Raw genomic sequence first — 72,089 nt, forward strand, 5'->3', positions numbered from 1 at the left:
AATGTGCTTTGCTAAGCTAAAGAGGCTTCAGCTAGCATTCTAAGTCTATTCTCCTGTTTCTTTCCTTTCAAGGCCCGCCTTAGCCTAGCTTTCATTCTCTTCACCCTCATATTGCAAATCTTATTACGGGTCTTGTAATGATAGGCCATGTGTCTAATCATCTGATTATCCCTCTTGGCCTTCCGTAGTAGCTTCTCAAGGTGCAAGTTGACTCTCTCAAGCCAAGTCTCCCTATCATTTTCAATCTCCTGCTCAATAGGGGTCAAAGTAACTTGTGCCTCTTTGCCACTTTGTCGTTTCATCTTGAGCATTTCTAGCTCCATGAGGACTTGTTTGTCACTCAACTACTTTTTTTCTTGCTCCAAATATGTGATGACATATTTGAACCTCTCCAAATTGTCTGCCAAAGCTTGCACTTGAGCTTCCCTTTCTCGTATGATGATGTCTTTGATGGGTTCTTGATCTTGAGTCTCTAAATCAATGGTATGAGTATCATGCTGCTTGAACTCATCATGCTCTGCTAGATCAAAGTCTCTTTTGTCATCATCAAGGTCTTCCTCCTACACCTTTTACTTCCCTTTGTGCAGCTGCTATACCTGTACCTACTGTGTCGATGAAGAAGGCAAAGCCCCTTCCAAATCTTGTGGAGTTAGCATTTGCCTATAAGCTGATGAAGAAGGCAAGGCCCATTCCACCTCTTATGGAGAAAACACTCACATATCTGCTGCAAATAATCTCCTAGTGCCCCTCTAATATGTCATGAAAATGAGCACTTCAATAGTTTTTGTCTCCTTGGCCTCCTCATCTATTTTAGCTGGGCTAGAAGGTCCCCCTACTTCTTGAGGCATTGGTGGAGGAATTTGAGGACCTCTGAATATCTCATGAGAAATGAAGGTCCCCCAAGGGATGTTAAGGAGACTGAGATGATGAAGCACAATGATCTTGATCAGGGAATAATGATAAAGGCTGCTCATGCGCTAAGGGTAAGGCTTCCTTTGAACAATAAAAGCCATCTTCTCAATACTCTTGAACAAGTAATAAGGGATGTTTAACATCCTCACCCTGGTAAAATGCATGAGGAGCCTGATATGATAAGTATACAGCCTGGAGAATCGACCCTCACAAGTGAAATACTTCATGATGATCTTCATCATGGGGACATACTTGTTCTCAAGAAACTTGAAAGGAAACAGTCTCTTCACCTGATTTCTGTACTGAGGTTTGATATAGGGTTCATAATAGTACTCATCTAGATCCTGGCACTTGAACCACTTCTCCCCTACATTAGGAATCCTGGTGGCATCTGAAATAATGGAAGAAGAAATGGTGAAAGTTACCCCAGCAAGAGTCACCCTGTTGTCATGAAGATGTGTTGCAAAAAGCCTAGTGAGCTCCGGGTGATATTGCACTCTCTCAACCTGTTCACAGAATTCATAGCAGCCAAGGTACTTGAAGCATGTGACAGTCAACTTGGAGGCCTGCAATTCCCTAAGGTTTGATGGCTCTTCTATGATTATCATGCCTCCCTTATGTGGTTTTCTTGGTTGCATGGCTCCATCAGCTGAGGTATCACTAGCTATGTTCTCCTCCTCATAATCTTGGTCTTCCAGGTCCATGTTTGCAAGGGAGAAATGAGGGGATGGAAAATGGGAAATGAATGGAAATGAGGAGGGTTTTGTGCCTTGAGCTCTTGGGAAAGAGAGACAAAAGGGATTGGGAAGGAACAGTGGGAAAGAGGGAAAAGGAATAGGGTGATTTTATGACTATAGGGCTGGGTGTTGAGAGGAGTAGGAAGGAGTTAGGGTTTAGATAGAATTAGGGAAAATTTTAGGGTTTTTAGGGTTTCAAGATTACAATGACGAATGATGCTTGAAAACTAGATTTAGCAACCCAACACCAGGATGAAGGACCTATACTTACTTGTATAAAGGAGAGCAAAGCAAATTTGTGGTCTTTTGGAAGCTTTGGAGGTTTTTCCACCACTTCTAGGAAAAGTGCAGTGCCATGAAAAAAGCGCAGCGCTCGTTCAAATTTGTACTAGAAAGAATGGAGAAAAGCACAATGCCAAGTGAAAAATGCAACACCTCCCTCTATAAGCGCAACGCCACTCTGTCTCGGCCAAAAGCACAGTGCCCTTCGACCAAAAGTGCAATGCCAGGCTTTTTTGCTCAAACTCACTTAAAACTCAATTTTCTTCCTTCTCCGTTTCACTTTCTTTCTTGGCAAATGAAGAAAATGAATTTTGAAAATGAAATTTGAGGGTTTAAATAGAGGAAGATTTTAATTTTTTCACTTGAAAAACCCACTTTTCAATGTTTCTAGTTCTTTTTCAAAACTCTGTTTTAATGCCTTTTCTTCTTGTATCTTTGCAGGTGAATAAATGCTCAATTTGACTTGAATTTTGCAGTGTTTTTTGGTCTTGCAGCAAGGAGAAATGCTCTGATGCAGCTGGGATCACTTATTACATATAGGAACTTAAAATTACAAATGAAATACAAATAAACTAAAATACTCTGTTTTCACATCAAAAACATGTTTTGAGGTGAAAATTACATTAGGTTTAAAAGATAATAATTTCAATAGCTATGTCTTACAAGCCATCATGCTTGATTTATTGATCATCCTCATACCCTTGCTGACCTTTATTTACACTTTGAACTTAGTTTCTTGACCTTCGTGATGAAACCCTAGACCTAATGGAATCATGTCCTATGACCTAATGAAGTGAACTGCGGATTAATTATGAAACCCTGACTAAAGACATTCTGAAGAAGGATAAGCAAGTATAGTCTATGAGGGAAAGATTTTCTGAAGGGAAAACAACCATCAGAGGATTAGTATATCATGACCTAATGGAATGATGCAAAATTTTCAGTATGGGACTCCTAAAATGCATATGCAAAGCGTGAATTTTGATCCCTGATGGAAGTATGTAGATACTAACACTAACAATACACAGACAAAAAGAATGTAAATTAATAACAACGGTTTGGTAAAAGAACATTTTCAAGTTTCAATTGAAGCTTTGTGCCAAAGGTCAGATGTCACCTATCTAATGAAAATATTATCAAAATCAAGGTTCCTTTCGAGTGTCTACAGTCATATCGGTGATCTGATAGTTTTGATGATTAGTGATAAAGAAATTATTACAACTTATTGTAAAGTGGCATTTTATGTTAACACTATCTAGCCTGGTTTATTAGGTTTGATATTTAATGTTTGGTATCTTTTAATGTGGAACATATAGTACAAAATTGCATCTTTTACTCGATCAATTTTTATTTTCTTTTGTATTCATTGGTGTGTTTTTCTCTTCAGTTTTGATATTGGAAAGATGGTTTTCAAAAGTACTCCCTAAGTTCCAACAAGATTGGTTTTTACTGTTATTGGCAAATTGGAAACTTTGGGTCCCTTTCAATTCTTGGACTTTCTTGACATTACACAACAAATTTATTTTGCATACATCAAAGATTCAACCCCTCTTCTACAATTGTTGGTTTCGTTTATACTAACAGACTTCAACATTTGAGAAGGAGGAATTTGAAGGCATATATATTTTAGGAATTCAAATGACATACAACAAAGTTTTTCTTCTTGCACTGTTTTCAATCATGCATTTTTGTTCTTCTACCCATCCCATAGCTCAAGGTCAAATTTTCACGTAATTCTAATTAACCTCTCTCCCCTGCACCTCCCGCACTTTCTAGCCATGGTACCTCTACAAAATATTATACTCAGACATTACATTCAACGAATATCGAAAGATATAGCACAATCACACATTGAGTAATTATTAGTTTGAAAGTGAAAATAAAATTGGGAATGATTTTGCATTGTGGTGATCACGGCGATGTTTATTTCATACAACCAAAATCGCAACAAGCAATGACAAGAGTGTAATAATGGACCCCCTGAATTTTGATGTTTAACAGAAGGGCGGGGGGGAGAGGTATCTATGATTTCTTGTTTAGTGAAAGCCACTTTTCCAATGTGGCAACACCTGGAAAAAAGCATACCCCCCTTGCAAAAACCAAATACATCTAGCAGCCCCTCTCCTAACCGCTTGTTTTTATTATTCCACTTTTCAAAAGATATCACCAATGTCAAGTGTCAAGGAAAAAAACAAGAGAGTGTCAAATAATGCCACAAGAGCACCTAAATGTCCATGTTTGAGGCATGTTCACACAAAAATAAAAATGTCAAAAGGACCTATAGAAACGTGTCAAAAATACATCAAAATCAAAGCTACTTATGGTCTGCAAAGAAGGTTTAATAATTGGCATTTTTCTGATATGAATGATATTCTTATGGATTAGTTACTAAACCAAATGATTTTGATTCACATCAAATCCTTGAGTACAAATCGATATAACAATATTCATAGTTTTCTAGAAGTGAAGGGTATAAACTCTCATTAGGACAGAGTATCTAATAACATAGAGCATTATAATTCCAAGACTGTATTGTTTTTCCATGATCTTGGGTCTAGGTTAGAATCTTATAATATATGATGCCACCAAATCAAGAATCACAACGATAATACTTTGTACAACAAAATATAAACAATAGTAAATATACTAGTGCACAAAATATGGAAAAAAATTTACATTTTTCAACCCAACTCCGTTATATTAATCAAAATACAATACAACAGTCTAGGGCTCCTGTACAAGGGATAATGGCCCTCATACATCCATTAGTACAAGATAAAAATTGGGGCTTGATGTCAATCCATCAACAACCAATCTAACCTCAGTAAGGTACTCTGACCATCTAGCTTATGTAGTTGAATCTCTCAACTCCTCTCAGTCGTACTCTATACCGGCCTGGTCCTTTGGCTCCCGATCTACAACTCCTGCCTCTATCAATGCTCCAAGTCCATTCGGTGACTTCATCTCGATTATCCAATCTCCTCACTGGTTGTGCCTTAGTCCATCAAGGGCACAACACATCGAGACTCCTATCGAGTTTTTCACAGCTCCACTTGTGAACAACTCTCAATCTGCCCAATGTTTATCCTCAGCTACTAAGGGACTTCAACCCAATATAGTATTCCTGTACTACTCTAATGAAGACTAACATAGGGAATGGAGGGCTGCCACCTATCACTGTAAGATGTCTATCTCCCAAAATGAACATGGTCTAGGAGGACTGCCCATCATCTGCTTAGATTTCCTTCTCCACACACAAGTCTAGGGCTACTTAACTACTCCTCTGGTTCTTCAACCCTTGAGCTGAACACTTGCCACTCTAGAAACCACCTAAGTCCATGACGATGGTGCACGCTGGGCTCCAACTTGGGCACTATCACATTGTCCTCCAATATAACATAAATTCCTAATCCACTATCCACCCTTGATACACTCTCATGCTTCCCTCCAACAAACCACGAGTGATCAATCCTTGTTATAGCATTTTCTCCTTGTTAGGGAATCCAACCACCTAGGAAACCCTTCCTCTTGAGTGCCAACAGACTTCCAAACTATCCTCTCCTAGGACACCATCCAGTAGCATTAATTCAACCTTAACACATCAATACAATAAATATCGAGCCTTGCTCAGCTTCTACGTCACCTTGGTGTAGTCTACTACATGCTCAACCTTCACTCACGTTCCTGCACTCACGCATTACTACACTCACACATTCCTGCACTCACATGTTCCTACACTCATATGTCCCTGCACTATCATTCCTACACTCAAGAATTACTGCACTCGCATTCCTACACTTGTGCATTCCTTTGCTCGCGCATTCCTAAACTTGCATTCCTGCACTCGAGTTTCCTTCCTTGAACTTGCATTCCTACACTTGAGTTTCCTACCTTGATGTGTAGACTATGAAAGAAGCTTCTCGGATATGTTAAATGACTCTCCTCCACCTGATATTTATATACAATACAAGGGCTCCATCAAATCACATGTGTGGGCTTGACAACTTGTCACAAGGCCTCTAAACGCCTAGTTGACCTTGATCAAACCCACATATTGACATAAAAAGTTAATATCTTCATTTCTACAACTTGGATTTCAAGGATTTTTGTTACGTCTGGTTCTTCTAGGCATCCTTTATCATCTACATCCATCACATGTAGAAATGTCCTCATGGTTTTGGCCCCAAAATTGATGGGTACAAAACCCCAAGCTTGGGTTTCAAGCCCACAAGCCACACTTGTGTGCCAACTCCTCCACACCCCTCAAGCCTAGGGTTTGGAGTACCTCCCAAGCTACAAATATCAACACTCCCGATTAGCGAGGGAGGAACTTCCAAGAATAGGAAGTATCCATCATCATCTTGGAAACACTAACCTGTCTAGCATCCATCACTACAGCATACCCTGAAGAATGAACCCGACAATCTCGGTAGTGCCTCTAACTCATCACATCTAAACCCAAAGATCCCAAACCTCCATAGGACTACTCCCTCTGAGGATAGACTCCCTCTAAGCCTACAGGATCTCCATTGGCTTAGTCCTGTAAGCACTCATCCTCTTAGATCAAATACCAATCATGTAAATCCCTCCAATCTCAGATATGCAACATCACGATCCGATGAAGACTCTAGCCTTACAACGTGTAGTACATCACAAGAAGCCATCTCTATCAAGTTGATATCATCCATTCCAAAGAAATCCTAGAGTTGTCCCAACAATCCATGGAAAATAAACAGAAGTCCATGATAAACAATATTCCCTACAACAACTTTTTGTTCACTAGGCTCTCCACCAATCAACCAGAACTCTTAGCCAATCTCGTTGTCAAGTCAATCAAGACCACATCTCCATGTCTTCAACTCAACCCTTTGCTCCATGATCTAGACACTCACAACTCCCTCTGAGTTTCTTCATTGTGCACACTCTAATTCATTGTCCCTCAAAGTAGCTCAAACATGCTCTAATACCATGTTGTTTTTCCATGATCTTGGGTCTAGGATAAAATCTTAGAATCTCTTATGCTACCAAACAAAGAACCACAATGATACTACTTTGAACAACGGAATATAAGCAACAGTAAATCTACTAGTGCACAAAATATAGACAATGTTTTTAAATTTTTCAACCCAACTTCATTATATTAATCAACATATAATACAAGAGTCTAGGGCTCCTGTACTAGGGATAATGGCCCTCATACATGCACTAGTACAAGATACAAAATTGGGGCTTGGTTTCAGTCCATTGATAACCAATCTACACTCAACAAGATACTCTGACCATCTAGCTAATGTAGTCGACTCTCTTAGCTCCTCTCGATTGTACCCTGTACCTTCCCAGTCCTTTGGCTCCCAATTTGTAGCTCCTGCCTCTATCAATGCTCCAAGTCCATATGGCCCTTGAATCTTGGCTATCCAATCTACTCACTAGATGTGCCTTAGTCCATCAAGGGCACAACACATTGAAAATCCTGTCGAGTTGCTCACAACTCCACTTGTGAAAAACTCTCAATCTTCCCACTGCTTCTCCTCAGGTACTTAGGGACTTCAACCCACTATAGTCTTCCTACGCTACTCCAATGAAAACTAACATAGGGCACAGAGGGATGCCACTTATCACTACAAGATGTACATCTCCCACAATGAACATGGGCTAGGATGACTACACATCATCTACTATAGAATTCCTTATCCACACACAAATATAGGGTTGCTCAACTTCTCCTCTGGTTCATCAACCCTTGAGCTCAAAAACTACCACTCTAGCAACCTCCTAATTCCATGAAGATGGTGCACACTGGGCTCCAACTTGGGCACTATCACGTTGTCCTCCAACAGACTATAAATTCCCAATCCACTATCCACACTTGATCCACTCTCACACTTCCCTCCAACAAACCACGAGTTCCCAATCCTTATTGTAGCATATTCTCTTTGTTAGGGCATCCAACCATGTAGGAAACCCTTCCTCTCGACTGCAAACAGACTACCAAACTTTCCTATCCTAGGACACCATCTAATAGCATCAATTCAACCTTAACACATCAATCCAATACATACTAAGCCTTGCTCAGCTTCTACATCACCCTGGTGCAGTCTGCTACGTGCTCAACCCTCACTTGAGCTACCTGCACTCACATTCCTACACTTCCGCATTACTGCACTCACACATTCCTGCACTCGAGTGTTCCTACTCTCATGCATTCTTGCACTCCTACATCCTTGCACTTGCATTCCTACACTCGAGCATTCCTGCACTCACGTTCTTGCACTTGTACATTCCTGCACTCACATTCCTACACTTGATCAGCCTTTCTTGATGTGTAGACTATGAAATATGCTTCTTGGATATGTTAAATGACTCTCCTCTGCCTTATATTTATACACAATACAAGGGCTCCATCAAATCACATGTGTGGGCTTGACAACTTGTCACAAGGTCTATAAATGCCTAACTTACCTTGACCAAACCCACATGTTGACTTCAAAAATTAATATCTTCATTTCTACAACTCATATTTTGGAGATTTTCATTATGTTTGGTTCGTCTCAGCGTCCTCTATCTTCTCCATCCATCACATATAGAAATATCCTCATGGTTTTTCCCCAACATTGATGGGTATAAAACCCCAAGCTTAGGTTTCAAGCCCATAAGCCACACTTATGTGCAAACTCCTCCACAACCCTCAAGCCTAGGGTTTGGAGTACCTCCCAAGCTATAAATCTCAACATACTCAAGACCTTGGATTTTTCATATTGAATGGAATTATAACAACTATTTTGATCATTTGCTGGTAATCAAAGGTTCATTTAAGATCATGAACTTGTAGTGGGCTCCTATAATCCGACAAATTACAATCAAATACTTAAGAAGCATGATGTTGCATTAAACTTTACCTATGTCGAGCTGACAATTTTAATTTAAGAGCAATAATAGATCTAGAGGGTTTTGTTTAACATGTTTTGAATGTAGTTTGGGATGTTTCCATCCCTATGGTTAGTGAAAATGTTGTTCCTTGTTTTGATAGAAAAAAATCATTCCTTATAATATCAGGGTGCTAAGTTTCACTTCTTATTGGACTCCCATAGATAATATATCAAACTCTATTCATGCCCTTTATTCTCTTAAGGAAGCCATGAAACGAGTTGAAAATGGATTTGATCTGGAATATGTCATTGATCTATTTAACATTGTGGTAGTTCCTTATTAATGTCATGATTGGTTTCAATTTAGTTTAAGGGAAAGGCTTACAATTTTCAAATATCAAGAATTCTTGTCCAACATAGGCAGTCATGTTGTGGAATGAATTGGAGATGTGGTGAATCTTCATAATTATCAATTTCCTTAGGACAATAGTCTCATGGCTCACCCTGTGCATCCCCATTCATATATTAAGATGGAAAATCTCTATACAGTAATGGTGTATGAGAAGAAGTTGTTAAGATATACAAAACTATGTTAGGGAAAATTAGGGTTTCATAAGGGAATTGATCTTTATTCTAAATTTTTATGGTAAGACTATGGGAAGTTTCAATTCACATCTACAGATCGATGAATCATGGTTAATTCATTTGGATGATCCTTCCAGTAATAATGAAGATACAAGATCTAAATTTGACCATGTCATAGATACTTATGCCAAGAAGTAGGTTTTTTATTGTTCTGATGAAGATATGGTTAAATGGATAACATATAGCAGGTCTAAGCTAGGCGTATTGAGCCCATTTGGTGCAAGTGGGAAGTAGAAAAGTTTGACATGTAATTAATGAATTGCCTGATGTTTCTGTAAGTTGGAATGAGATTATGTGCAAAATAACAATAAAGGCAACATGTTGTTTGGATTTAAAGGTGGCCCAACAGGAATAATGAAATGTAAATATGTTGAGATGACAAAAGAGTTTGAGTATCCATATTTCAACCAAGCTGGTTTCAACATTATTTTTAGTGTTCAAGAAAAAGTTGAGACTCTTCAACAGTTTAGGAAAGCTGAGGATATTGTGTTGAAGCTTGATTTATATGGTCTTATTGTCATTAGTGGAGATGATTTAAATACAAATGCATGCCTTCTTGTAGAAAAATTAAGAGAGAAAAACTGAAAAACATAGGTGATTAGTTGTCCAAAAAATAATTGATTGTGATATTAAATCCAAAGAAGTTCCAACAAGTTTTAGTTTTGACACGGGTTGTAAGATTTTTGCCGAGAAGACATGGAAAATTATAGAGTATGCAATACATGGAATTTATAATCACAATATCAATGGTTTGAATTTTTAAGAGCTATGAAGGAGTGCATACATTATAGTGCTACGAAAATATGGGAAGAAGCATTATCTAAGTATGGGGGAAAGCATGATAGTGCATTTAAAAGGAAACAACAACAATGATTGAAGTTTCTCAGAGGGGTTTATCCCTAGAGGAGTTTAATAGGAAATGGATGGACTGTAGAAAAACACTACAGATGATTTTAGAAATCCTAATGTAGATAAGTGCTTAAGAAATCACAAACTCTCACTTTTACAACTACACCTACTTCTCTTATATCCTAATATAACAACATCACAATGCTTTTATCACTTGGACAACAATAGAACACATGTCTCAGATTTCAAGGAGAAAAATGAGAAGGTTAAGGATTATTTCTAGGGATTTGATGAGAATTATTAGATATTTATTTTATCATTCATGGATGCAGATGGCAGTCAAACAAATCATTTCCGTATTTGAGGGAGCGAGATCAGCATCAGTGAATCAATTTACATATTTAAAGGTAGAGGATTTTCCATTCTTTCCACATTCCTGCAAATGATCAACGATATTATTCTATTTTGGATTTATAATTATTTTTTTATTCCTAAAGCTTGCAAAAACTTGAGGCATTGTAATTTATTATAAATAAATCAACTATAGATATAGTAGGGGTTGGCTTTTGGGTAAAAACCATTTTTTTGTAAAATCTTAAGACTTCAGAGTTTTAATCAAAGTAACATTTTTCACTATGTAAGTGATTTCTTGTCATAGATATTCTTTTCCTCGTACATTTAATATTGTCTGGATAACTGGGAAAGGTCATGCTAAGGATTAGCCTCCCTGAAATGCCTTGGAAAACTTATTTGCAATACTAAGTTAGACTAAATGAACTATTACTCACTTTTCAATTTATGGATTGTTTCCTTCTATACAATTCCTATTTTTACTTTTGTTAAGTTCTTGAAGGATCTTCTTTACGCCTTCTAATAGAATCAGCTAACATAAGTATTCAGTCTGAGAATAAATGTTAGTTGATAATATCTTAAGTCTTCTACCCACATCTTCAAAGCTCTTGATTATCATGTCATAGTTTGATGTTGGAACTTTGATTAGGTCTCTGCAGCTAGGGTTTTATTTATTAAACAAGGGTTTGAATCCTTAAGCAACCACCTTTCATCAACCTCTCTAAGACTGGCCATTGTTCTTAAAAGGTTGTTGTTCATTTCCATGAACAATAAAAAATCATCATAACATTTGAGGGAGCCCCCTCTAGTTCAAGGGCCAATTTGAGCCTAAAGTAGGTTGATTTGGTTGCTTGGCACAGTTTCCAACAAATAAATTGTCTTCAATAAATAGATACAACACCTAGAAACAAAATACTTCTAATATTTTCCATAGTTATGTAAGGAGAATTCTTATAAATCAATTAAACCTTACTGGTCTCTTGTGATCTATTTAAACTTGTTGAGAGAGCTATAAGTATCAATAAACTAAGTATGAACACACAGGTTCTCATAATTATACAAGAAGAGTCTTTTTCCATCTATCAGACATTGCTTATCCTATGAAGAAGCTAATTTACTATACTCAATTTAAGTCATTAATGTTAACTAAGAGCATAAACACATAATTTATCATATCAATCATGAACATAATGTTCCCTCTAGTTCTTGATATATGAATTCTTTCACACACTAGAAATTCTCTTCAGGTAGTAATGCCTCTTTAATCTTTATTTTGGTGTGAATTTCACAAGTGCTTATAGATTCTAAGTGATCTAATTATATACTTCTACTAAGTGCATCTGCTACTTGGTTTTCCTTTCCCTTAATATGCCTAATTTCAAAATCAAATCAATAATCAAAGCTAACCATATGGCTTGTCTAGAATTTAACTTAGGTTTATCAAAAAAGGATCTCAACCCTCCATGATCTAACATCAACACAATCCTTCTCCCAAGAAAATAGTTCCTCTACATCTTCAGTGTAGGCACAATTCCTACTAGCTTCAAGTCATGAGTGACATAGTTCCTCTCATTCTCCATTAGTTTCCTTAATTGCTAAAAAATTACATGTCCTTCTTGCAATAGGACTCCATAGAGTCCTTCCTTGTAGGCATCTATGCAAACTAGGAAATCCTTCTCTAGATCTACTATCCTCATAATAGGTGCATGTGTGATCAAGTGCTTATGTTGCTCAAAGCTAGTTATGCACCCTAATGTCCATTGAAAATTTACTCCTTTCTTCTGTAAAGTTGTTATTGGACATCCAATCTTTGAAAACCTTGTATGAACCATTGGTAATATTCAGTCAATCCCATGAAGGTTTTTGATCTTTGTAACATTTTAGGGAGTGGGTCACTCCATTATTGCCTTGATCGTTTTTGGATCCAAAACTGCTCCTTCCTTTAAGATGGCATGTCCCAATATTGTACTTTTGATTGAAAGAAATCACATTTACTAATTTTGGCATAAATATTTTGTTCCCACATTAATTGAAACATTACCCTCAAGTGATCTTCATGCTCTTCTTTGGCTTTTGAGTACACCAAAATATCATCCACAAAGACTAGAAAAACTTGTCCAAATAGTACCTAAGGACATTGTACAACTTCTTGTCTCTCTATTGTTTGTGAGGGTAGTATTTTAACATGTAACCCTGTCCACATCATAGACACTGTAATGAGTTATTCTTGGGTTCCTCTACCTCTTCCCTTATTGATTTGATAGGCTATTCTCTATTTGTAGCAGGGAAATTCTACTACATCTCACCTTTAGAAGGTGTATTGAACTTGACATTTTTCCCCACTTTCTTGTACCATGAGGGTTGTGGTCCTTTCCCTTTAAAGTTTGTTTCGTATTTATTCTTCAAATCTATTCAGAATTCAACCCTATGCTTGGAATGATCATATCCATACTTAGCCTTCCTCATAGTGTCCCCAAGTGTCTTTGGTTCATTAAATTCAATTCAATCATGGTATGACTATGATAAACCATTGACATATCTCTAAATCCTTTCCTTCTCATCCCTATTTTAGGGTACATAGCTTAGTATTTATAAAATTATGTTGGTGTAGGAATCCAAGGTGATCTATCCCAACTTATGCTAATGAAACTCTTTGATTTTACTATCATATTACCTCTTAGATAGGTAATTTTCCTGGAAATATTTCTAGAATATTTTCCAAGTCAGTTCCTTTTCTCTAATTCCTTTGACATTTCTAAGATCTTCCACCATATGTCAAATTCTCCTTTCATGTTAAAAATAAATACCATGGCCTTCATATTCATGGAATCTGAAATACTTCTTTATGCCCTAAATCCAAGCTTCTATTTATTCACTATTCTTAATCTCTCCATCAAAGGTAGGAGGCTTTTCTTTCTTGAATGATTGTAGAATTGTGTTTTTCTCACTCTCCCTATGCTAGTAGTATCTTCTTGTCCTATTTGTAGCACTAGATAGTTTTTCATGATTGTTTGTTTCTCTTTCTAGAGTGTTGAGTAGATTTACCCCTCCCACTGTGTCTTTAGTTGCATGTATGTGCCTCTTCTTTGACTTACTACCTTATGCCTTATTAGTTTCTAGTCCATGCTTCCAAAATTCAGATGAGATTTGCTTGGATTTTTTCTTGTCTAGGTAACTAGCAAGCCTTTCTTGTTGCCTTTGTCTTTGTGGATATGAAGAACTTTGCAATATCACCACATTCACTTATTCTTTCCTCTCTAAAAATATTTTCTTTTTCCACCTCGAACCTCCTTAGTTTAGATCTCAAGCCTCTAAGGGTATCCATCCAATTAGGGAATTTTCTTCTAACCTATTTCCAACTGAATATTCTTCTTGCTTAGGAAGGTTCTTTTCCATGTTGTACTATACCATTATGTTTCTCATTCCTCTAGTTTCTACATAATTTTCAGCTAAATAAAGTATAAGCATATTAATCATATCCTTGGTATGCCAACACAAATCATGCTAACATGAAGCTATTCACACAAGCAAACCCCATGTGAGTTATATATTCAAAAAAACAAAAGGACAAATGTAATTCCATCAAACTTAGTGATAACATCACCCACCTATTTAACTCAACATTCATCTAACAAATTATTTTACTCATCCATATAAACTTAAATTCTACTCTATTTGTGTCAGAACCTTCAAGTCCAGTATTGAACATGTGCTTTGATACCACTCTATAACACCTTCCACCACTTTAAACCATATTTAGTTCTACCCTCTTTAATTCAATCTCCATGGTATGTTATGAATATGGGGTCACAACAACCTCTTTTCCTTAAAGTCCCTGAATCCTTAAAAATAATCCCACTATCTCGTTCAACTCATCAAGGACTTTCTAGTGTTATAAATTTCACCTCAATTTGAATCTCAACTAGAAAGTTATTGTCCTCAGAACATATTTCCTTTAAAGTGGTCATGTCAACAAGGGGAATCTACTTGGCACCCATGTTCCCACACCTGGTCCTCCTTTTGCTATGCCACCAGCATGTGTAGGTCCATATTAGACCCATGACATATCGGCATTGGAACATACTTTTAAGCTTTAGCTTCCCTAGTATCATTGTTCCTAGTGCTACCTTCTCCTAGGGATGATATTCTAACATTACATGTACCATGTTCCTTGGTATCATTTCCCTAGGTTTCATGTTCCTTACTACCTAGTATCATATACTTGGGTACCATATTCCCTAGTACCATGTTCCCTAGTACTATGTTTCCCTAGTATCAATTCCTCAGGTACCCTATTTCTTGGTATTATGTTTCCTTGGGGCATATTCTCCAATATCATTTCCCTGAGTACCCTATTCCTTGGTACCAATTTCCCTGGTACTACATTTCCTATATTACCTTTCCCTAGCCCATTCTTCTAACACTTCCCCTGATTACAATGTTCCCTTATATCATTTGCCTAGATGCCATGTTCTCCAGTATCATTTTTCTAGGTGCAATTTCCCCCAATGCTACATTTCCCTCAGGCTAGTATCCTTTACTTCCTCAGGTAATGCCTTTCCCTGATATCACATCCCCTTAGTACCATTTGCCCCAAGTTCCATTTTTGTCAAGGTCATTTTCCCAAAGATCATGTTTCCTGGGTTGATATTCTAACACTCCCCCCCGCTACTACCTCTCCCTAGGGCGATAGATTTTGATTTCCTTAAAATTGCATTCTTTGGCCTAGTAGGAATAAAATTTTTATTAAATGTATTAATTAAAAGGATTATTAATCAATTCCATGCATACCATTCACTAGATGTTTATGTAGAAAACATGTTATTTAAGAAACTCTGGTCATTTCATTAATTCAACCAAACATTTAATAAAATACTTTCATCCACAATTATACATTTATTGCACATGAATTATTTTCATACCTCTGTGGCTATAATACTTGTGCCATTATTTAGTAGAGCTACTTGTTTTGAAACCTTTTATGCCTTTAAATAAAATACTTCTATCAATTTTCATAACTACACATGGATAATTGTTAGCAATCAATCAAATTTTATGGACCTCTTGCAATTTGGTTAAAAATGTTCAGAGAGATATAAGTATCAATAAACTATGCATGGACACATATGTTATCATAACTATACAAGAATATTTGATGTCCTTCTATCAAATATTACAATTCCTTTGAAAAAAATTAGTTACTATGTTCATAAGCCATTGTTTTCAACTAAGAGAGTGTAAACACACATTTTCTCATATCAATCATGATCATAGGTTTGAAAAGCACAGTCCAAGAATTCATTAAAAATAATTGACACATAAGTGTTGGGCAATTTATTGGGCTTAAATTGCTGCATTAAATTATCGACCAGGGAAACTCGTGAGCTTGTGATGATGCCAGCACAATATATGCAGGAGTAGGCAACTAACTCTATGTCTAACTAAATGATTTATGATTCAATACGATATGCAAGGGAAGAGGCTCCTAACTAAGGAGGTCCTGGATGTCCTTCCCTACAGTATCATAGAGAAATCATTGATTACATGAAACTAAAAACTTGAAATGAAGACAAGAGAATGAACTTAGTTATTGTTCAGATTCAAGTAGAGAGAGAGACTAACATAGTCTCTTGATTTTCCTCTCATGTACTAATCCAAACTAAACTAAGATTCATTCATAAGCATAGGAAATGAAAAAACTTGAAACATAAAAGCACAAAAGAATGAATTTCAATTACCATATAAATCAATGGAGAGAGAGCCTAACTTAGACTCTTGGTATCTCCTCATATGATACTTGAAACATAAAAGCAAAAGAATGAATTTTAATTATCATGCAAATCAAATGGAGAGAGAGCGTAACTTAGACCCTTGGTTGTTCTCTCATATGCTGATAAGATTCTAATTTAAAACTCATTCATCAATCTCAAACAAATCCTCAAACATCTAAGCAATTAAATGAAATAAGATTTAATATGAAATAGCATGTTTCTCTCATCCTTTTAGAGTGAGCTCAATTCTCTTAAGAACAAGACAAATTATTCCATATACTACATTAAGGAAACTTATATCTAAAAACTACATAATGAAAATATATGAAAAATGAAGCTTTATTCTATGCCATCATAAGTTGGATACAATGCTACAAGAGTCCTCCCTTTGGAATGGAAGAGGTACTCCTATTTATACAATGAGATGAGATAACAAACTCATAATGATGATCCACTAATCTCTCTTTAGTTCCATACATTTCTCAACCATCTAGACACATAACCCTATCCTCCATGATCTCCTCCATGAGGTGCATGATTTTCTCCATGATCTTTTCCATGAGGTTTATCTTATCAAATTCGAATTTGATCATTCATGGCCACATAAAGATGCCCTGGAAGCTTCCTTTGTGCCTACACATGTCAAAAAACTCATTCTAATTGTTAGGTATAAGTATAAGCATCTTATTTTCTAAAGTTTAGCCATAAATTCACTTAAAAATGTTAAGAATTAATAAACTTTGGAAAAGCATTGTTATAGCCCAATAATGAGGTAAATGTAATGATATGGAGGTGGAATGGAGGTGACATGAAGGTAAAATGTGAAAATATTGGTGAATAATGGAGTGAAAATAGGGACTATTTTGAGGCCCAACATCTCCCCCAAACTCAAGGTATTGCATGTCCTCATGCAATCTATGGTATTGCATGTCCTCATGCAATCTATTACATTACTTTTTGAGCTTTGGCTTAAACTCTGCATGATATCATTTACATAACTTTTGCAAAGCGTTATTTTGATGAACTACAACTTGGTTGGTTCTTGTGTTTCAACCATATTTTGTTTGTTGCATTCAATGTATGATTTTTGCATATTGATAATGTGATTTTTGTTGCAGAGTATTTTTGTTGGAATGCATCATGGTTGGTTCTTGTTTAACAACCATGATTGTATTGGCATCCAATTAACTTCCAAATACTTTTGTCAAAGCCATTTGTATGCTCATGTAATAGTGGCAGAGTATTTTTGTTGGAATGCGTCATGGTTGGTTCTTGTGTAACAACCATGATTGTGTTGGCATCCAATTAACTTCTAAATACTTTCGACAAAGCCATTTGTATGCTCATGTAATAGTGAATATATTTTGAAGGTAAGTGGGGTTAAGTGGGGTTGTGATATATGAATGTGACAAAGCATGTATGTAAATGTATCTTTCCCCTTAAACGGATGGTTTGGGCAGTTATGTGAAATGGGGAAAGGAAGTGAAGTTTTTCCAAAAATTATTATTCTAACTTTTCAAGGAATTTAATGGTTAAAAGTTAGAAAATATCATACCTTAACTTACCCTTCCAAAAATGGATGAGAGTTGTGCACGTGTGGCTGCAAAAACTTTTGTTCATGGTCTTCTTTACTTGGTTGGGAAAATGGTGGATGAATCATGCATGTTCAGCCGCCACAATTTTTCTCTGAAGCTTCTTCTTCAAGTTGTGGATGAAAGATGGATGTGTATTGTCGTATCGGCTGTTAGATCCTTTGAATCTGAGGAGTCTGTTGAACATGGCTGAAAGTTGTATCTGCTGCTCGATGATGAATATGATGAGTCTGCTGAATATGGCTGAAAATCTATAAGGCTTGGAAGGTATACAAAATATAGAAGTTACATTTCCCTTCCACCCTTATTGATTGACTTCTCCTCAAGTGATGGAAAACTAAAAAACAATGAAAAGAAATTGGCTTCATCTGCTACAATATATGGGTCTTCAAGTCTTCAACGCTCGATGGCACAAATATTACTATGTGATTAAATGTGTCGATGTCGAACATAGCAAGAAGTTGTTGACTTAGTGGCCGTTAATGAATGCCCCTAGCCAACACAAGAGCTCCCATCATTAATTCCAATGGGAGTCAGGGTGCCTAACACATCTTTGTAGGTACGAATAAATTTGTCGTGGTCGAGTCACCTACAAGATCCAACGAACAAGGGATATTAATGTACTCCCATTGTTCATTGGCAAGAGTACTTGCCATTAAGGCATGCAAGCCTCTAGGTGTTTTTTCAATGATACTTAGACTCTAGGACTTTGACTCAAGCAGGGTTTTATTGGCGGAAAGGAAGGGGAATGGTAATGACAAGGAAAATGGATGGATGTAAGGAAATGCATGGTGTATGAATAAATACTCTTGCTATGAAAAATGGACATGGAGATGGTATGCTTTATGGACATGGACAATTGGTGGAAAATCTTTTGCAAAAAGGGAGTGCAAAGTAATGGTTGTGGACATGGATTTGTCTTTAGAATTTTTCATGAAATTAGTCGTTGGAAGACTAATTGTGCACATAATGTAATCTCCTTAATGAATACTTGATTATCCTGTAACCTGTAAAAAAACTTGGTACAAAGAAAACATAAGTGTGCTCTAGAAGAAATGGCCAATTTCTTCATGATTCTTACGCAAAAATTTCATACCAAATAAAACAAATTAAGGAAAAATAAAGTGTTAAAATTGACTTAATCATGATATTAATATCAATCCATTTGTGAAAATGACCATGAAGAGTAATACTCCCTGTTTGTGTCAGCTGACTTCTGTGCATGGCGAAAAGTTTGGCATCATAGATTTGTTGTGTCCTGCAGATTAGTGCGTTATAAAAGCATACAACAATATCAATTTGCCAACTCTAAACAAGTTTGTCAGCATTTAAATAATCCACCAAATGTTCTTTCAAATTATGCTTCCAAATGTTCCATTCTTTATTTTCAAACCGGCGTGAATTTTGTGAATTTTTTTTTTTTTTATTTTTTTTTATTTTTTTTTTAATATTTGTTTTTTTTTTTTTTTTTCCGTTCTCATGATTCTCTCAATTTTCGTGCCCCCAAAGTTTTGTTTTATGCTAGTACCCTTCACATGCCAATGTTTACTTTTTTTCTTTTTTTCTTTTTTTTAAATACTTCTAAACAACAATTGTTATTTTTTTTTGATAACAAAAGATAATATATTAATATATTAATACAATCATAATATATTAATATAGTTAATATATTTAATACAATCATATTATATTAATATAATATATTATATTAATATATTAATATATTAATATAATTAATACAATATAAATCAAATATTAACTAAATATTTAAATTAAAACATATCACTCATTAATATATTATAACTAAATATATACAAAACAAATCCCAAATATAAAAATAAAAATAAATATGATATTTTACAATAAATACAAAACAAATTTAAACTAAAAATAGAAAAGAAATCCAAACAAAACATTAATATTGGCAAGTGAAGGGATTTCTTAGGCGCTTCCCGTCAGGGTAGTATAAGTTTCTCTCCAGCATAGATGGTATCATCTGTAAACCCATTTGCAGCTTTGATTGCTTCAACTGAAACCCCATACTTCCGAGATAGTCCCCACAGAGTGTCTCCTTTATATATCTCAATAGTTTGGCTTGATTTCTTCTTTCCACCCCCTTTCTGAAACTTCTTACCGACATCATAGGCAACACCATTTGCTGCTTTTGGCACTTCACTGGCTTTCTCCTTCAGGTCTTCAAAGGTATTCTCGGTAGAACTGACTGAGACACGCTCCTCGCTCTGTAATTCAGCTCGCCCGGATCGTGTTGGAGACTTTCAAGTTGGGGCTCTTGATTGTGTGAGAGTGATTTCTCCCACTCCCAGGTGGTGGACACGACTCAATTACATCAGGATACAGAGTACCCTGGACCAAGAACATTGGATTCCTTCCCAGTTTCTTTTCCAAATCTAAAGAGAATTCATCAAAAATGTGGATGAATTCCCCTCCAATAATTTTCCGTTTTCTTTCAGGGTCTGTTACTCCTTTGAGTTTATTAAGAAAACGTTCTGTTGCATCAATACAAGTCACAGGCTAATGTAGATCACTTTTAAATGTGGCCATTACACGCTCTCTCTCCTTGTACCTCAAAAGTCCGTTGTCCACAAAAACACAGTGAAGCCCGTCTCCAAGTGCTCTGTGTACAAGAGTCGCTGCAACTGTGGAGTCCACACCACCTGACAATGCACAGATGGCATGATCCACTGGTCCAACCATTCCTCTTACTGTTTGAATTTTCTCTTCTAGCACATTCTCAAGTTTCCAATCAGCTTTGATGCCACAAACACTGAAAAGAAAATGGCGTAGCGTCTCCATTCCAAGCACTGAATGGGTCACCTCCGGATGGTACTGAAAGCCGTATAATCCCTTGTGGGGATTTTCAATGGCGGCTATGGCATTCTGCAGACTTGTGGCCACGACCACGAAGCCCTCGGGCAATCTGACGACCTCGTCCCCATGGCTCATCCACACACTCTGCGTCCCTCCGACGAAGATGTCCCCATAGAGCTTCGACCCCTCGTGCATGCGGACCTCCATTCTCCCGTACTCCTGGGATTCGGCAGGCTTGACCTCACCCCCCATCATCTTGACGATGAGCTGCAGACCATAGGAGATGCCCATAACATGAATCCCCTTCTCCCACACATAGTCAAAGAATCCGTCAGGCAGTGAGGGGGTGCCCTCCTCGTGAACGCTATGAGGACCCCCCGAGAGGATGATGACCGAGGGATTGAGGGCCGCCATTGCCGACAGGGGCGAAGTGCCCGAGAGACACACAGAGCATACAGCAAGCTGCCGGATTCGGCGAGTAATCAAATGGGTATACTGAGTGCCGGAATCAAGAATCAAAACGACATTGTCTCTACTAGCAGTGATGTTCACGATACTGTTGCTGTTGTGGTTATTCTCTTCCATCGCCATGGCTGCATGCGCTTCCCGCCCTTCGCCGCTGTTACTGGTACTGGACATCGATATTGATGTTGTTGTTATTGGTATCAGGGCATGGATCGAACCCCAGACGGTCGGGCAAGGAATAGTGGTGGCGATGTATGTGATATACGTAATTGGAATGATGGTCCGGCTCGACAGGGTCTGCTGATTGGCTTAAGAGCATGTAGTTGGATCTGCGGCAGGGATTTCTGTTTTCCTTTAATTGTGTGATTCTATCGCAGCATCTTCCTCCTCATCTTCTAATTCCAGCTGACTCATACCCTTTCTGCTCTTTAACAGGCGGAAATCAATCAAGTCATCAGGCTGTGCGTGCAAGACTTGAGCTTTGGCTTTGCTCTCTTCTATCTCTGGGATCTGCTTGTCTATGAGAAAGATTTTTTATTTTTTTTTTTTCGGTGATTTAAACTCGGCTCTGATCCGCACTATCTCTATATATATCTTCGGTGATTTAAACTCGGCTCTGATCCGAACTGTCTCTACATATATCTTCGGTGATCACAGTCTCGCAGCGGATATATAAACACAGTCTCAAAGGCAGTCTCGCGGTGAAATAACTTCGGTGATTTAAACTCGGCTCTGATCCTCGCAGCGGATACATAAACACAGTCTCGCAGCAGATATATAAACACGGTCTCGCAGTGATAGAAACACAGTCTCAAAGGCAGTCTCGCGGTGAAATAACTTCGGTGATTTAAACTCGGCTCTGATCCTCGCAGCGGATATATAAACACAGGCTCGCAGCGGATATATAAACACAGTCTCGCACATATAAACTCTCACTGCAGTCTTGGCAGTCTTGGCATATATAAACTCTCGCTGTATATATCGCTGCTCCGGTTCGCAGCCGTCTCAGAAGATATATAATCACGTCTCGTCTCGGAGATATATAAAGCAGTCTCTTGGTTTTAAAGCTCGCAATCCAAAGCTTGGAGATCTTGGCTCTCACATCAGGTTCTGATATCAGGTGCACACATTCCTTATCCTTTTCTTTTTAATACATATTTGCTCATATAATGTCAAGTATGAATACTTCACCACAGTTACCAAAGATTACCAAGGGCAGACCTAGCACAGTTACTCTACAAGGCCTCTATGAGTATATAGAGTCTTTAGAGAAACGCAGAGAAGAAAGAGAAGCCAAGCTACAAAAAGAGTTAGAAACCGTGCTGGAAAACAAATTTGCATCTCTTGAAAACACTATCCAGAAACAAATAGAAAATAAAATAGAACTACTGGAGAATAAAATGGAGGCAATAGAGACTAGATTGCATGTTATAGAAAAACAAAACCAAGATACTAACCAACCATCCCAGCAAGGAGACGCTGATACCTTAGAGGGTCTTAAAATGAAAGACATGATTAAAGAATTACAAGAAAAAGTTAATAGCCGCCTCACCGTAAATAGTGGGGTAGATAAGTTAGATATTAAACCAATTAAAGACGAAATGAAAAAACTAATAGAATTAGACCACGAACGTAACAAAAGGACCTTAAACCTTATAATCTTCGGTTTAAAAGAGGAAGAAGATGAGGATACTTTAGCCTTAGTCCAGACAGAATTACATAATAGATTACAAATTGAAACAGCATGTCTCACAGAAGCAACAAGGTTGGGGAAATTAACCGAGAATAAAGGAAGATTAATCCGCATAAAGGTGAGCTCTACTGATCATAAGCACAACATACTTAGTAAAACCTCGAGTCTAAAAGGAATGGGAATATTCATAAATGAAGATCTCATCCCAGAAGATCAAGCAGAATTAAGAAAGGAGGTTCAAAAGGTAAAAGAAGCTAGAAAGGAAGGAAAATGGGCAATAATTAGAAATAGAAAAGCCTTTATTCGGGACAAAAACCAAAAAGATAGTAATCAATAGCAATTAAACATGCTCCGAATCCTTTCTTGGAACTGTCGGGGCTTCCCATGGAACAAAGGCCCCAAGCTAAGTTGGATCTCAAATGATGTTGATATTATTTTGCTTGTTGAAACTTGGGAGCACGAAGAATCTAAGGTCCCTAACATAGATGGCTTTACGCTATGGTCTACATGGAACAAGCGATCCTCCCGTAGAGGCATTGGGGGAATAGCTTGTTACATTAAGAAAAACATCTCCTCCTATGTTAGGCTTTATAAAAACGACCCTTACAACCAATTTAGTTGGATAGAGATCAGAGACATTAATAATAAAAAGTCCTACATAGCAATATGTTATTTCCCCCCCATTAATTCTAACTTCTATAAGAAGAAGAATCTAGATAAAATTAACCCTTACAATAGTTTAGAGAACGATATTTCTAACCTAAGGAATGATGGTAATATCCTTTTAATAGGTGACTTCAATGCGCGAACTTCAAGTAACCAAGATATTGTTTTAAGCAATCGTTCCAACCCTAATCCTCTTTGGTTAGACGAAGACCCTACCCTGGCTAGTAGGTACAAAAGGAGCTCTGAAGACCTCGGGGAAAATTTGTTTGGGTCAGAGCTTGTCAAGCTCTGTAGTGCTCAGGATCTCATAATTTGCAACGGTCTAAAAAAGTGGCCAAATTCCAGCAAGATGACCTGCATCCATGGACTTGGTAGCAGCGTAGTAGACTACGTTATTTCCGATCTTCCTTTATACAACGAAATGATAAACTTTGACATCTTAAACGACCACGAGCCTGACTCCGATAATAGGCCTTTACTTATAACCCTCAATTTTGTCATGCATAGAGTTCCCATAGAAAATAATACTTACAACCAAAAGAACCTAATATTTGATAAAAATAAAAAGGACCTCTTTCTAAATGAATTAAAAACTAACTTGCCTCCTTTATCTAGTATAGGTAACATAGAAGACCTATATCATAATTTTACTACAACCCTCTCATATTCTATTAAAAAGTTCTCAATTGAAGTCTCAAATAATAAAAGAAATAGCAAAACCAATCCTTGGTATGACAAAGATTGTAAGAATGCGAGGAGAGCAATTAAGGAAGCTGTTGATGATTCTCTTAAAATGGACAAGATAAGAATATACAAAGCCCTAATTAAAAGGAAAAAGAGACAGTACATTCGTCAAAGACAGGAGAATCTCTTACACCTCTCTAAGGTAGCTCCTAAAAAATTCTGGAGGCAGATTCTGACTAGGAAGACTGAGGATAATAATAAAATTGCTCTTCACGATTGGAATTCTTATCTTAAAAAGCTTTATGAATCTCCTAATGCCACGGATAATTTGGAAACCCTGCTCACAACGAAAGAAGTCTTCTCTTTAGAAGACATTAAGTTTGGAGTTAATCGCCTCGCGAATGGGAAAGCTAAAGACATTGAAGGTTACCAGGCAGAAATCTTAAAAATTGGAGGCCCTGTCCTCATCCCCCACATCCACAAGCTTTTCAATCAAGCTGTTAAGCAAGGGTTCCCTAAACCTTGGACCGAGAGCCTCATTATCCCTATTTTTAAAAGTGGAGATACAAATAACCCCTCTAATTATCGAACAATTATGATCAGCCCTCTCTTAGACAAATTATATGGTAGTATTCTGGAAAAAAAGTTAAGCATATGGCTTGAAAGTGAAGATAAGCGGGCTAAAGGCCAAGCAGGTTTCAGAAGGCATCACTCAACAACAGACCACCTTGTTACACTAAGGATCATTGCGGAGGAATGTCGTAATGATAAATCCAATTTATTCTGCTGCTTTGTAGACTTTAGAAAGGCTTTCGATACGGTTCCTAGATACAACCTTTGGAATAGGTTAGAAGAGCTAAAGGTTCCTCTTGAGTTAAGAGCTGCTGCTATAAGGCTATACGAGAATGTAATTGCCAAGCTCAAGAACAATGAGGGGTGGTCAAAAGATATTAAGTGTAACATCGGAGTTAAACAAGGTTGCCCCCTCTCCCCTACTCTATTTGGCATTTACATCGATAAGCTCGAAGGCTATTTAGAAGAAGCAGGATGTGGTGGCACAATCTTAGCTGGGATAGTCATTATCCTTCTTCTCTATGCTGACGATATTGTTCTTCTGGCAAGGTGCCCTTCTGATCTTGATAAGCAACTCAAACTTCTTAAGGATTTCTGCTCTACCATGGGTATGACTGTTAACACAGACAAAACAAAAGTTATGATTATCAAATCTAAAAAGGACACTTGCGCTAATTTTACGTATGACAATAATAAATTGGAGGAAGTGTATTCTTACAAGTACCTAGGAATTGATATCCATCACAAGCTCAACTGGAACCATAGCATTGAGAAAAGGATCAATGGGGGATGGAAAGCTTATTTTGGTCTTGAAAATAACTGTAAAACAGCAAACCTCGTAATGTGGGACAAAAAGAAGTTCCTCTTTGAAACTTTAGTCGCTCCTGTTATCTTATATGGCTGTGAAGTTTGGGGTTGCAGCATCTCCAGAGAATCATGGAGAAAGATTGAGCAAATCCAGAAGCGTTTTATAACTTATAACCTGAAAATTAAAAGTAATACACCCTATCCTATTCTCCTTATAGAAGCGGGTCTTTCTTCTATTGAGAGCCTAGCTATGCTCAGGTTTCTGATGTACAAGCACAAGCTCAATAACATAGACAATCATAGACTTCCTAAGCTAGCTTTAAATTCCAGCCAAAACCACCTAAGACTTAACCGAGGATGGCATAAGGACACAAGGACCTGGTTAAACTATTGGGAGATCAATGAGAATGATGCTTTGCAAAACATAAATAACATTAAAGATATTGTTACTTCTAAGTTCAAAGAAAAATTGTGGTGTGAGAAAGATTTAGCGTCTAAAAGAAAATTAAGTTATTATAAGAAGGTCATCAACCCCACCCTTGAAGATCAAAAGTATCTCTCTATTCTAACTAGCTCAAAAAAGAAAACTAATATGGCAAAGATTAGAACGAATTCTCATGAGCTCCATAGTGAGACTGGCCGCTGGGTAGTTCCTAAAACGCCATGCAGGGAAAGGATCTGCCATATTTGTGAGAATAAGAGCATCAAGGATGAAAACCACTTCCTCCTAGAGTGCCCTGCATACAACCACATTAGATCTCAATTTCACAACCTTTGTTACAATACCGACCTTTCTAGCCTTTTACAATGCCAAAATTATAGTGAACTCGGGAGGCTTCTCTCCAAGCTTTTTGAGCATCGGAATAAAATCTTAAATCAAAATAAATAATTTGACTTTTTAGGTCCGATAGATCATTATTTGGTCTCAGTGGACGTTAACGACCATCATCATCATCATCATCAACAAAAGAAATTTTTTTTTAATAATAATAATATATATATGAGATATATATATTATTATTACATGGATTTTTTATTATTTTTTTATATTTTATATTTTATATTTTATTTATTTTTTTAGAAAAAACAAATCTTAAAAGAAATGAAAACATATTTTTTCTATGTTGATTTTAGGTTTTTTTTTTAAACAACAAATTAAAAAACAAAAAAAATTTAATTTGTTATTTAAATTGAGATTTTTTTAAAATCAACAATTTTTTTTATTAAAACCTAATAAAGAAATATTCTAAAATTAAACAATAACTAAAATGAATTTAGTTTTTTTTTGTTGTTTTTTTTTTTAAATATCTAAAAAAACAACAAAAGAAATGGTTAATTTTTTTTATTTTTTATTTTTTATTTTTTAATAATAATATGTATATATGATACATATATTATTAAAATTTTTAATTTTTTTTAAATCTAAAATTAAAAAACTAAATTTCATCTAATTTTTTCATTCACAAAATTCTTTATTGTCATGTTGCACATTAGTTCTCCAGCAAGAGTAGTTTTATTCGAACGAAATCAATAGATTTTCTGATCTTCCTGATCGCACGAAGCGCAGGAAGAGAGCATACTAATCGCTTGATTTGTTTTTATTTATGCAGGGGGGTGTTTTTGAAAAGACGAAATTTAAAACTAGCTAAACACTAAACCATCAAAAAACTCAAACTTAAACTTCTTTGTGAAGATCCTGCTGTCACCAGGTCTCACAAGTTATTTTGTCTAAAGAAAAATACTAGTACTAAATTAAATTTCTAATGCCTAATCCCTTAGCACCATCCCTGGCAACGGCGCCAAAATGTTGGGCAATTTATTGGGCTTAAATTGTTGCATTAAATTATCGACCAGGGAAACTCGTGAGCTTGTGATGATGCCAGCACAATATATGCAGGAGTAGGCAACTAACTCTATGTCTAACTAAATGATTTATGATTCAATATGATATGCAAGGGAAGAGGCTCCTAACTAAGGAGGTCCTGGATGTCCTTCCCTACAGTATCATAGAGAAATCATTGATTACATGAAACTAAAAACTTGAAATGAAGACAAGAGAATGAACTTAGTTATTGTTCAGATTCAAGTAGAGAGAGAGACTAACTTAGTCTCTTGATTTTCCTCTCATGTACTAATCCAAACTAAACTAAGATTCATTCATAAGCATAGGAAATGAAATAACTTGAAACATAAAAGCACAAAAGAATGAATTTCAATTACCATATAAATCAATGGAGAGAGAACCTAACTTAGACTCTTGGTATCTCCTCATATGATACTTGAAACATAAAAGCAAAAGAATGAATTTTAATTATCATGCAAATCAAATGGAGAGAGAGCCTAACTTAGACCCTTGGTTGTTCTCTCATATGCTGATAAGATTCTAATTTAAAACTCATTCATCAATCTCAAACAAATCCTCAAACATCTAAGCAATTAAATGAAATAAGATTTAATATGAAATAACATGTTTCTCTCATCCTTTTAGAGTGAGCTCAATTCTCTTAAGAACAAGACAAATTATTCCATATACTACATTAAGGAAACTTATATCTAAAAACTACATAATGAAAATATATGAAAAATGAAGCTTTATTCTATGCCATCATAAGTTGGATACAATGCTCCAAGAGTCCTCCCTTTGGAATGGAAGAGGTACTCCTATTTATACAATGAGATGAGATAACAGACTCATAATTATGATCCACTAACCTCTCTTTAGTTCCATACATTTCTCAACCATCTAGACACATAACCCTATCCTCCATGATCTCCTCCATGAGGTCCATGATTTTCTCCATGATCTTTTCCATGAGGCTTATCTTATCAAATTCGAATTTGATCATTCAAGGCCACATAAAGATGCCCTGGAAGCTTCCTTTGTGCCTACACATGTCAACAAACTCATTCTAATTGTTAGGTATAATTATAAGCATCTTATTTTCTAAAGTTTAGCCATAAATTCACTTAAAAATGTTAAGAATTAATAAACTTTGGAAAAGCATTGTTATAGCCCAATAATGAGGTAAATGTAATGATATGGAGGTGGAATGGAGGTGACATGAAGGTAAAATGTGAAAATATTGGTGAATAATGGAGTAAAAATAGGGACTATTTTGAGGCCCAACAATAAGATATCACACCAGTTATAAGCCTTAGAATTAAACATGATGGTTCATGATTCAAATATAAAAATTCCAAAAACTTATTTGTGTGTCTTAAACTAGCTAGAAAATAAAGGAGGGACTTCCACTCTCCACCCAAACATAGGGTAGATACATAATACCCTTCTTATAGTTGACCACCCCTAAGTTGGATCCATTATCTAAGGAATGCTTACATAGGTAATTCAAACCAAAGGCTTGGTTTAACTCTTAAGAGTATGAAGTCCACTATCTAGGTGGATTATTAACTACCCTTTAACAAAAAGCACCAATATGGTCTATCAGTTATACCTACAACAATCAACAAGGTGGGTTATTAGTTGTTCCTATTAGTAAGCATCACAGTGGCCCACTCTTTCCTATGAGTTAATTCACAGTGATTTTTCCAGGGATCAGATGAGGTATTTCTGAGTCTTAGGAGTTAGTATCCATTGTCTAGGTGGTTTATAAATTTTATTTTCATAGAAAGTTCCACAAGGTCTAAATTTCACTATAAAATTGATTTATCAACTCTCTTTTCATTGCAAGCACCATAGGGTTAGATTTCCACTATCTAAGTAGTTTATTAGCTACTCAGTAAGCACCACAGTGACCAGGAATTCCATATCAAGGTGGTTTATCAACTATAAAACAAGTATCATAGTGATTCAGCCTTTCATTTAGCCTCCCACTAATCCACATAGGCTTAGAAACAAGCCTAGTGTACTTACACATAGTTCACAAGGAATTCCCCCAAGATTTAAAAGGATTTCACCCAAGGTTTAGATGGGGTATTGCTTAGTCTTAGGTGTTGGAATCCACTATCTAGGTGATTTATCATCTATAAAACAAGCACCATAGCGATTCATTATTCCACTAATCCTCCTATTAGTCCATATAAGTTAGACACCACACTTCAATGACCCCACACATGGCTCACAGGGGATTCACCCTCTCTATCCTCTATTTCCACTTCCTAACAACTCCCACATGCTCCAAAAATCATCTAAGCACACTAAGAAGGGAGAAAAACTATGTCCAAGAAAAAAATCAAGTGATATTGACCAACAAGAGAGAGTTTGAGTGCCAATAATATAACTAGTGAGAACTAACCATAAAAGACCAATCGCTCCCCGTTCTCATCAATTGTGTCTTTATATAATTCTCCTCAACATCCTTTTGTGTAATTGAGAGGCTATAAATCTATCTCTTTAATGCTCTAGGGGAGAGGGAACCATCTTTTTCTCCACCGCCTCCAATCACATATCATAAATAGAATGTTAAGAAATGGGTTGATCAGGTCTACACCACTGTCTCTAGTCACATTTGATAAATTAATTGTCAATAAGTTGGCTCGATCAAGTATGCAAGTGATAGTTCACTAACTTTGCATTTAATTTCGGGGTTGGTTTCATGGCTTTCCAAGTAATAAAACTCCATCAAACAATGGGGTTCCAAAAGGTTTTCCTCTCCTTTAGTTAGAAATCATAAATATCAAATTTAAATGTTTGAAGTACATTGTATTAGCCAGTTGTGGCTCTTGATCCCATGTTGACAATATAGTCACATTACAAAAATTGGAGTAAATGAGAGGACTATCACATCCTAATATTCAAAGAAGTTCGAAAAGAAATAGATGAAAAACTATATCAAAATTCATCCACCATATCCATCTTAATTATCATTCCCTTTTCCTTATTCACCCTACTTATGTAGATGACTTCTTAGACTTAGGTTTTGTTATCCTCTATTTGCATTTTTTTCATAAATTCACCTTGGTTTTATGCAATCACCTTTGAAAGGATCACTTTCAATATATTTTCTATAATTTTACTCAAGATATTTTAAGACAATTTTCATAAGGAAATAGGTCAAAATATTACAAATATAGCTGGTTTGTACCCTTTGAAATAAGTCCAAAAGAGAAGAATTAGTTCCACTTCCTATTTTTTATTTTTAAGATTCTAATCCAACATCTTTTTTAGTTTTAATTTCATTAAATTCCAAAATAACCTAATGAAAATCCAAAAAATACATTGGCCTTTCTCTAAGTCCAAACTCCTAAAAACTAGAATATTTCGTCCTCATCAAATTATTTTAGTAAGGTCACATCTCCTCCCTAGTTACCATGGCTAATATATCTCTAATATATATTTTACTTGTATTGGATTTTACTCTTCTTCGTTTTTTTAAATATATTCAAGTGACATATGGACATTTCCTTGACCATTGCAAGGTCTTCCACCCGTATTGCATCATCTAAATCAATTCCTTTAAGATTTTTTTTAAGCCTACTTTCCTGTTATTTCTTATTAAGGTAGGATGTATAATTAACACCTTAGTGTAACCAAACACTGTGATATTTTAATCATCATTCTTCCTCCTCTTTTCTAAATGTGGTATGAAGATTCTAGTAAATATTTAGAACTATCTTCCTATAAGATTTGTTATAAATCCTGTTCCAATTCCATGTATTTTTTGTGACCTTCTAACTATTCTTGATATTTTTTCCTTCCTTGGTCTAGAGGTATGTATATTAACTTCACCCAATGCTTTATTGCATACTTCATAGCCCTTAGCATGGTATTTTTAGGGACAATTTTTATTTATTTATTTATTTATTTTCTTCAGTTTCCTACGTTTTAGCCAATTTATGAAATAAATAAATAAACAAATTCCCATTTGGTTAAACAATTTCCTTTTTCTCACGTAGATATGATAAAATTGATAATATTTACTGAAATTTTATCCTTTTAATGGTAGAATACATGTTTTCTTTTGACTATTCACCTGCAATCTATACATATCATTTTTCAAACCATAATAGTCTCCTATAATACTATACATAGGTATATTATTTTAATCCTTAAAAAATACCCTTGTCGTTAGCATAGATAGCTATATATATGATGGAGACCCAAATAATTAATACCTCCAAGCCTTTGTAACTAACTAAAGCACTTCTTTTTGAAACCAAAGTGAGTTGAATCTAAATGGAATAAACCAAAGTTTTGTGGAGGATCAAAGGTTTGAAAACTGGGTATGTGATCTGAAGTATCCATAAGGGACTATTTTGGAAAATATAAGTTGATCTCCTAGAAATAAGTCATTATGAATTAGAATCATATCCAAATGGGTTGCAATGTGCCCAATGCCAACATGATCATTATTCCAATTATACTTTTTCATTGCCACTTTTACATCCACTAAGTCCTAACGTAATATTAGATTTTCTATTCTTTCCCTAATAGGATCTCATACGACACTGCCACCTTATTTTTTCTTTCTTAAATTACTGTATTAAAATCCCCCATTACTACTATTATTTACATGAATATTTTCTATATAAAACTGCAAGGTTTCACAATCACCAATATTTTCTAGATATCTTATGGGAATATAGACATCAAATAAAATGTATCGCCTACCTTACTCTAGATGCAAAAGGTGATTCATTATCTCATGTTGTGAATAGAAGAAAACTTCCACTACTACCTTCATAGAATCCTACATAGTATCGATTTAACCAAATTCTCCTCTTGAGCTTAGTGTAATACCTTCACTACTTTTCCATTACTTCTTCCCAGCATGTAGAGATTATTTTTTATCCATATTTGTCTCCTAGATAATAATTAAAATGGGTTTTCCTACTCTATTCAAATCTCTAAGTGCTTCTTGTTGGACTCACAATTATACTAAGAGGGGGGTGAATCAATATAATGATAATTTTTACTGATTTAAAGCAAGAAAAACATCATAAAATATCAATCTCATAAACTAAATAAGTAACAAAATATATACATGGAAACCCTTATGGGAGAAAACTACAAAACTTCTTTATATGAAAGATCTTCTAGGCACCAACCCGCTATTGCATTAATTTGTAGGAACCAACCTACATGACACATCAATTCCCTATGTTTTTTTGCCAGTATCAACCTACAGGATACATTAATCGTCTCTAGTACTTCATAGGCACCAACATAAAGAAGACACCAATTTCCTTTGTTTCTTTGTAGGCACGAACCTTGAGGAGACACCAACCTATAGGATACACCAATCCCCTCTACCATTTTGTAGATGTCAACCTATAGGAGATACCAATTTCCTCTACTAATTTATAGGCACTAACTTATAGGAAAAACTAATCCCCTTTGTTGCAAATATTCTTAGGCACCAACCTACTTCATTGAGTGTATTTTCTTCTTCATAATGTCTATTAGCTACTTCTTCTTTCACCAAGTTTTCTCGTTACTTTTTACTTCCTTGGGTCTATTAATTTCTTATGCCTTTACTAAGTCTTCTTACTACTTCTTCCTTCAGCAAGTCTACTTCTCCCAAAACTTATTTCTTTTTTACTCTTCTCAAGAATGAACTTGCACAACATGACATGTATCCAATTTTGCAATTCTATTATTATAACTTCTACAAAAGGTACCTAGAGACCTCTCTCTAGATTTCATAGTTTGAAACATCTTACAAAAAATTCCAAGTTAACTTATTTGAAGCATGTTTTAAGAGTATTCAAGAAAATTAAGTCCCTCTAATCATATCATCGAATTATAGTGAAAAAAGTTTTGAAATTTCTACCACAAGTACCTAGACATATCTTCTTTTCCTCCTCCATATTTCATAGTCTCAATACATCTTAGAAATAATGTTATAGAAAAATTTCCAAATCGACCTATTTGAAGCATGCTTCAAGAGAATTTAGGAACACTAAATACCTAAGATCGCATCTTTGAAATTACAGTGAAACAAGGGCTAAAATTTCTACCATAAGTACATTGAGATCTTTTCACAGACTAAAACATACTAAAACTTCATAGAATGAAAGTCATAACAAAAATACCAAGCTAACTTATTTGAATTAGATTTTATGAGTATTAAGGGATCTTAAATCCCTGAAACCATGTCTCCAAAATTATAGAAAAATGAAATATAAAATTTTAAACATGGGTACATGAATATATTTTATCTATATCCTCCATGTTTCATGTTCCAAAACATCCCAGAAATAAATATTAAAAAAAAAAAATTATAGCGAAAATTCCAAGCTAACCTATTTTATGAGAATTCAAGAAACCTAACTTCCTCACACCATATCTCCAATATTATAGTAAACCTAGGTTTAAAATTTTAATCGTAGGTACATGAAGATCTTTTATCTATATCCTCCAAATTTCATGTTCCAAAACATCCCAAAATAGAAGTTATAGAAAGAATACCAAGATGACTTGTTCACCCAATAAATCACATTTATTCTTCCACCTTTAGACTCAAGAATCACCGCAAATTTTTTCCCTAGGATCCCCTTGTGATCTTCAATTTATTTTATGCTTGGATAATGTTCAAATGTACTCATATGTTATTTATTTATATTGTTTGTATGTTCACTTTTTGTCTAACTTGTAAAACTAGTTGGGTTGGCCTTCTTGTACTTTGGTTGCATCATCTTGACAAAATATCTCATATCTCCTCATTCCTATGGAGTAAGAGGGAGTTCCATATATTGTTTGAAAGGTCTCGGAATAGGATTTCTAACATATATCGCTTGATCAAATTTGATCTATGAAATTATAGTAAAAATTCCATGAAAGATAGGGTATCCAAATAGGGTATCAAAAGTACAACAAAATTATTTCCAAGACTCTATTTTCCAATATCTAACTTGGACATATGTAGTTTTGTCTGGTCCTTGACATCAATGAGAATAATATTTCCAACAATCTCCCACTTTTTCATTCATGGAAACCGTTATCACCCCAAGAAACTCTCCTAGGTTGTAGCTCGGAGATGCTCAAGAACATTACAAACTCAACTCGATGTTGGAAATGGATGAATGGAAGGAATGATACATGTTCAAGCCAGATAACCACTCCTACTTTGCCTGACTCCAGACATGCGTGAACACCTCCAGAGTACAAGAATTTAGACCACCAATTACTCACAGTTTAAGGATTGGGTGAATATCGAGAATATTGACCACACCAGCAGATGCATAGGACCTTGTGATGGCCAGCTGCAACCAGTAAAGAGGTATGCAAATCTAATTCCCTAGTGCACAGACAGGATGACAACTCTTTGTCACTAAGTGGAAAGAAACCTGATTAACAGATTCACTGATACATGCAAGATTATAACACAGAGGTGGGATGACAACCCCTCTAATGCTAAACCTAAAGAGTTCAAGAAGAATGCATATCAAGCATAGCCTAGAATAGAAAAAAGGTGGAAAGTGAGCAATTAATAACAAAAGAAGCTTTTATTAGCTGAAAATGAAGACGAGACGCTGCAAGTATCAAAGCGGTTATAGTCTCCAGAAGTTGAACCTTACATCAAAACAATAACCATCAACCCTGATTACAACTGTTTTTTGGATATATATAGAGTTTGATTACAAAAATGTTCTACTATTCTAGGCATGGAGGGGTCATAATGGACCACCAACCGCTTTAACTGCCTGGCAGAACTTCTGAGTGCAATTGCTTGCTGTAGTGAATGATTTGATCTTCTCAGGTGCTCTGCTATCCTTCTCGGGTAGGTGGAGTGTTATATGGGATGAAGTCCCATAGCTATTGAATGTATTTACCTGCTCAGCTCTATACCTTTCCTTCTCGGCCATGTTGTTTGTTAAAGATGGTGGTTGAGGATCTATTACGTCGAGTACTAGATACTGGCCACCTTCGTCCTTCAGATGCATGGGACAGTTCAAGGATGAGAGGACTGCATGGTGGACGGGGATAGATATCAGTCATTGGATCAAATGAATGGACAACAGAGATTTCTCGGTGGGAGGTATCAGGCGGAAGCGGGGGCGGACAATCGTGAGCCGTTGGATCTCGGGCGGACAGATCCGACGGTCATCGGGCGGAGGAGATGCATGGGAGATAACAAGCGGGGACGGAGGACGGGCGGTAAGCGGTATTTATCGCACCGCCGTTGGGGCTTGGGTGGTAATCGTACAAAGGTGCACGATTCCATTAGAACTGTGACGCGTGGTGGCGGGGACAAACGAAAACCACTTTTGATCACAGGTTATTGCGCGGTCAGTTTGCGGGTGTGGGGAGAGCAAACACCGTCCGATTGCCATGGAGATGATCAGATGGCAGAGGTTTAATCACACAGGTTTTCGTCGGATGTGACAGGGAAAGAACTTGTGAGGGCGCACGGTCATGTGATTATGGTTATATGATGGTTTAAATTCCGGTCCCAGGGACCTGAGGCAAAATGGGTTTATACAGGGTTTTAGAGGTGAAATGGAGGTCGCAGGGTTATGAGAGTACAACAGAGTGAAGGAGAATTAGAGGGATGACTGATGCAAGCCCTCTTTAAGCACAAACAACATGGCCGGACCTGTATTTGACCCTCAAATCTTGAAGTATGTAGCAGAGCTAACACTGGCTCCTTCTGGGGATGAGATCCTCCCTGTGAGGTCTCAAGAACTGCATCAATGTCTTTTCTATGAAAATAAAATAGCAAAATTTCCTAATGTCCCATTGGGAATGGAGTCTAACTGATCTTACACTAAAATTGATAAAACAACATATTTACAACTTTAAGGCCAAAGACCTTAAATCACATAAATTTTCAGAAAACGCCCATTAACTAGGCCATCAAAAATCGCTTCTCCTCCCATACTTTTCAACATGAAGGTATTGTTCCCTTAGATCTGAGAAATAATAAATGGCCCTATCCAGAAGGCATCAAACTTCCCATGGTTGCCTCTATTTTCTTTCAGTGCATCCCACTTCAAAACCAATTCTCCAACATGAAAATTATCTATTTTTGTCTTTTTGTCAAAAGCTTCCTTGATCTTCTTCTGATGTGTTGCTGACTTCTCAACCAGTTGTTCTCTGACCTGGTGTACCTCTGCTAGATCGTTGACCCTTTTGGCCATGTCTTCTTCCTCATTTTGTTCTTCTTGTAGGAATTTTGCCATAGGGAGACTTAACTGAATTGGGAATACAGTCTCAGTGCCATATACTAGCTTGAATGAAGAATTTCCTATGGATTTTTTGGTGGTAACTCTGTCAGCCCAGAGTGCATATTTGAGCTTAGAATCCCAATTCTTTTGTCGTCTTCCAGCAATTTTTTAATTATCCTTATCAGGCTTTTGTTGGAAGATTCTGCTAGACCATTGCCTTGAAGGTAATATGAGGTGTAATGAACTAGCTTAATGCCCATTGAGTCACACATATCCACCAATTCTTTTGCCCTGAAAGTTGTTACATTGTTTGTGACTAATTTATGTGGACAACCAAATTTGGTGAAGATATGCTCTGTCAAAAACCTCATGACCACATGATGATCAACCTTTTTGGTAGGGATGGCCTCAATCCATTTAGTGAAGTAATCAGTGGCAACTAAGATCCACTTGTGTTGGCCACTGGAATGTGGATTGATCTCTCCAATGAAATCCAAGCCCCATTGCTGAAAAGGTCCATTAGCATGTATTGGTTTCAAGGGCAGGGACTTCAATTGCTGCTTTCCTTCAAATCTTTGGCACTTGTCACAAGATTTAACAAATGAAAAGACATTAGAAAACAGGGTAGGCCAATAGTACCCAGCTCTGAGAATTTTGTGAGTTGTAGTTTTCCAATAATGATGCCCTCCACATATGCTAGAATGAAATTGATGCATGACTTCAATGGATTGTTCTTTGTCCAGACACCTTAGCAGGATTCCAGAGGGATCCCTCCAGTAGAGTAGATTTTCATGAATGCAATATTTTGCTGCCCTGAGCTTAATAGTTCTGGCATGGCTTGAACTAATGCCTGGAGGGATTCCTAGCTTCAGCAAGAATTTAGCTATTCCAGAGTACCAATCACAAGAAGCTAGATTTTCTACTAATGATTGTTCTTTCCCTGGTTCAACTGATTCCTCTTCTTCTGTTTGACCATTTTCTGCAATTGTGCCCATGAAATCTATGTCCAATGATCTACAATTTTCTTCAGCCATCAGTCTGGCAAGGCCCTAACCTCTCACAAGCTTGGTGGGCTTCAATTCTATATTAAATTCAATTAACTTTGCAATCCATTTAGCCCTTCTTCCATTAGCATCAAGCTGTGTTAAGACATCCTTTATTGAAGCAGAGGGTACATATGCAATTATCTTGGAATGCAGAATATAAACTCTGAAAGCTTTCAAAGACTTGATAAGAGCATATGCTTGTTTCTCAATGATGTCATACCTCAGCTCAGCATCCCTTAACGTTTTGTTGAAAATTTCCACTAGATGCTCCGAGCCTTCTTCATTTGCTTGCAATAAAACTGCTACAAGGGTGTCATTAGAGGCAAATGAAAATATATGGAACTCCTTGCTGTAGTCTGGGCTAATTAAAGTAGGAGCTTCCATAATAGCTTTCTTAATGGACTCAAAGGATCTTCTTGCTACATCATTCCATTTGATCTCTGACCCCCTTTTTAACATGGAGGTAATATGCTTCACAAGTTCTGCGAAGTTTGGGATAAACCTCCTTACAAAATTTATTTTTCCCAGAAAGGACTAGATGTCTTTCTTTGATCTCGGGATAGATAAAGTCTGTATTGCTCTTCTTCTTTTTGGGTCAATTCTGACACCTATAGAAAAAACAACATGTCCTAACAACTTGCCCTCCTCTAGAGCAAACTGTGACTTTTTAGGATTGACTAAAATCCCAAACCTTCTGCACTTCAGGAACACTTTCTTTAAATGTTGCAAATGGTCATGATGGTTTCTGGAGTATATTGTTATATCATCAAGGTAAATAAGGAAAAACTTGTCCTTCTCTCCCACAAATGCTATATCCATAGCTCTTTGAAAGGTGGCTCCAACATTCATCAATCCAAAAGGCATCTTGGAATACATAAAAGTGCCCCAAGGAGTGGTGAATGTAGTCTTCTCTTGGTCATCTGGATGTACAGCAACCTGGTTATATCCTGAAAATCCATCCAGGAAAGACATCACTTTGGCTCTTGAGACTTTCTGTAGCAAATGCTCCATCTTGGGCAAAGGATAGTTGTCTTTTTTAGAGCATTTGTTCAAGTTTCTGAAATCGACACAGAGTCTGATTTCTCTACTTTTTGTCCTCACCACTATTAAATTGGCTACCCATTTTGAGTATCTGAGAGGGACTATGATTTTGGCAGCCAGTAATTTTTTTATTTCTTTTTCAATCAAAGGGAGGAGCAAAGGATTTATTTGTCTCAGCTTCTGCTTAAAAGGGATGGTGTCTTTCCCTAAAGGGATTTTATGCTGGATAATCTTTTTGTCATATGTTTTCAGGTCACTATATTCCTAGGAAAAGACATCAGCAAATTTCTTTATTAAATTGTAGTATTCAACACTATGGGCAACAGACAGATGAGTAGATAGATTTATGTATTTTGGCTGACCTGGACTCCCTATATTATGCTTACAGACTGCAGATTGATCTTCTTTTTGGGCAGCCTTATAAGGCACATCATTCTGGTCAAACAGTCTCTCTAGCGGAATTAGACCCTTAGGTATATGATTGCTGGGTAGTTGAACAATGATATCTATGCCAATTCTATTTCTAAGCTGGAATTGGGGACTTTCTTCCAAGGCTTCATTCTTTTGGTCAATTTGCATTTCAGAAAATTCATCAATGACTTGCAGAAACCTATTCTCTTCATCATCATCTTCGAAGACTTTCCAATGCTGGACATTATTAGGCAAGGATGGTCTATATTTCATTTGGACTTCATAAACTATTCCAGGAGGCATGGGAGGGATAAACATGCTAGCAGACACGGCAAGGGAATCAGCAAGCTGATTTTTGGCTCTAGGGACATATGAGATGCAAAAATTATCAAAAGATTTTTTAAGTCTCCATACCTCATCTCTGTATGCTTTCAGCCTTGGGTGCTTTGCTTGAAATGTTTTATTCACTTGCTGAATGATCAGATCAGCATCTCCAAACACCTTTATGTTTTTGATTCCTCTGTCCTTTGCCACATTAAGGCCCAATATCAGAGCCTCATATTCTTCTATATTGTTTGTGATTTGAAAAGACAACTTAAAAGATAGATGTGTGATTTCTTGTTTCAGAGATATCAGCACCACTCCTGCTCCTGCGGTCTCCCTGGAACATGCTCCATCAAAGAACATCTCCCGAACCTGACTTCCTTGCTCTCCCTCGGCCTGATTGACTGGTTTTTTAATCTTCATTGAGGGCTTCTGGGATTCTTCAATTTGGAGGATACAGGCTCCAAAATCAGTGTCCACGACATATATGGGATGATTAGTAGGGTTCTTCTCATCACTGATGATGTATGCTAGTTGTGCTTCTCTGTACAATCTCCTGCTTTCTCCTCCAAAAACTGGGACAGTGGCATAAGATAAATCATTTTGTAATGTCCCACCTAGTCTCTTAATCCACCCTCTAGACAACAACATGCCAAACTTAGGAGGGACATCTGCTATCACAATATCCATCATCATACTCTTCATGGAAAAATGAGCTAGGGTAATGGCCAGGTCTTTGATTAATCCTAGGCATTTTACCTTCCTTGAATCAAATGAGAATAAGTCATGATATGGTCTAGTGATATTAAGGCCTAACTTTTCCATGACAGCTTTAGGCATCAAGTTGTGGCTGGCCCCTGTGTCTAGCAGGCAATTGTGGAGGATTTTGTCATGAATGGTCAAGGAGACATAAAATGATGGAGAATTATTAGCAGCAGGTTCGATCATAGGGATACGCACAACTGTAGGCTTGTCATCTTGCAAATTGACATAGTCAGTGGGGGTTTGTGTGGCTTTTAGCTCAAGGGCCTCAAGGATAGGCTTTCTAAAAACTTCACTCTTTGCTAGTTCTATCAGAGGCATAGATATTTTTAACTTCTGGACTTCTGATTCAAAACTGAAAGGGGAAGGGGACTTATCAGGACCTCTTACCTCTTGAGTTGGTGCTTTGAGGATGACTGGATCAACTGCTGGCTTCTTCTGTCTGATATTTTGTTGCTCTGTTTGGACAACAACTCTTTGGGCAGGATTCTCCTTGACATTGTTTGCTTTTGACCTCAGATTATATCTTTGCTGTTCACCAGTCTGCAAAACAGCCTCTCTATCCCAATCTTGACTATTTTGGTCCTGCAGTAATGATTCTTCATATCCAGCCAATATAAAAAAGGTAGCACTACCTTTATCTTCCATGCAGTGAATTTCATCCTCTTCTTCAAACTGCTCCTCCTCCATGACTACATTTTGGAAAGGGGCCTTAAATATTTGTTCCTCATTTGCTTCTTTACCCCTTTGAATGATTTGTAATTGTTCATTTGCTCTTCTAAATGGATTTGGATTTTTTGGAGAAAATGTGTTTTGAAACCTTGCTTTCCCAAAACTCTGCTCAACTTTCAGCTTAGATATCTCAGCAACCAATGACTCTATCATTTTAGTCATTTTATCTAACTTGGGTTCTGAAGATGAAGCGGAGGAAGAAGAAGCCTCACCTCTCTGCCTTCTTCTATCAGCATGTGTTTTAAGCTTTTCTGCAGCCATGATATTTGATTCCACCTCTAGTGCTGCATCTTCCATATCAGCTAGAGTGGCACATCTTCTTTCTCTCAAAAGCAGGCAGAAATTCAAGTCAAAAGAATTGGCATAAGTGAGTTTGGTAGAGGTGGGGGTAGGATTTACTTCAGCTGGTATCTTACTGTACATATGGTTAAATTTTTTATTAAAATCAGGCAAAGATTCCCCATTCTCCATCTTTAGGTTTCCAAACTCTGTATGGTAGTAGAGCAGGTCTTTTCTATCTCCCCATTGCTTTAGGAATGCATCATCCAATGCCTCAATGTCTGTTATGGACCTATGGGGCAATTCTCTGAACCACTTCTTAGCCTCGCCATCAAGGCTCTGAAAAAACACTCTCATCCACATATCACCCTCACTGATATCTAAGTTATCAGCATAACTATAAAAGGACTCAAGGTGTTCTTCAGCTGTTACCCCCTCTGTACCAGTGAATTTGGGCATATATTTCTGATATTCTCCTACAGGCATGGAATTCAAAGGAACAGGCAAGACCAGGGGTCCATACCTAGCAGCTATAATTCTTTCCATCTTTGTGGGAGCTTGCTGGCCTGCCATGACTGGGATATGTGAAAGGATACTAGCAGATTGAATGGTAGGAAGTAATGAAATAGATGACAGACACAAAGGAATATGATGGACTGTATGGGAGGCTTTCTTTGGACTGAGATCCAAAGGGGAACTGACTGAACAAGGAGCTGTATGAATCTCTGAAGGTATTTCTTTACTAATAGTGCTAGGCTCTAAATCTTCAAACTGTATATTCTCAGCTATAATATTTTCTTTCAGAGATGCATAAGATTTCTTGGGCTTACCTGATCCTGACGCTCCTTTCTGTGATGTTTTCTTCTGCTTAGCAATCTTCTCAGGGTCAGGCACTGGGTCAGCTGGTGATTTCTGAGGATTTCTCCGGGTATGCCTCACAAACTGAGCCATAACTGAAATGTGGAGTCACCACCAGGTAGGTTCTCCAGTAGAGTCACCAGATAGATGATTACAACCAGAAATGTGTCCAGAATTTGTCTATCATCAAAGCTGGAATTGTGTCATTCTCCCAGGGAAGCTGGGATTCAATCTCCTCTCCCCGGCAACGACCCCAATCAATGTTATCACCCCAAGAAACTCTTCTAGGTTGTAGCTCGGAGATCTTCGGGAACATTACAAACTCAACTCGATGTTGGAAATGGATGAATGGAAGGAATGATGATGTTCAAGCCAGATAACCACTCCTACTTTTCTTGACTCCAGACATGTGTGAACACCCCCAAACTACAAGGCTTTAGACCACCAATTACTCACAGTTTAAGGATTGGGTGAATTTGGAGAATGATGACCACACCAGCAGATGCATAGGACCCTGTGATGGCCAGCTGCAACCAGTAAAGAGGTCTGCAAATCTAATTCCCTAGTGCACAAACAGGATGACAACTCTCTCTCACTAAGTGAAAAGAAACCTGATTAACAGATTCACTGATACATGCAATATTATAACACAGAGGTGGGATGACAGCCCCTCTAATGCTAAACATCAAGAGTTCAAGAAGAATACGTATCAAGCACGGCCTAGAACATAAAATAGGTGGAAAGTGAGCAATTAACAACGAAAGAAGCTTGTATTAGCTGAAAATGAAGACGAGACACTACAAGTATCAAAGCAGATACAATCTCCAAAAGTTGAACCTTACATCAAAACAACAACCATCAACCCTGATTACATCTATTTTTTGGGTATATATAGAGTTTGATTACAAAAATGTTATACTATTCTAGGCGTGGAGGGGTCATAATGGACCACCAACCGCTTTAACTACCTGATAGAACTTCTGAGTGCAATTGCTTGCTGTAGTGAATGATTTGATCTTCTCGGGTGCTCTGTTATCCTTCTCGGGCGGGTGGAGTGTTATATGGGATGAAGTCCCATAGCTATTGAATGTATTTACTTGCTTGACTTTGTACCTTTCCTTCTTGGCCATGTTATTTGTTAAAGACGGTGGTTGAGGATCTATTACGCTGAGTACTGGATACTGGCCACCTTCGTCCTTCGGATGCATGGGACAGTTCAAGGACGAGAGGACTGCATGGCAGACAGGGATAGATATCAGTCGTTGGATCAAATGAATGGATAGTGGAGATTTCTCGGCGGGAGGTATCGGGCGAAAGTAGGGGCAGACAATCGTGAGCCATTGGATCTCGAGTGGACAGATCTGACGGTCATCGGGCGGAGGAGATGCATGGGAGATAACGAGCAGGGATGGAGGACGGGCAGTAAGTGGTATTTACCACACTGCCGTTGGGGCTTGGGTGGTAATCGTACAAAGGTACATGATTCCATTAGAACTTTGATGCGTGGCGGCGGGGACAAATGAAAACCACTTTTGATCGTGGGTTATCGCACGGTCAGTTTGCGGGCACAGGGAGAGCGGACCCCGTCCAATCGCGGCGGAGATGATCGGATGGCAAGGGTTTAATCACATAGGTTTTCGTCGGATGTGACGGGGAAGAACTTGTGAGGGCGCACGGTCATGTGATTATGGTTATATGATGGTTTAAATTCCATGCCCAGGGACCTGAGGGAAAATGGGTTTATACAGGGTTTTAGAGGTGAAACGAAGGTCGCAGGGTTATGAGAGTACAATAGAGTGAAGGAGAATGAGAAGGATGACCTGTGCAAGCCCTCTTTAAGCACAAACAACATGGTCAGACCTGTATTTGAACCTCAAATCTCGAAGTATGTTGCAGAGCTAATAGAAACCCTTAGCCAATTCTGCAATAATATTGAACTCCTCATATCTGAACATTTCCTTATTCCTAAAACTTCTCCCTGTTTCACATCAATGGAAAAGAGATTATCTACAATATATTGTATTATGACCAAAATTATTATGTGAGAAGAAATATCCATAAGAGATATTTTGATAGTTGGAAGTAAAAGTCCTTTTTGGGGAAATTGTTCTTCTGAACCCATTCATAGGTCTTGGTAGGTTTTCACTTCCATTCCTAGTGTTGCTTTATATTATTTTAGGACTAGATATCCAATGGCCCTCTCCTTATTTCCTACTTTTGTTTTCATTGATATATATTTTGGGAAAATTAACATAGCTTTTAGGTTTATTTTAGCTTTTTAGGTTTCTTTTTGAACTTGATTCTTCCTTATTAATTTCACGATATCCACATGGACATATTTTCATAAGAGGAGATCTCTAGGAACTAAGAATGTTATCTAATGATTTAGTCCCTTTTACAAACTTTAAGTTTAGATTCAAATAATAATTATCCTTCTCTATATCCTTTCTTAAGGATACAACCTCTTCTTCTAGCTTCTCACAATATCTCTCATTTTCTTTTAGATGACTTATCAATATATCCTCTACTTTCTTAGCCTCTTCTATTTTCTTTTTATTTTTAAGACAATAATTGATGGTTCATCAAAATGATGATATTTATGTTCATATTTATATAATATATCCTTTAGGTACTTATTATTTCTTTTGATTCTTTTTGTTTCATTTAAGGCACTGATAAGTTCTCCCTCGAAATCTACCTTCCCAGCATCTTCTTCCACTAAATTTGATTTCTCTTGCTTAGTGTATTGAGTTTCCATGTTAATGAGTAGGAATTCTTTTTTTTTGTTATATTTTATATATTTATTTATTCCTTCTAATGAGCCACATATTTCCTTTTTATACTCATAATATTTTCTCTTATCTTCATGTTCTTCTTTATTGCAACTATTTTCCAAAATTACATGTGGACATCTAGAAGTAAGATGACTTGTTCTTCTATAATTACAACAAGATAAAATTCTACCTATGGATTCCACTTCTTCTACATCTTCTTCACCATCAAATTGTTCCTCTAAATATGAATCTTCATTTTAATGATTAACATCTTGGGAATTCATGGCTAGGAGATATTCTTCATCGTCACTATCATCCAATTTTTGATTTGGAAACTCAGAAGCATAGTGACCTATTCTACCATGCTTAAAACATTTGGATAATAGCATAGCTTTGAATTTTCCAGATCCTCTTGAGATAGATTCCACTCCTCCTACATCTAATGCATTGCTGGAACAATCACAAACTTTGTGATTTTCTATTTTTTTGAATCTTTGAGAAGTTATTCCTTCTAAGCTAACATTTTAATCTTATTTTATATGTAGTATCCATATCTATATTATTCTTATCTTTATTTATTAAATGTCACCTCCTTCATAAGTGTTTTTCAACTCATCCCACATTCTTTTGTTATTTCACAAAGAATGACCTTATTGAAATTTAATTTTAATAGGCCACTCAAGATGCCACTCATGACTTCTACATTATGTGTATTGTCATTCCTTTCTTTTATTAGAGATTTCCAAGCTTTAAGACCATAGGAAAACATATATTCCCTCACCCTTTTATTCTAGAAGGCATAGTTTGATCCATAAAAAACAAGATTGTTAACTAAACCTTCATGAATAACCATAGTCCCTCTGAGATCTTCCTTCCATTGGCTAAATTTCTTATGAAGGAACCTGTTTTGATACCAATTGTTAGATTCACAATTATACTTGGATTTGGCGGGGGGGGGTGTGTGGTGAATCAGTGTAATGAAATTTTTTTACTTATTTAAATATAATAAAACATCATAAAACATCAATCTCATAATTTGGAAAGGTAACACAAGATATATGGGGAAACCCTTATGGAAGAAAACCATAAAACTTCTTTATATGAAACATATCATAGGAACCAACCTACTCTTACATTAATTTGTAGGCATAGAATTATTGGACACACCAATCCCTTCTACCTTTTTGTATGCAACAACCTACAAGAGAAACTAATCCACTCTTTTACTTTGTACGAACCAAACTACAAGAGATACCAATCCCATCTGGTGCTTTGTATGAACTAATCTATAAGATACATCAATCACCTTTACTGATTTATAGGCACCAACATATAGGAGACACAAATTCTCTCTATTGTTTTATAGGAGTCAACTTCCAAGAGACACCAACCCCCTCTGCTATTTTGCAGGAACCAACCTACACAATACGCCAAATTACATGATACAACAATCCCATTTGCTGCAAATATTTGTAGGCACCAACCTACTTCACTAAGTCTTGATACCGCTTCACAATTTCAATTAGACGCTTCTTCTTTCACCAAGTTTTCTTGCTACTTATACCTTTACCAGGTCTACTAATTTCTTGTTCCTTCACTAGGTCTACTTGTTTCTTCTTCCTTCACCAAGTCTACTTCTCCCAAAACTTGTTTCTTTTGGAGTCTTCCCAAAAACAAATGTGCAAAGCGTGTCATGTATCCAATTCTACACTTCTAGTGTTGAAACTTGTACCATAGGTACCTAGAGATATCTTCTTTGTCTTCGCCGGATTTTAGAATCTAAAACATATAAAAAAGAATGTTATAGAAAAATTTCCAAGCTAACATGTTTCAAGAGCATTCAAGAACACTATATCCCTCAGATCACATCTCTAAATTGCAATGAAACATGGTCTATAATTTCTACCACATGTACTTAAAGATTTTTTCTTTGTCTCCTCCATATTTCATAGTATTAAACATCTAAAAAAGAATGACATATCAAGATTGCAGGTTTACTTGCTTGAAGCATGTTTCAAGAGTATTTAGGAATAGTAAATCCCTCAGATCATATATCTAAAATTATAGTGAAACAAGGTTTGAAATTTCTACCACTGATATATTGAGATCTCTTTTATGCGTCTTCCAAATTTCATTAACTGAAACATAATCATACCATATCTTTGAAATTATAGTGAGTCAAGATCTAAAAACAGGTACATGAAGCTATTTTATCTATATCCTCCAAGTTCCATGTTCTTAAACATCCCAAAACAAAAGTTAAAGTGAAAATGTGAAATTAGTTGATTTAACGTGCATTCAAGAAGTCTAACTTCTATAAACCATATCTCTAAAATGACAGTGAATGAAGGTATACAATTTTAACCACAAGTACATGAATATATGTATCCTCCAATTTTCACATTTTAAAACATCCTAAAAGAAAATTTATAGCAAAAAATCCAAGAAGAATCATTCACCCCATAAATTACATTTTTTCTTCAACCTCTAAACTCAAAGAATCACCACACACATTATTCCTTGGCTTCTATTGCAGCAAGATCTCTTATTGCTTGGATTATGTTCAAGTGCACTCATATTCCCTATATTTATAGTGCTTGTATGTTCACTTATGGTGTTTACTTTTAAAAATGGTTGGATTGACCTTCTAGTACTTTGGTTAGGACATATTGACAAAATATTTCATATATCCTCATTCTTATGGATTTAAAGGGAGTGTCATATATCATTGGAGATATCTCAAGATAATATTTCCAACCATGTATCCTATGATCCAATTTGAGCCTTGAAATTAGAGTAATAATTGCTTTAAAGATAGGATATCTAAATTGGGCATCAAAGGTCGAAAAATAATATTTCCACCAATCTTAATTTTCCAATATTTATCTTGGAGATATGTAGTCTCTGCCTGTCTTTGGCATCAATGATATCAATATTTCCAACACTTCTTCCTTACTTCTACTACGTAACCCTTTGCAAATCTAGGAGACCTTTATCATTACTTAAGATGTGGTATAGGTTCACTTCCTATTGGTTCTTAAGATGCTTAGAATTCTAAGCCTCTATTTCCTTTAGATTTTCATCATGTAGCGAAAACATATTCAAGGGTATGTTGTGTTCCCACTACCTTTTCTTTTATTTAATTTCCTCTCTCTTGAATTTTTTATTTTTCCTTCTTGGATTTTTAATAGACATGTTTCTTTGTATTTCACCCTCCTCTAATGGTTGTTGGGTTTTCCTTTATGTTAGCATTTTTCTTGGCTATGTGGATATTTTGTCAACAACAGAGTTTATCTTTTCCTACCTATCTGCATTTGTAACTTCCTCCACCTGTTGTTGTGCTTGATTTCGATTCTCTTGAATGTAGAAAGGTTAAGATTCTTGTGGGGTGAGTATCGGTTCCATGTACTCCTTATGAATGGCATGTGTTTCCTTCATTTGATATTTCAATTCCTTTTCTAACATTTCCTTATAGTTGGATGTAGTTGTCTATGGAATTACCCACAACTTCTCCATGATTTCTTGGTTCAAGTCCTATGATGACCCATATGTTGATTTCACTTGAGTTATCCTAGGTTCTATTTGGATGAAAAAGGAATGATATTTTAAAATTTCCCTTTACTTAACTATGTTTTCTTTTGAAAGTATACTATGCCTCTCCTTGATCTAGTGTTGTTTGATTCAATCCCTTATCATTTTTGAAGTCCTTTGCAAAATGGCCATATTTATGGAATATTTTTTAGTTGAGAGGAAATTGTTTATAATCTAATTGTTGAATATAAGTCCAATTGTCAAGAGATAGATGAATAGACTTAGCTAGATCCTTTTCTAAATTATGTTCAACACAAGTTCAAGCACATGTATGCATACCATATTTGGGTGTGGGCTTGTGAATGTACTTGCCAAAAGTATTTACAATACTTATGAGGCCATCATTCCCGTAAAAACGAAGGGGAAAATGGGTCATCTATACTAAATAGGTATAGTAGAAGGCATTTCCACCTCTAGATCAAAATCAATAATCCATCTACTGAGATACATACCACTAGATCCAAACAAATATGATCCACTTATAAAGATCACGTCCCTATCTTCGTCAATTTCAAACAAGAAAATATATTACAATATCCCATATAATAATAATCTGAGCTTGCACATGACAATAACCTAACAATTTCTTAGATTGAAATAACCCATAAATTGTCTAATAGTCTCCTCTTACTACTATTGGTAATGAATTATTCTTGAGAGTAATGGATTGAAGGTGAAATTAGGTAATTGGTCAATTTTCTTCAGAAAACATCTACGATTTTATTTTTTAGTGGTTTTCCTAATGAGGAACCCATCCACTTAAATGCAACTTCTTTAACATCAAATTTAGGATAACAAAGGTAGATCCCCCCTAACATGATTAGCAGGCATGATGGCCCTAAGGGAAAAAATATCTAGGGTTTACAAAAAATAAGAAACTATTAAAGACTCCAAAAATATGGAGATTTAGAAAATATTCTCATACATTATCCACATCGAGTATGGAACATATTATCATAATACTATCAGAGATGCAAGTTTATCTGTTCATTAATTTTAAGTATTATCAAGTTCCTTGAAATTCTTTTCTCCATGGATTTGGTATTGAGTAGCTAATGTAGCCAACTATATAATTATCTTGTTTATAAAAATATTTCACACTATATATATCATAGGTTAACCATTGGTAGGAACATTAATAAATTTAGATGACCTTAAACTTGATTTACTAAACAAAACTAAGGTTCAATTGTCAACTAATTATTGAAAAGACTTCTCTTTTGAAGAGACTTCTCTTTCTCAACTTAAATAAATTTTATTTGGCAAAAAAATAATTGAACATTTTAGAGAAGGTGCATATTCCCGAAACGTTTTGCATTGAATTCTAATTAATGCACAAATCTAATTTGAATATCATTGCTAATAGTTGGCCCCTACATGGACAAGGTAATGGGAAATAAAATATTGAAAGAGATCGAAGTGTGGTGGATCATTCCAATCATGTGCAAGTAGCATAAGAAAAATATTAAGCCAAGTTTGTATTTTGGTGTTTGAAGCAAGTCATAATAATTTTATGTTGGCATCAAGGGACTGATCTCAAAAATCCATCAACGAAAGAGGTTTCCTACAATTTTGTACATAATATAGTAGTAATTTTATATATAATATAGTAGACCTATGTGATGATATATGTACATTGGAGAGTGTAACCTCTGTGAAGCTCTAGCTAATTTTATTATTAACACTCATACATATGCCATGTTCAATGATGCCAAACTATCAAGGTTTCTTCTTCTTTCAACATTATAACAAAGAAGGTATGCAACATTATGAACAAAGAAGGTATGCAAATTATACATATGAATCGTTTTAAGTTGAAGGAAATCCTTAATGTGCTTTTTTCACTGTGAGTTATCAACTTAAAAAAATGAGTTTTACCATTAATTTCAGAAAAATTAATATCCTTACAACTATTAGTTCCACGTCTCCTATTCATTTTTTCATATGAAAACTACATTTTGACATTAATTTAAGTCATAGGCATATTTATGAAAAGAACACACATTCAACTTTCTCACTATAACAACATACCTTTTACATATTTTAGAGATAATGTGTACTTTATCAAAAATTTGGAAAATAATGTTAAGTAGACGGGGCTATACTAAAACTATAACCATGTTTAAAAAATAAAAGAAAACGACAAGAGGATATCGTAACTGAAATGAAAATAAAGAAGCGTAAAGCTCGTGATTTGACATTAGGCCTTGGCCTTGCACTCCAAACTAATAATTCCTTTATTAGTTTATGGATGAAAACTAATAATTCCTTTAGGGCATTTTATGGATGAAAACTAATAATTCCTTTGTTAGTTCTTATAATATGATGGATTATAGCAATGATTGATTGTTGTTCCAAAATTAATTTCTTGTTTTACTACGCATCCTTTAAATTTTACTATGTTAATTATTATTGGAGATAGGATTTGCATTCTTATTGAAAGCTTCATGTGTCCCAATGTTATATTTTCCATTACACACAGCTTCACGTGTCCCAATTGTTATATTTTCCATTACACACTTTGGGTTGAGTTAAATTCTCTAAGTTTTTAATTATAATAAAAAAATTGGAATTCATCCAAATTACTGTTAACCAATGTTTAACAAATAAATAAATTTACTATTGTAACACATTAGTGTTAACCAACTTTATTAGTGTAACCCATTTTTCAATTCTTTTGCCCACTGCTTGTTCCACCACTTCATCGCTTCCACCCACCACTTGTTTAAGGGACTGGTATTACTACAATATTTTGAATTTATAAGAAATTTGCATAGTAATATAGAGACAAGACACCACAATAATCTTAAGATGAGTAAGCTAACGGAGCTTTTTAGAGAACGAAATGTTAACCTTTGTTTCATTAAAATGTATTTATTTATATGAATATCACTTATTCAAATTGAAATAATAAATAATGATGGCATAAATTACTATATAATTGATTAGAGATATATATTGTTTTTTTTGTTTTTTTTTTTATATATTTATCATTTTTATAAAAATTCATACCTTTTAACTAAGTTCATTAATTTGGTCCACATAATGTAGAAGCTTTTGTCTACTATTCCAACCCAGTGTATACCATAACAACTCATCCACTAATGGAAGCTAATATCTAATGAAACAATCTAATGATTTCTTTCAAAATCTCAATTAACATTAGAGATAAGTAGTGATTGAGACAAACCTTGTTTTCAAAAGAAATTATGATATCCATACATAGTCTTGTATCGTAATTTCAAAATTACTATATGCAAGTTTCTTCTCTAGTACCTGGATGATTGAAATACTAAAAGAATAATATGAAGGTAGAATCCATTATACACCTAGGATGGTACCAGTTAAATTCACTTTAAAAGAGAAGATATATTCTAATCAATGCTCATGAAGTTAGACATAACTGTATTCCTTCTAATGATTATTGTAGACCATTAATGCTTTCAATTACAATCCTAATATTAGAATAAGGAAATAAAATACAAAACAAATAATATGGAGGAAAAATTCCTTCTACTTCTAATCAATTCTCAAGAAATATGACTAGAAGCATGTTCAATAAATTGTTATATTATTGAGACTTTGTGGTGTAAATGGCATTAAGTTTTTAAGATTTTGACATTTTCATTCTAACCATTTATAAACTACAACCTTAATGAAAATTTAAACAAAACAATTGCAATTCGAACCATTATTAATCTATCAAATTTTGACAAAAATGGAGTGATTTTTCTATTCACAGATCACCAACCCACTATAAAAGATAGAATTGATTTTGGGTCTTTCTCCTACATGCAAAAAATTAATAAACTAAGGGTTTTTCTCTTATCAGTGCAACCATCAAGGTTACTCCCTTAATTGTTAGAAGGATCATAAGGATACATTAGTTCATGTAGCTCTTGCTTTGGAAATTGTAAATACTCTAGCCACCATATGGAGAAGGAAGTTTATTTCTTATCAATTATTTGAACCATGAGAAAAAAAACTTATATGGAATACACTATTCAAAATGATAAAATAACATAAAATTCTTGTTGTTGAATATGTACAAAAATTCGCACCTCGTATATTTTTTATTGGCGATAGTGATATGAAACACATTAACTATACTTCCTACCAAGTATCCTCATTGGTTCCTTCAATCAATTCCATAGCGAAAGAGAAAATGCCATTACCCACGATAGGGAGGCATGAAAAACACTATATTTCTCCATGGACATTCCATTTAGGATCTTTTTGAGTCAGTGGTTTTCTAGGCATAACTAGTCACGAGTAGATGGAAAGTTGAACCAATTCTATGTACTCAGAGTGGTATAAGGAGAAATTAGTATTTTTATCAATTATAGAAAGAAAAATAGATTCAATTGGAATAGGATAATAAAGTGTGAAAGGAGGAAAACCATATATAAAGTAATAAATGGAATGCCTTGAGACCTATTTGTTAATACATGTATAATGAAAATCAAAACATCTAGTAGGAGGTTGTTGCATCACGAAATTCAATTTATTTTATGGAAATCCCAAAAACATATAAAATTCATGCCTTCATGAATGAATATTGGTACATTAAGCTAGGTTTCATCTTGCTTACTATACAAGCACCACAAATTAGTTGTTAAAATTGTACAACCCTAAAATTGGTTGGTAGATTCTAACCATATTCCTAGCTATGACTATGGTATTCTACCTCAAGTTTAAAGAAAAGGTAACCCACTCATTTGTGGGTTGAGGATTGAACCCCTAAATAGAAACGTTAAATTTGGTATGCTTTTCAGTATTCGCAACAAAATCTTATCTATAGAGACCTAAGAATTGAAGGCTTAAGGTAGTCCCCTGGAGATGAATACATACACATATTGATCTCCCTCTTAACACCCCTATAGTAATGATCCCATGAAAGGTTGGAATGCTTCCTTATATCTATTATTACGGAATAAGGCATGATTCTGCACATAAATCACATGTTTAATGGGAATAGTAACTAGTGAATATGTTTATCATTTGCTTTCTTTTCCCCATCTCTAGGTCCACTTTCCAAATTCTCTTTTAGATCAACAACCCAAAATCATCCTCAAAATTGTATTCAGCAAGCATAACCCATCAAAGTTACTCCTTATATCAAAGAGATACTTTTAAATCTATGTGTTTTGGACTACTTATGAGCAATGGGGTTATGCTTGAACAAAAAAAATGGATTTCCCAATGGTGAAGGATGGATCACATGCATATTAGCTTAGCTTAGAGGGATGATTGATGGGTTATAGTAGCATGTTCACTTTTATACCTCATGAACTTCCCCTTTCTTGGTTATGAGTTACATAAGGGGTAAATATGAGGATCCCATCAAAGAAGGAGGCATGTGTCATACATGCAAGTGGGTCACATATATGCCAATCTACATGGGCGGGGGGTGTTGTAGCAACAACACACTACTTCTCTTGAGAAAAGTAATAGGGACCCTTAATTTCCCTAAAGCTTCATTTTCCTTTAAAAGAAATATGTTTTCCTATACTTAAGTTTTCTACATTTTATGCTTTATTTATAAAAACACCTTTGTAATTATCCAAAGCTCAAATATTTTTTCCCCGTCATTATTTGACATTTATGTCGAAGTTTCGAAACTTTATTTTTTTTTTTTGGTAGGTAAGCACCCACGGGGGATTTTAACCAGTGACCTATCGCAAGGAGTGCCTTAACAATGCACCTATTCACCGTCAATCCAAAGCCCTGTGGGCCTGTGAAGTTTCACAACTTTCACTTCACACAAATTTATCCTTTTCATTAGGACACTACTCACTACCCGTCAATAACGAGCACTTAAACACTCAACTCTCTTGAAGACCAAGTGATTTGACAAACATAGATATTAAATAACATTTATGTTCTCATTAGATGATGGAATGGATGTTTTTCCACCACTATTGCCCATTGACCTCAATACATTGATACTTACTTCACCTTAAGATCAGCAGTCCAATGATGGATCTGTCATGACACATTATTGTTTATGATATTAAACGGGGAAATATCTCATTCACCACCCACCACTCATTAGATGAAACACGTTACATAAATTATAATCCTCGATGGGTTGACGTCACGACAAAGCCAAATGTCTCTCCACACCATCAGTTCTCTCGTACACATGGCTTCCACATGTTTCCTACATGGATCCTCCACGACACCAACTCCATATCATATTGGATCGATCGGACAAGTTTTAAACCAAAACTAACCTTACTTGATCCTTGGTGATCTAGTGGTTAATGCTAATTAAGTTAGGGTAGATAACACCTCTTGATAATGAAACATTAGCCATTTTCAAATTTGAACTCGTCATGCAATAAGTTGTAGTAATAAGTTGTATTAATAGCTTCTTCCCCTACAATTAGTATGGCCAGTTGCCAAATGTTAAGAGTTGTCTTCATATATGAGTGTTTATGATTCTCATTCTACACAAATATTTTTCATCACGCTAATATTATTCTCACAATCCTTTGCTAATACTTCATTTTCCCCCCTCTAAGCTCACATTTCTAATACTTACAACAATCACAAGTTCAATAATGGGAAAAAAAGCACAGAAATAGAAGCAGGTCCAACCTAGCAAGGACCCATATGTTAAGAACCCTAATTCAAATCTATTTTTAGACACTACGACAAATCTCGATAAATTGAGCAAAGCAAGGCATGAGATATATCAATTGTTTTTGGAAAAGATCATTAAATAATCTAAGCCTGAAGAATATTACTACATTCCCGATAAGACTTTTAGGGATATTGAAAAGTCCTAGTTGCATAAGATAGCAATTAGGCCCAAGATGGTGCCTCACACAAATATGGTTCACTAGGATTTCGACGATGTAAACCTGGAGAAGAGAGTCATCTTCAATGGTTAGAAAGTTTTCACTGGCTATTTTAGGCCATAGGACCTCTAGAGTATGTATAAAATCCCTAAATTAAAAATTGTTTATAATTCTACATTTATGTAGAATTTTCATGAAGAATAATGTGTGCAATATGACCAAACTATGCCCAAACTAATTAAGGAATGTTGGTGTGATGAAAATAAATTCAAATAAGAAAGTTCAAATATGTATGCCACTACTTCCTATAATCATGCACCCCATTTTGTGGTCATCATGATGTGTAGGTTGTTTGGAAAAAAGAGCCTTAATCATTTAACTTAGAGTTGACCCCTATTATCCACCAAACCCTCAGTGGTTGTGTGCTGAATTAGGAAACTATCCTCTTAGATAAGCTATGTAATTGAATTGATTGCTATCTAACACAGAGAATGGATGGGGACCACCCTTCCATTTTTCATGTATTCCTACATTATGGATGGCATATGCTTCCATACCCCTTTTCCTCAAATGAGTTGGAAATGGACTGTTAGCTCTCCCTAACTTTTACATATTTATCATTCCAAGCTATGGGAAGAAAATTCAAATTACTAATGTTATGAAATTTGTCATTATGTCATGATTCCTCTTTATGAGAAATTCTTTGGTTTCCCACCTCCCAGAATAACTGATGAAGTTGTACAGGGTTTTAAGGGAATTGGTGAATGGTACATTGAGGAGGCCTTCTCATATGTTTGAATCTATGTTTGTCTATCTCCCACTAATTTTTTTTCCCAATATTATCCCCAACAAGATTATATGGAAGGAAATCACATATCAAACCATATCCACAGGTGTAGAAAGAGACCTACAACTTGCTTCTGAAAATATATGGCCCTATTTTCCTATTCATGTCGGTCTCTATGGATTGGTCAATATCCATAAATCTAGGCTAGAATCAAAATCTTTAGAAAAAAATTAAGTTATCTTATATTTAACTCAAGAGGAGTGAACCTGACAAGTTCGTGTATGAACATTTAGGAGCTATAAAGCACAGTTATGAAGAATCCTTCTATCATGACCTTTTCAAAGGTGTCCAATCATTTCAAGAAGTTATTAACAGAGTTCAGAAACTTCCTTCCCATCAATAATTTCAATTCCATAGTTTCATGAATGCAGGAAAATGGTGTATACCATATATTTTGCAAGAAAATAATGAAATGAATGTTGTAAAGGCATTAGTCCAATAGGCCAGTCTTCCTCCACTACAGTCAATATAGGTAAGTCTACAGTAGGTGGAAACAAAACTTCCACATCAATAATCTCATATAAACATAGACATGGAAACAAAAACTATTGTCTCAAAACAAGAATAAAAGAGGATGCAAGAAGAATGGATATTATTTGAGAAAGTGAAAAATGAACTAACGGAAAGCAATGGAGAAAAATCCTTAAATATCGCACAAGAGAGTTCTCAAATAGTTCCTCTAGGCTTTGAAACCCTAGTAAACACGGTCAATATGAAGAGGTGACCACATTGGTTACATCTGGGGTGGTTTCCAAAAATCCCATTTCATCTATACCAAGTATACCTACCTCAGAGGTTCTCTACATCCATGATGTTTCAGGGATTGAGGAAGAGGAGATTCCTCCTACCGATTGGTTCTTTGGTATTAAGAAAATAGTTGTTTTGAAAGGTATAGTTGAAAGGTGGAAAATTGCACATACAAGTGTATCCCCATTCCAAAAAATAATTATCTATGATGGATCTAAAAAAACTGATGAAAAGTTGCAAGATAGATAGCAAGTTCAATGGGAGCTTTCAAATGCCAACATCTAGTTAGTAAACAATAAGATTGAGATTGTTATCAAAAGAAAAAGATGATCATTGGCCTTGAAGGATAGTTCGCCAAAACCAAATATCAACTTAATGAGAAAAATATAATAAATCTTTCAAAAGAAAAACAATAACATCTTCAATAGATGAAGAGCTTAGAATGACAACTAAAAGTTGAGCTGGATAAAGTATAGCAAGACTTAATCAACACAGAACAAAATATGAACACACAAATCGTATAACTAAAACTTCAAGTAAACAAGCTCAATGGAAATATGATTGGCATTGGGAAATTTAAAGAAAGAGCTCTACTGATTAATGAAGAACTTTTACAAGTACAAGAACAGTTCTGCAAAAATATAATTTTTCTTCAAACTCAACAAATTTTAATCAATAGTTTTTTCAATGAGGTCATATATAACACTATATAACTCATTCAAGCTAAGAGCTCTTCCCTCAATTGATATCTTGGAGGGGAATGGCTAAGGCACTTCCACACAACCTACCAATACACTTAGACACTCATAAACTCAAAAGTGAAATTTCCTTGAAAATAGAGAAGAAGAATTTGAGAAGTTCAAAGGATTTAGTGAAGAAGGTTGAATAGTTCAATAGTTCTACTGTCAAATCAACAATTCAAGTAATCAAAGGAAATGACTTCTCCAGTGCCCCATTTGTAGACAAATAAAATAAGGTAGAATATTACATCGTTAATGTTGATAGGAATCTACAAGATTTTCAAAAACAAGTAGAGAAAGTTGAGAAGATAGATCTTAAGGCTATCTCATGATTTTTTGCTGAACAACATAATTACCAATCAAATGAGAACTGTTACCTCAAAACGAGAACTCTAGCCAAAACACCACAAAAAACATGAAAAAAAAAAGTTGAAAACAAAAAGAATTGATGCTGGAATAACATTTTTTTCTTTTAGGGTAAACTTTCAACATTTTTTAAAAATGGCAGTAAAAACCAAATTTTTTTGTGCAAAAGACACTCTGAAAATGAAAAGTGTTGATGCTAGAATAACAATTTGTTTTTTCAAGGTAAATTTTCAACATTTTCTAATAATGACGTTAAAAATCAAATATCATGACTGCGAAAAACTTTAAATTTCCAACAATTTAAAGATAAAATATTATGTCTTTGAAAATCCTTAAAATTCCAACGATTTTTAGGCATGCCATCAAATTTAAAATATCACATCTTAGAAAAACCTTAAAATTCCAACAATCTTCAGGCATGGTGCTAAAGAAAAAATACTTATAATTGTCTTCAACCATAGCATTAAAGATCAAATATGATGACTTAGAAAAACATTAAAATCTTGACAATTTTTCAACCATGGAATTAAAACCAAAGGTTATGACTATAAAAGAATCTTAAGTTTTCAAAATATTTCAAGTATGACATTGTGGAAAAATTTATGACTAAAAAAAAATTAAAATGAACACCTGAATGAAAGAGTTATTATACCAAGAATAATTTATTTTTTAAATGTATAGCGATTTTAAAATCTTAGCCTAAGACAACTTGATACATGACAACAAAAATTTAAAAATAAACCATCAAGTTGACACTCAGTGTAAGTGAACTTGACCGATTTTAATGAAAACTTAAAGACCAACCATGAAATTGACACATTATGGGGACAGACTCAATACATTATAACAAAAATTTTAAAATCAACTATAAAATTGCACATAATGGGATTGGGTTGCTAGACCCGCATTGACATGTACCATGCAAAAAAAAAAACCAAAATAATCAATAAATATATAAATAAATAAAATGAAAAATACAAAAGAAAAAAAAATTTCAAATATTGAAAAAAAAATAAAAACAATAAAAAAAACATAAAAAAATTAATACAAAAATTCAAATATTGAAAAACAATAACTCAAAAAATTAAAAATAATAACAAGTAATAAAACATAAAAATAAATTTAAAAAACATTCCAAAAAAAACAAATATAATAAACATATAAAAAGGACAAAAAAATAAAATTAAAAAATGTAAAAACAACTCAAAATTAACTTGTAAAATTAAAAATTTAAATAAAATGCAAAAATATAAAATATATAAAAAAAAAATGGGGAAAATATTTCAAAAAAATATATAATTTAAGAAAAAAAATTAACAAAAAAAATAAATAAAAAACAACTATTTTTAATGTTATAAAAAAATAGATAATTCAGAAAATTAAAATTAAAAAAAAAATAATAAATCAAAAATTAAAAAAATAATAATAAAAATAATTAAATTTAAAAAACGAAAAAAAAAACTTGGGCTAGGGTGGGTGGGGAGCAATCTATGCGTAGCTACCTCCCCCCCACCTACCCCTACAACCCAATAGGCCCAAGGGTGGAAGGTGTTGATTCCAATAATTGGCGGCCAGTTGGGCCGCGGTGGTCGGTAGGGATTTTTCATTTTTTTTAATTACATTTTTTTTTGTCTTTCCAAATTTTAAATTTTTAATATTTTTTTTAGTTTATTAATTTTAATTTTATAACTTTTTTATTTTATTTTTTATACTATTTTTTTTATAATTATTTCATCATTATGTGATTTTTTTTAACTTAAATATAAAATTTGTTTTAGATGTTTTTTTTTGTTAATTTTAATCTTTTTCCCTAAATTGTATGCTTTTTGAAATATTTTCTTTCTTTTTTTTTATTTTTTATTTTTACAAGTTAATTTTGTTTTTTTTATGGTTTTTTTTCCATTTTTCTTTTTTATATTTGATTTTTTTTGTCATGTTTATTATTTTACTTTTTATGTTTTAATACAAACATGAAATTCACCAACATTTTAAAAAAATATCCATGCTTAATAGATTAGAAAATTTAAAGTGTAAAAAATAAGTCCTCTAAACAAAAAGCGCTGATGTTGCATCAACACTTGTCAAAATCATGATCAAAATCACTAACATTTAAAAACAATGTTCATACTTAATACATAAAAAAATTTAAAGTGTCAAAAATAAGCCTTCTAAAAAAATGTGTTAATGTTGCATCAACACTTTTCAAAATCAGCATGAAAATCACTAACATTTTTAAAAAAATGTTCATACTTGATAGATAAAAAAATAAATAAAGTGTCAAAAATAAGCCCTCTAAAAAATGTGTTGACGCTGCTGCATCGACACTTTTCAAAATTAGTATGAAAATCTCCAACATTTAAAAAAAATGTTCATACTTGATATATAAGAAAATTTAAAGTGTCAAAAATATGCTCCAAAAAAAAAGGTGTACTCTGAATAACCACTTTCCAAAATAGGGCAATTTTTTTACTACCTCAGAAAAACAGGTAATCGGTAATTTCTTGTTTGACCGGTAACTATGTTGAACCGAAAAGTTGCTTCCTATTGACCAAACAAACCGCTTCAAGGATTCTGCAAGAGCTATTATCATTAGAAAATCAAGTTTATAAATGTCAAACAAATATTCACTGCAATCCATCAGACTCGATCTCCCATATCCTTAGGAGTCACTCACAATGGAAACTGCACAGGGAGGCTTTTAGTTCAACAACTTCATGTAAATAGCTCACTTTCCCAGCTTGCAATTTCAACAACCTATCTATCATTTTTTCTATTCTTTATTTTATGTAGTGAGAAAATGTAATTCCCTTGATTCGAATATTTTGTAATAACATAGAAGAGGATCCCTAGGGACTAAAAGGGGTTCTCAATTTTTGAAAAATAAGCTATTGCACTATTGTAAAGCTTCATTTTGAGAGAATACAAGGAACCATTACAGGTTTCATTTTATCGTTTATTGAGGAAAGTGTAGTACAATTTCCTTACTTGTTTCATGTTATAAACAAAATATCATTTATTTTTTCTTGATTGATTAATATTTTATCAGTATACGATTGGTGGTTGAACTGTTGCTCTTCATTGATTGTTGTTAAACTTCAGTAATTGATTAAGTAAAATTAATTTGTATAAATGTTGTAGTTATATGTTAGTTTCCATTGAAACTATTTTATGTGGGATGCATATTACTTACAATCGAGTTTAGTTGATATTTTAGTTTGATTATCTATATCTCAACCTACTTCAGTTTTAATTCATTCATACACGACATTTAAAATCTCCTGGGATAAGTAACTAGAAGTAAAATTTAGAAGAATTTTCTTATTTCATGATAATTATAATTACGATAGAATTTATCATTTCATTACATGCACCATCCATTAGAATCCATTCTAGAAAGTATCCTTCATGGGAGAAACTTCTTTTGGTGACAACCAAGCCCACATATTGATGAGAATCACTATACCAAACGAGTATAGGTATAATTGGGACCTTGACCGGACAATTTCTCTTATTGTTGGTTTGGTTAATCCCAAGCATCAACAATTTTCGCATTAGAAGGAGTGCCATTTGGTGATGAATTTCACATGAACTTTCTACGAGTAATTTCCATTTGTTGGGGGGGGGGGGGGGTTGAAGGGGAGTGAATCAGTAGTGACAATGTTTATTAACTTTTAAATATTTTTCTAATTATTGAAAGACAACATTCATTAACCCATCAGTATATTAAATCATATATCAAAACAAATGAGAACCATAAGAGATAACCAAATAAACATGCACAAGAGGACACAAGATTTTTCTGGTAGAAAACCCCTTCCAGGTAAAAAACCACCCTTGTTGTTGTTGTGGTGCTCAAATAATTATATTAATCATCAAGTAATTTAGTTACATATAATATATATAAATTGCTACTATCAGTGAGAACTATGATCCTCATCTCATGACTCTACAGACACCCATCTAATCAACAAGCCTTTCCCAACACCCATTGGACTTATGAAGAAATTTGTTCTTTATACTGACTTTATCGAAGCACCCACTCCACTCTTCTATATGACCCTCGTTTCACAATATTTCAAACTAGAGTCAATTTGAATTGCTCAACTAGAACAACACAACAACCTCTAGTAATATAGGCTCAAAATAATATGATGATCTCACTGAAACAAATTTGCACAACTTACTTTGCAACAATCCCATCAACAATACATTCAACACACATAAAAGATAATCTGATGAAAATATGACAAGAAAACATGAAGGAAATGATCTACAATCATTCTTACTCTGCTACCATATTACTGTATATATTCTTGGTTGAATCATAGTTTCTTTCCATATTCTACCACTATGATATGTTGAAAGATATTTTCCATAAGTCCTTGCACAATTTTCACGCACTACTCTTGTCTCACTCATACTCTCCAAGCTCACACACCATCACACTTTCTTCTCAAGTGAACCAACCAAATAAACTCAAGATCTCCATCTATATGTAATCTTTTGTAATCGTTAAATCGGTAATTACAATTATGTAGTGGACCTATGTTCATATGCTAGAAGTGGTTTGGTTCATTGCTTCTTGACTCAATCTAGTCGTTAACTTCATTTACTAATGAAAATTCTCTTTCAACCATATTCTAGAAGCACAATAACATTTTTTTGACCTTTACATGATGTGTCTCGAACAAGATAATCTAGAAAAACAAATAAACACCTGATGAGAGCGAGGAATGTACAGGAATTTCAGCTCAAGTCTCAGTCGCACAGAAAAGCCTATGAGAAATAGGCTACAATTTCTCCCACAACATAACAAGCCAATGACTGGGACTTTCAGTCTCTCCCACAACATTTACATGCAAGCGATTATGGTAGAGGATGACTAAAAATAATTTTCCTTTGCTCAAATTTTGCCCAAAATTGATCCACTTCTTCATAACCTTTTGTAAGACCTCAGGGACCCATTGTAGCCACTTCAACACTCCAACAAAGTATTGTCACAACTCCATCATCATCACAAGTCAAACTAGATTGACTTGAATGTCATCCATTAGTTGCTTCAACATTCACACCATCAAGCTTCTCCACAGCTGCTCCAACATCTCCAACGATCAATGGTAGACCCTGCAACTGATCATACAAGCTAAAACCCATCCATACACACACCTAGTACCATAAAGATGACTTGACAGTCTCCAATACTATCAACTAGGTGTAGCAGCTCCACATCCTGCTAAGGCATCCACACATAAGGAAACAACCTGCACTAACATATGCAAACACCAAGCTAAGGTCTGAAACCAATGCACAAGTCAAGTACCATCTCACTAGCATAAGCCTAATACTTGTACCAATACCCCATGTAGCATCTCATCCATACACACACACACCATAGATCATAAACCAATCAACCAATAAACCATGTAGCAATTAATCATGTACATAAATAATCACATACTACTAGGTTGACATCAATTCCAACCAACAATACACCAATGCTACTAGGCTGACATCAATGCCAACCAATAATACACCAATTCTACTAGGCTGACATCAATGCCAACCAACAACTAAGCCATAATGCCAACAATATCCCCATTTGGCATTGATGGCTTTTGGGCCGTGAATACGACCACTTTTTAAACACTTATTCCATCCATTTTTACTCCTCTTTATCATGTCATTTATCATAATTTATTACATAAATCCATTTTATAATGATTTATGCTCTTATGAATTAATATTATTTATTCTCTTTTATTTCTAATAAATTGATGATTATGCATGATTTTATCAACGATAGTTTTAATAAATTGGTTGTAACATTATTCACCATTTTTAGCCTCCAAGATAATTTCCAGATTGAAGATTTGATAATTAAAAGTGCCAACTCAGAAATTCGTTGGAATAAGAAGTGACAGTTTTACGGTTGAGATTCTGAGAAAATGAAGAAGAATCTGGAAAATCCAGAACATGGGTTTTGTCCAAAACGGACCAAATTAACTTTAATGAAGAACAGTTTGCCCAAATTCGACTTGTATTGAGAGAAACGCAGGGTTCTTTGAGCACAATTTTCTCAGATTTGCTGTGTGGTCGTTTTCCAAATCTCAGCTGCAAAGCCAAATTCGCCTTCCTCTTGTTGAAGACAGATGGAACTTTATTTTCTTGTTGATCAATTGGTTAGAAATAATCCAATTTTGTAATATAAATCATGTTGTAATTATCTCTGTTGTAATTTCTCTCTGATCTCTCTCTATTTAAATGAAAATAGAGATCAGAGATGGGGATGGAAAAATGATGGAGAATGGAGGATTCAGAATTGGAAATTCAATAATGATGATGGGATAGGATAGAATAAGAGGAAAAGGAGATTGTTTCATTACCATTGTAATTCTCAAAGCTTCAGCTACTGTAATGATTTCACAGTTTGATGATGAATAAATAAAAGGGTTGCCGTTCATTCTTCTCGTCTGAAGTAGCCCAGCAACATCCATTGGCAGCTAAGGGCCCAGCCTCTGGTGGATTGTGCTGCTGCTGTATATTATATCTGTAGTTCATGCGTGGTTTTCATTATCAGTTTTGTTCGGTAATCTGATGTGTTTTGTTATTTTACATCACGGTTCTGTTATATTCGATTTATGTTCAACTGAGTAATATCGTTCTCGATGCCAGGAATGTCATATTGATTCATCTTGACTTGGTAATGCATTGCTGTTCTTTTAATCATTGATATAACATTGCTGATCCTTACAGAATGTTATTGTTGTTCAATTACAGCGTAACCGTGTTGTGACCTTCATAAGTTGGTATTACTATATTCATCTATGGTTTACACTTAATCGCGATTGTTGTTCAACTGACATTGCTGTTCCATTACAAATTACAATCGTTCTTGTTTACAACTGAGATTGATATTTGTGGTACCAAGGTCAGATTACTATTTCTCTCAATACTAAGGCATGCTGTGTGTGTTATTCATCTTGGTTTTTTGGCTCAGAGTGCTGTTGCTAATTAGTCTCTATTCACGTGCTGTCTAATTTATTCTTAGAGTAAAGATTGTTATTTGATTTCTGTAGGATACACTTGCTGCACTTATTTTTGTAGATTAAGGTGGTGTTGTTTATAAGAATTAGTTGTCGTTACATTTCCTAGTTGTTGTTTCATTTCCTGTTATTTGCATTATCTTTGCTTTGGTGTGAAGAACGATCTGAAACTATAGTGGGCATTGACATTTGTTGTCTAGTTCCCAGATTGATGATCTGTTCCTTGATTATCTTCAGCTACATCAGTTTACAAAGGGATGAGTTATTGTTACTGTACCCTTGACTAATCATTTGCTGTAGTTTTCTGAATGCATGATTTAAGTCTTAAAGTGCTTTGCTGTAAGTAGATCTCATTTTGAGCATCTGTTTACTCTTGCATTTTGAGCACTGTAATACATCTTTCATAACATTACTCTTGAGTAAATAGCCGCCTCGGACTGAGTACACTCTTGAAATAGAAATTCGTCCCTGAGTTGACAATTAATGTGAAGATAATTAGGAGTTAAAAAGACACCTTTTTATCGCTCAACATTTTGGCACTATTGCTGGGGAGAGTGTAGCCATTTCTAAAGAGTGGTGTGCATCTGATGAGTGCCTGTTAGGAAAGAATTGGGTATTAAAAATGGAAGGTAAGAACCTGCGTACGGAGCATGTAGAAGCCCTGCTCCCCTGCCTGCTTTCCAACAGATCTGTTAGAGAACTTAGGGTAGAAATAAATGTTTGAATTTTTGTGTGAATGATTTAAAAAAAAAAATAGAAACTTTGAAAAACAAATCTCATGATTTCACTTAAGTGGTGATGTAAGCACCACCCATTTCACTAACTGATTGACAGGAACATGTGAAGAAGGAGCCTCAAAGAAACACATGAAGAACATCTTTTATTATGGTAAGAAATGACTCACATTTCTACTTGTGAATTTCCTATCAAAGATCTAGGAGGAGTGATACAAATGCACATAATTCCCCCATCTTCTCTACCAAATTTTCATGGTTTGACAAATGAGGATCCAGATACATTCTTATTTGGGTTTGAAGTACTTTGTAGAGGATATGATTATTGTACTAATGATCAAAGGTTGAAAGTGTTTCCTCTTACTCTAAAAGGAGCAACTCTCTGATGGTTCATGAGCCTAGGTGGGAATTGCATCCAAACATGGGAGGACATGAAGAACATATTCTTGAAGAAGTACCAAGACTATTGCAAATCCAATGGAGATATTTTCGATATGATACAAGGGGAAGATGAAAGCTTGGAGGACTATGTAGATCGATTTTATTACAAACTTCAAAAATCAAAGCATAAGCATTTGGAAAAAGCGATCTTAAAAACACTCCTTCTTAAAGGAATCAATGATGAATTTTTAGAACTCTTAAATCTGATAGGAAAAGGTGATGTTTTTCAGTTATCATATGATGATGTTTGTGAGTTATGCATAAGGTATTCAAGAGAAATCTCCAAGGCTGGTAAGAATTCTAGAGATGTTTGTTCTTTCTTTTCCAAATCTGCTACAAGAATAGGAGACATAAGAGCTGAAATCAATGCTTTATTTGAAAATTTTAAAGTTGATTTTATTAGCTCTCTAAATGCAAAATTGGATGTTTTGCAGGTTCATAAAAACCAAGAATTTGATGAAGTGTTTTTCACTCATGACCGAAAGGAGCATACCATAGATGGTTGTTCTTCCTTATCTAATTTGGAAGTGGCATATCAAAGAGATGGGGAAGTTGCAACAAGGTCAATAGGTATGGTTCAAAACACTTCCTCTTCATTCTCTTACTTGCATAATCCATTATGGAATACTAATGTGTTAGGGCAGCCATGTCAATTTCAATATAACCACCAATCTTGTCTACAAGTTGGGCATGGTTCACCTTATGATTGCATGACTACTCTCCCTCATCTTGTAGCACAAACATATTCTCCATATTTTTCACTAGCTCTTCCACAACATCCTGCTTGCATAACAAATTCATCCACTCAACCCAACCAACCACATCATCACAATGCTCCATTCCTTACACATTTTCCTGCTCAACTAATTCCACACCCTCACCATAATAAACCAGTACAACATGCTTACAATGTTGAACTGCAAAATTTACCCACCCTTCCCACCCATTCTATCTCACATGCGCCATTAGAGAAAACTTACAATGAGATTCAGAATGTTTTAAATTCAAAAATTGTAGAAGTTATGGGAAAAAATGAGGTTTCTTTTAGTATGCATCAACAAACCATTTTAAAATCCCAAGAACTTCATGGTATGATGGCTATGGGAAATCAAGAAACTAACGAATACATTGAAGATTGGTTTCACTCCATCATTTTTTTGCAACATCACTCTATGCTTCAACAATTTTTGATACCATTTTTCGAAGGGAAGTTGGCTTCTCATACCCTAATATTCGTTAATATGCATTTTTCAAATTTGGGTATGTGTATATGTGAAGCCTTATTTCTAAAATGGTTCCACTAGAAATACTCTTATACATAAACATATTCGATTCTCAAAGAATAGTAGGATAGTGGAGAAAATAAAATAAATAAACAAATAAAACAAACACATTTTTTTTATTTTTGTAAAACTAGTTTTTTTGTTGCAACACGCTATCGAAATCAACATCGGTGATAAATGTTTCAATTCATTTGTGTATGTAGATGATTTATAATGGAAATAATAGTTCTACAAACACTCATATTCATTTTTATCACCAATTTGAAAAAATGCTTGAATATCACATTTTTTTGGCTTGCGGGCTTGATGGAATTTTTGAAAACACAGTCGGGACAGTCATGTTTTGAGGGACCAAAATGCAATATTTTTAAAACCTGTTTCTATCCTAAGTAGCCCTTGATGTATAATTTCCAATCCAATTTGAATCACTCAATTTGGATTTGAAACGAAAAAGTTAGAACCAAAACATTGACAGGGTGTCTAGCGGGCAACTCAGGAACAGAGTTGGGACAGTCGGTTTTCGGAGGCCTAAATGTCTGAATTATTGAAACCTGTTCCTATGGTAGATTCCTCTATGAATATAACTTACAAGCAAGTTGGAATCACTCATTTTTGATATCATATGGGGAAGTTATGATCAAACTACTGACTGTCTATCGTAAATCAACACCCTTAAAACTCTGTCTTTCCATCTGTTCCTTAGAGTATTTGACCTATCAATTCTTCTTGTCTTCAAAACCTATTTCTATTGGAGATAAATAAATGAATCTACTTTCATTTCCAATTTGAATTATTCGAATCTGACATCAAACAAAGAATCTATGCTTAAAACATTCATTGTTGTTCTAAGTGGGGTAATCGAAAATGACTCTGTTATGCAGGTTGTTCTAACTAAAATTGACATATCATATCATTGAATTTGTAAAACCTGTTTCAATTGGAGATACACCTTTGAATTAGCTCTCATCTGGATTTGGAATCACTCAATTTGGATGAAAAACAAAGAAGTTGTGATTAAAACACTGTTGGTTAGTATGGTCAACCACTGGTCTCCCACAGGTGACAAATAAATTTTACTTTGTTATTTTCTCCGTGGATTTGTTCAACAGAGTAACTACTTGTTAGTTTTTTGCATAATTCTTAGATTAGGAGAGCCCGATCACCTCTCTTTCTCCATGATTTAATGTTTTATTGCAGGTAGACACTCGTTTTTTGCAGGTCTTGGGAAAATAAAGAAGGTCAATTTATGGACAAGTGATTCTTGAAAGAAATTTTAATGAAACAAGGGAATTTCATCCAACTCATTACCCAACGGATTCATAATAGAAGAAATGAAGAATTGATTTCCATTTGAAGATTCATGTCATGTCTTTGCTGCCAAAACATTTTTCAAAGAGATCATTTTTTTTACATAATATCATAGCTGTTGTAACTTAATTTATTTATTTACATACTGTTTTTTGTTGTTTCTTTTCTAATTTCTCTTATATTTTGTGTTTTAGGTGTTGCTTCATTCAAAGTGTAACTCATCCTTAGCATCAATGCTGTGAACAGCTAATTTGTTTTTTACATGCTTTCATTTTATGATTGTCCATTTTGTTGTTCCTTTTTCACGTTTTTCTGTTCCTTTTTCACATTTTGCTGTTCCTTTTCGAAATGGAACAACACTTATGCACTTTCACATTTTGCTGTTCCTTTTCGAATGGAACAACACTTCTGCACTTTCACATTTTGCTGTTCCTTTTAGAATGGAGCAGTGCTTCTACACTTTCACGTTTTGCTGTTCCTTTCCGAATGGAACAACACTTCTGCACTTTCACATTTTGATGTTCCATTCCGAATGGAACAGCACTTCTGCACTTTCACGTTTTGCTGTTCATTTTCAAAGGAACATCATTTTTGCATTTTTTTTTATTGTTCCTCTTAAGGAACAACACTTTTTCACATGCATTTAGGGAACAATATTTTTTCGTGTGTATTTTTTCTTTTTGGCATGCATTTCCTTTGCTGTTCCCTATACGGAACACCAATTTTTGAGTGCTTTTGTTGTTCCTTCAAAAAAAGCAACACTTTGTGAATATTTTCGAGAGCAATCCTTTCTTCCTTTTGTGGGATTATTTCTAGTTCATCTCAACCACATTTTACTGATTCTCTTTCATGGCATGAAGTACACTACTTTTATGAAGACAAGAATTATGGATTCTTTTGAAGCGAGCTAATATCATTCACGTTATGATCTTTAATAGGACAGCTCCTTGATGATAGCTTATTTTCAAAAAGCACACAATTATTTATATACTACTTTACTGCATTGTTTTCTGTTGTACATGATATTGATTGATCATCTTAATACCATGATGGTTCCACCCTTCCTGGTTATAATCTTCTCTGTCTGTAATAAATGAGATTATGGGTATATTTTTTTCTATTGACATGTTCAACTTTCTCCACCATCCCTGCTCTTAAGGAGTACTGAGCCTCCCTCCTTTTATCATAAAAATGTGTAATAACAACTAAATTTTGTTCGCAGATGGAGGATAGGGGGTCTCATTACGAGCCAGCCTACCATGTTCATAAGGCTGTAACAAATTGACATTCCCATTATGGCCACCACACCAGGGTTATGATCCATTGGATAGCCAAATTATCCTTGGAACATGAGGTCTCATCACGAGCCAGCCTGATCACTTTTGCTACATCCCAGTGAATGGTAGTGTGGTCATCTGGTTACCACGCCAGCACACTGATCTCTTCTGTAGAACAACATTGGAACTCTCCATTTATAAATTGAGGATCCTGGCTCATATGGGTTAAAAAGAAACCCTGCCGAGGCTATAGACGCCTGCTGGCAGCAGAGGCTCTATTTATGGTATTGAAGTTATATCTTATCGTCAATTATTACTATAATACCCTTTTCTTATTTTTTTTCTTTTTATCAGAGAAGTTATTTCCTTAATTTTCCCTATTTTGAACCTTTATGCATGAGAAATTATTTTCTGATCAATCACATCATTTTTCAGCTAGAATACCGTCAGCAAAGCATCTTTTTGGCATATTGTTGTCATTTTTCTCTTTTTCATAACTTATCATCAATCCAAAGCATCCTATCTCTTATTCATAACTATCTTTACACACTCTGCTCTCATTATAACCATAACTCTCGCCGTCCTATCATTGATATGTGTACTTTGCTTCATTTACTGCTATATTGTTCATTCCCTTACCTTGTCGTTAACATAACCCCTCTCATATGCTTTATGTTCATGGAATTCCTTTTCCATGTGGAGGGGGGAATGTATGCATTATGGGATTGCATGTGATATGATTACTACACTCTGCCATAACTTGTTGATTTGATAAAATATCTTATTGAAATTTTTGCATGCATCTTAATCTGTTGCTATTCAAAACTAACACTATGGATTCAAGAACATTGTATGCAAAATAGTGATTTGTTACAGGAGAACAACAAGTATGGGGGGGACACTCTATTCGCAGCATGACCACACTATTGCAACTACCAAAAGTGGCTCGAGCAACGCGCGAACGTGAACGATTCTTCAGACATGATGTGCTTGCCTGGATTCCACCTTTTGCATCACTTTTCAGCACCAACTCTGCCTACATCAGCTTCAACAACTGTCAGTACATATATGTCATTCCACATTTTTCTTTTGGAGGTAAAACTTGAGGTAAACTAGCATAATTTTCTGATTTATTATGAATTTGGGAGAATTTCATGAACATTCATTTTGAGCATCATTTATCATCTTTCATTCCACATCTTTACCACTTCCCATTTTTCAGCAACATATCATCTTTCAGTTTGGGGGAGTGTTGCTTTCATTCATTTCTTTCTTATGACCATGTCATTCATATTCTTTATCATCCATTGCTATTCTTATTCCTTCTCAACACCTCCCTTATTCCATGTTGTTTTACACCAAGCATAGCATTCCACAGCTGGTAGCCACCACCTCAATTTGTTTTCTAGCATTGCATGAGGGGATGCTAATTCTTTAGCGAGGGGGAGGAATCGCTACGCATGATGGATGTTTTCTACTTTCTTTCTCATTGAAGGCATACAATTTCAGTGCAGAAATTGATTTCCACATATTTTTAAAACTATGAACTCAATTCTTGTGATTTTTGAAAAACACAGACGTATCATTAAAATATACAAACCCAGACAATTTCAAGTAATATTGGTTCATAAAATTTCGGAAATCATGCACTATCACCTACAACCATTTTGTTTATATCTCATGATCCGTGCATCAAAACGATCTGATTTTTGGATCATAGAGGCATTCATATATTACAAATCTACTTGCAACATTTCAACAAAAGCTGGTTTGTAGTTTTTGGGAAAATGGTTAATGAAGGTTGTTGTCACTTATATCATATTTTGCTGCAACTTCATTGTTATGCCTTCATCAAGATTGCTAAAATTGAATATTTATTAATTGAGG

Source organism: Pinus tabuliformis, chromosome 1_1 (assembly GCF_031772625.1).
Source record: "Pinus tabuliformis cultivar Carrire ecotype Pingquan chromosome 1_1, CPIR1, whole genome shotgun sequence".
In the NCBI taxonomy this organism is placed as follows: Eukaryota; Viridiplantae; Streptophyta; class Pinopsida; order Pinales; family Pinaceae; genus Pinus; species Pinus tabuliformis.